This window comes from Myotis yumanensis, unplaced genomic scaffold, assembly GCF_028538775.1.
Source record: "Myotis yumanensis isolate MYYU_CA2020_CCGP unplaced genomic scaffold, mMyoYum1.0.hap1 SCAF_2, whole genome shotgun sequence".
In the NCBI taxonomy this organism is placed as follows: Eukaryota; Metazoa; Chordata; class Mammalia; order Chiroptera; family Vespertilionidae; genus Myotis; species Myotis yumanensis.
The window spans coordinates 199,819,903-199,891,991 of NW_027223753.1; positions in this window are offsets into that span (position 1 = coordinate 199,819,903).

The window sequence follows — 72,089 nt, forward strand, 5'->3', positions numbered from 1 at the left end:
ATATTAGAGTTGCTAAGTGAGAACGTTGTATAAACAAGGGTAAAGTGACAAAGAAGAACTTATACCAAGATCATCAAAAAGCATTCATTTAAGTGTGGGAGCTCCAGTAGAATCAGGATGAACACAACAGAATTATTCATGTACTATTAAAGCATGTAGAAAGGTTTGGTGAGAGAGAAGAATGACAATAAGGAAGAAAGGCAGGGACCAGATCTAGGAAATCATCAGAAGCCCTGCTCAAGTCTTTGAACTTTTTCCTTTAGGCAATGAAGACCTACTTAAGGGTTTATAGATAGAGACCTTTGGCAGCTGTGCAGAGAAGAAATGACTCGTTCAGGTAATATTGAGATGTGAAATAAGGCATGAAGTGGTTGGTGGGGATAGAGACATGGGGAGCTGAGGCAGGACATTTTAAGGAAGTAATATTGATAATGTTGGGTCAGTGATGGAATTTGGAGGACATGAAAAAATGCAACAGTGTGAGTAGATTCCAAAGCATCTGTCTTGAGTTAATGGTTGCATGGTAATGCTACCCACCAATAGGAATAGGAGGGGAGGTTTGGGAATAAAGGTAAGGAGCTGAGTGTTAAGCTATGTTTTAGTTGAAGTGCATACAGGGCTGCCAGGTGGAGATAACAAGTAGCCAGTTGCATATGTGAACCTACCGGTTAGAATATAGGTTAGAGATACTGATTTGTTGGTCATCAGCAGTTACTAAACCGAGTGTTGATGTTACTCAAGGCAAAGTGTTGAAGGGAGAAAGAATAAAATTTAAAACAGCGATATGAAAAAAAAAAAAACCATTTAAGAGGAGGAGGAACCAGTGAAAGAGCTTGCCAAAAAGATCTGTGAGATGTTGCTATTAGGAATTAACTGGGGATCTTAGCAAGGTCACTTTCAGTAATGTAGTGGGAATGAGAGCACCCACTCAGCAGCATAGTAGAATTAAAAATAAATGGGGGAGCTCAAATGAAAAACTTCATGTTCTCTTTTGAGGAACTTAGCTGTGAAAGGGACATTAATTAAGGGGTTCACAGTATTGATTGTCAAAGCGACACATGAGTATTATTAATGATTTCTGCAAAAGGATCTGGTAGAGTAAGAGACAGAGAATGTAGAAGACATGAGAATTATTCATGAAGCACCCGAATAGGATGCAGCAGAATTTGGAGAGCTGGCTATTATATTTATTATCAAAGACATTTTGTGGTTGATAGAGTAGAAATGATGGCATTTTACATAATTGACCTGTAGAACAAGTATTTGTAAATGATCTACAGAACATGTATTTTTAAATTTCAGAGGCAACCTTGCCAAAATAGTAGCCTGCCCTCCCATTCTTCTCTATTCACCATGGACGGATATGTTTCTCCCTAGACATAAAAGGCACTACAATCTATTTCCTTATTCAAGCCCAAAACCCAAGTCATCCTTGCTTTTCTTTCCCTAAGTTTATTGTCCAAATATCTCAACTACATTTGCTTCTGTCCATCTTCACTACTGTATTCTAATTGAAAATATCAGTATGTTATTCCTGGGCTACAATAGTAGCCTTCCAACTTTTCTGTCCACTTATCTAGCGCCACTCTGCCCTGCACTTCCTCATCTATTCTCCACTTCGCAGCCAGAATAAATGTCATAAAGGTGTTCAATCAAGTCATGCCATTGTCTGGCTTAAAGTCTTCGATAACCCATAGTGGGCAAGTGGTAAATGATGACTACTGTCATCATTATTAGAATTTCCCATTCCCTTTCCCTTTTAGTTGTCCCCTTTCCTTCCTTTAATTCCCTAATAGCAAAGCCACTAATAAAAGAAATCAATCATATTATTTGAAGCATATAGTAACTGATATATTTATGGTATATATAACCACTATCAATATGGCTTATTTCTGTCATAAACATTTGACCCCTAGTTAATGCCTTGTGTGGATGAAACGGGAGTAAAATATTTTTATATCACTAGTGTTTTATTTGACCCCCCTATTTTCAGTAATAAGTAAGATAATTAAAGAAAAAATATCTTTGACATTTTTTTTCTAAGCAGATGACAGATAACATTCATGTATGCACCACGTGTTTCAAGGATATAAATCAGAGTGATAATTTTAAATAAAAAAGTAACAAGAACAGAACACTGATATTTGATATTTGGAAAAATTCAAAGCTCCCAACCAAAATTTATATAAGATCAGTGAATAGGAATAAAAGCATAGCACACGGCAATAAGATCTGAGATGGGGTTTCTGGGGGAGGGGGAATGCACTAAATTTAATTTTTAAAGTGAAGGCATTTCAGAAAAATCTGTAGAGATCTCATCTACTGGAAAAATTTTACTCCAAGGTAGGCAGGATGAAGTGGGCCAAGAAAGTGGTTATAAACTTTTGTGGTACAATTGATTATGATTTCTTAATGTCATAATTCTGGAAAGATAGTTCCCTAATTATGATGGAGTTAGTCACTGGAAACAGAAGACACAGATTTCAAGTTCAGACATCTTCAGTGAATATGCAGACATTATTTATGTAATAATATATATTGTGATATTATATATGTTAGAATTTTACTTTTATTCTATCTGCCATAAAGCACTCCTTCTGTCCTAAGTGGATGAGAATAAAATAACTCATCTTTGTTTGGCTATGAAGTTGTGAAAGACACGAAACTAGTAAGTAAGGAGCATTAACCAGCTTCAGTCCTATGGCTAATCAAGTGTGTGACCATGGGCCAGGCTCTTGGCTTTAAAATATTGGGAATAGTTTTCCTCAAACTTCCTCCTATAGTTTCATTCTATAGAATGATTCATTTTTTGGTAAAATAATTTGCTATTTCAGTATATTAAATGTTATTTTAAGAGAGTTTATGGAGAATTTGAAGGCTTACTTGCTAAAACAGAAGCATTCCAAAGTGACTTGAGACCATAGCCTTTGGATTGTCTTTCTCAAGAGAACCTAACCAATAATCACTTTGTATAGTAAATATTCTGCATATCTCTCTGTTGAGTAAATATTAGACAGAACTGCAATTTTAGGCAGAACTTGAGCTCATGTTTAGTACATTATTTTGGGCTCTTTGCTTTCCATGTTTTAATGGCTATTTTTGTAATGCAGAAAATAGTCTGATTGCCTCATGTGAAAATCATTCTAAAATAATATTTCTAAAGTTATTAAGGTAATGCAAATAATGGGAAATAGTTATTTTTATTGGTTGGAGGCATGAAAGGAAAGGCATGAGAATGGTGCTTTAGAAGTCTAGAAATTCAGTATTTTATTGTACACGTAACTATATAATTCTATTTTGCAATTATCTACTATAAGCAGAACACTTACCTCAGTGCTAAGTACGAAACAATAGTTAAGAAATGATGTGCGGAATGGATCTCAAGATCATTATTTCACTCTTCCATGGGAAATGCAGTTACTCAGTTGCACATGTGGAACTTTTCATCTCTACAGCCTGTTTTTAAGCTTCACACTGAGTCTGGAAGTTGACACATTTAGATAAGTAAGCAAATAAAAGATTCTTTTTAAAACACTCAATGGAAAAAAAATGTGTTCTTTTTGATTTTTTAAAGATTTATCGATGCACAACATATCTACCTACATGTCAAAATACTCAGATGTTTAGCTAAATATTTTGCAGGCCAGATATATTTCCAAGATTAAAGACAGTATATTCATTGGGAACCAGACTTGGTCTTAGTAGAAATGCATACCCAAGTCTTAGTATCTAGGTTACATTTACATTCTTTACATTTATATGGATGGAAATGTTCTGTATTCAGTACGTTAATGAATGGAGATCACCAGAATTGAGCTTCACCAAGGCAGGCCTCATATCTGTCTTGTCCATTATCTTGTTCATTATCCAATACCCAGTTCAGTGCCTGGTATATATCAGAGCCTTAATAAATGTGTTTTAAAATAATAAGGTGGAATGAGATAAGCTAAAGTCTTGAGACTTCGCATCTGGTCATAGGGCTTTCTCTAAGCTAGGACCTTGCTCTCTCTAAGCTAAGATCTCCACCAAGCCATTTCTCCTACATTGGGTCTCCTTTTCCTCATCTTTTAAAAACAATTTTTTTGGATAGATGGGTGTTCTTCTGATTTTATAAATTACTTGACAATTAGAGTATTACATCAGAATAACCTTGTAACCACTATCTTAAAACAAATACATTTGCAGAGGTGACATAATTACTAAAATTCTAAATTAGTTCACCTAGTATAAGTACTTAAATTTTCAGGATACAGATTTCCTCTGTGTGAAACACTATAATGTAATTTCCATCACAGTAAAACACTATGATGTAATTTCCCCCACAGAAGTTATGCCCTGAAAAATAAGAACGTAGTGGTTCAGTCTCTTGACTTTGTTTAAGGGACATATGCATTCAGAGTTCAGAATTATTTCTCTTATCTGCATTGTGGTTCCTGCAGGTCAGAGTTGAGTTGAGAACAGACAGGCTGGGGCTTCTAGCACTACAGGTGGTGTGTGAATAAATAAAAGGACACACCTACTTCCTGAGTTTAGACAGTATTCATATTAAATGAAAATCATGAGTCTGAATGCATTCTTGTATAAATCTAGAACAGGTATGAGTCAAAGATCATATGGAATTAATGTATTATAAAATGATGTATAAAGTATGTCTTATTGATCTTCCTCAATAACTCTCATTTTTCAGATATTCAAGAATTTTACTGGGATAATTGTCCAAGTGAAATTCCAAGAATTTTATCCAAATGGTAAGTAGAACTTCTTATTATATCACGATATTTGTTCATCACTAATTAATATGAGTTTCTGAGTATTGAAATGAGAAACATGAATTATTGTTCTTCACTCATATTTTAACTGTTTTGTTTTTTTTATAAAAAGCAAAACCTCTAGAATTTCCTTTTATTTTTAAGTTATCATGCTGGAATGTAAATAATACGACATGTAAATTTGTGGACTATTTATCAATCTTTTCTAAAATTCAAAATACAGTAAAGTGCTGGATTTAATTTCCCTGCCACTAGCAAACATCTTTTGTAAACTATATGTAGGTAGGATTGTATATAGGAATACACATTTCAATTATCTTTCCGGATAACTGTGTTATTTATTTCTTCATAGTAAAATTATAAAAATATTATTTATGAGCTTTAGTAGATACATAATTATCTATTCTTTAAAATAACATTATATTCTGTACCTCATACATTATGACACCTAGATAACTTACTTTGGGATGATCTGCATTAAGAGTTTATTTTTCAAGTTTTGAGATGGGAGATATGATGTCATTATGCATCCTGTAGAATCAGTTGAAGTAACTGAAAACTGTCCCCCTTGAAACTTGCTGCTGAGATTTGTGACAATTGTGGTGACAATTAGATGGGCTCTCAGTCCTAAACAGTGCTGGATGTGAGGAAGATGTCTAAAATCAGATAGTTTATCTGACCTCCTGACAAGGTGCTTTGAAATTGCTTTTGTAATATTTGTCATATTTTCTCATTTCACATGATATGACGTTCACAACGGACAGATTAGATACATATAAAAACAAAATAACCATATTCTCATCACCAAACATAACCAGTTAACCCTTTGCATAAATTGGCAAATATTTTCAGTATATGAACACACAGCCTACTGTAGGAATTCAAAAAATGAGAGGGATGATGATGTAAGATTTAGGTTCACCCCATTTGCCTCCAAGTGACCCTCTATCTAGCCTGAGTTTGAATCTTTGCCCACCACTTCTCTGAGCAGTTGACTTGCTAATATTATGTTATTAGAGGCCCGATGCATGAAATTCGTGCAAGGGGCTCGGCCCTTGCAGCTGTGGTGGCTTGCCTCAGCCCTCACAACCAAGGCAGCTGCCTTGGCCTTCGCAGCCCTGGCTTCATCCATAAGGTCATCCAGAAGGACATCCGGAAGGTCATTCGGCTGTCCGGTCTAACTAGCATATTACGCTTTTATTATTATAGATTCTTGAATAGCTGCAAGCTTATTCTTTTATTCAATACTATATATAGTTCAATACTTTTTTATTTATTTGGGAATTTGGAGGAATGCTCCAAAGTTAGGATGGTCTACAGTATTACTTCATTGCTTGCTATCATTTTAGTGTTATGAAGGAGGTTATATTCTATTGGAACTTTTACAATTAGAGGCATGATGCATGAAATTCATGCAAGAGTAGGCCTTCCTTCCCCTGGCTGCTGGCACTGGCTTCCCTCTGGCACCCGGGACCCCAGCTTCCCTCGAAGCCCTGGCTTCATCCAGAAGGATGTTCAGAAGAACATCTGGTCTAATTAGCATATTATGCTTATATTATTATTATAGATAATATTTTCTTATATAACACATTATTTATATATTATATTTTATCACATATGTAATATATTATAATAATATAATTATGTTATATATAATTACATATATCAATATGATTTATAATCTTGAAAAAACTCACTAGTAAAATAATAAAGCCAGAGATGGAAGTGGTATTTGCTATGTAAAAAAGAAAAATTCATCCAATTTTCTTTAAATTTTGTTGGAATTTTACTTATTGAATTAATTTTCAATCTGACATTTTCTAAATCATTGTCTATTTTATTAGCTTTTTATATTATTAGTATATATTAATAAATTATAGTCTTATAATTTGCAAAATTATTACTGAATAAGATTAACAGACTACTATTCTAATTTTTATGTTATTTTCATTTATTTTTTATGTCAATAGTTTGCAAATTTTATTAGTTCTTTCAAAAAGACAAAAAAGCTGGAAATATTTATCCTTTGTCTTTTTAAAATTAATTCTGCTGAACATTTTGTCTATTTCTCATTCCGTTCTTTAAATCTTTAGATTTATTTCTATGAAAATGTCTAAATGTGTGTCTTGGGTCACTTATAACAAGGTTTGAGTATGATCAACATCTTAAAGGTTTGGAAAATTTGAAAACAATATGTAACCCATGTAATATACTAACTAAAATATAGTTCTATCAGTTTAACATAAGTAGTCATATTATTCATATTTCATGCACTTATATTCTGTCTACTGGACAGAGATGGGGCTAGTCTATGCAAATTCTTACGAAGTCCAAGTAATCCATTTGGATTTAGACTTTTGAGATAAAGCTACCAAATATAAGCTGGTGAGTTATCTTAGTTAACCATATTTAGAAAGAGGAGTCTTCTGAGAATGGAGAAGATCAACTACAGTGGGAGTAACACTAGGGCCAGAGAGAATTCAGAGTCTATTTAGATCCCGTAGTCACACTTTTTGAAACCCGACCTTTAGCAGTGCCCTCCTATCTTGAAGTGTCTAGTGTTCTTCTTTCCAAAGGCAATTCCCACTATCTTCCCCTCTTCCTGCATCCAGGACAGTTACTCCATCAGATTTCCTTCTCAGGACTTTCACTGACCTCCTAAATGTAAAGTATAATGACTTTCTTATCTGGTGAGTTATTATTGTTGCTCCTTCCTTTGTATCAATTTTACTGTAGCTTTTATTTTTTTAAAAATATATTTTATTGATTTTTTACAGAGAGGAAGGGAGAGGGATAGAGAGTTAGAAACATCGATGAGAGAGAAACATCGATCAGTTGCCTCCTGCATACCCCCCACTGGGGATGTGCCTGCAACCAAGGTACATGCCCTTGACTGGAATCGAACCCGGGACCCTTGAGTCTGCAGGCTGACACTCTATCCACTGAGCCAAACCAGTCAGGGCTACTGTAGCTTTTAAAAACCAAGATAAGTTCATGCCAGGATTTTATATTCAATGTTTATCCAGCCATCCATCAAACATTTATTGAAAATCAACTATGCTGTAGGCCAGCGGTTCTCAACCTGTGGGTCGTGATCCCTTTGGGGGTCGAACGACCCTTTCATATGGGTCGCCTGAGACCATCGGAAAACACATATATAATTACATATTGTTTTTGTGATTAATCACTATGCTTTAATTATGTTCAATTTGTAACAATGAAATCGGGGGTCACCACAACCTGAGGAATTGTATTAAAGGGTCGCGGCATTAGGAAGGTTGAGAACCACTGCTCTAGGCACTATGCTAGCAATTAGAAAAATCTGCCTTCTGAGGACTGCCAGAAACTTTAATCTCTATGCCAAAGAGATCTTAATCTTCGTGAACTCTCCTAAGGTTTAGTATCTTCAATTGGCATTAATATATCTTTGATTTGGTAACCTGAAGATAACCAGAACTTGAATAAGCTCAGTCTTTATCTCTAACCTGCACCTTCTATCATTTCCTGTCTTGATGGATGGTATAGGATTCTGTGTTAGAAATCTAATAGGCTCTTTATAGAATTCATATTTTAGCTGTACTCTACTCTCTCCAACCCTTAACCAACCTTTTTCAAAATCCTATTGATCACATATTTACATTTAATCCCAAATTTCTCTATGTAAATCCTATTGACCAGATATTTACATCTAATCCCAAATTTCTCTTTGCTTTTATATTTATTACCTTAGTTTTAGAACCACTAAATCTGCTCCTTGATTTTTCTTAAGCTCCTAATTATTTCTACATTCTCTCTTCTCTTGCTCTTCAACCACACTGCCATCAGAGTACTTCCTAAAATTTGTATGCATTCAAATATTTTGATGACTTTGCATTGCTTAGAGGAAAAGGGCCAAATTTCTCAGCCAGCCATTTTATTTTCTCCACACCATAGTACCAAGTTTATTGGTTCTCAATTTATTTTCCATTTCCTATCCCCACCCCCCTAACTCTAATCATATTTGATTACTGTGCATTTTGGCTTCTTTCTATTTAGACCATTTTCTGACACATGGTGGGCATTTAACTGATGTTGCTGATCATTATTTTGAGAAGACTGGAGATTATAATAAGCAGATGTTTGTGATGACCTGGTTAGGTCAGACCAAGGAGATATTGTTTAATTTGATAATTTATAGGAGCCTTTGAAATTTTGTATTAGGGGAATACCATGGAAATAGGATCCATATATGTGATTTAGAACTGACCTTATCTAAACTATGTTTTCTGGATGTTAAGTTGTGGCTTGAAATATCAGGTTTAGTAAGAATAACATTTGGAGCTGATGAACACTCAGAGATTGACTGCTTTTAAATCTGTGGAGGCTGAAGTACACAATGATTTGTGTCCTGAGTATGAGTTTAAGAGACATGATGAACTATAACTATTATATAATACTAGAGGCCCGGTGCACGAATTTATGCATGGGTGGGGTCCCTTGGCCTGGCCGGTGATCGGGACCAATCGGGCCATCTTGCCCAGTCCCAATTAGACCACATCGGGCTGGCCAGCCTGGGGGAGGGACCATGGGAGGTTGGCCAGCTGAGGGAGGTAGGCTATGGGAGCGCACTGAGCACCAGGGGTAGCTCCTACGTTGAGTGTCTGCCCCCTGATGGTCAGTGCACATCATAGCGACTGGTCAAACGGTCGTTGGGTCATTTGGTCGTTTGGTCATTCCATAGGCTTTTATATATATATAGACAAGTAGATTGTTCAATATTATTTTGTATTAGTTTCAGATGTAAAGCACAGTGGTTAGAAACCATGCACTTTACAAAGTAGTCCCCCTTCTGCTTCAGCAGTTAAGCCTGGCAGTGTCATTATTTTAGACTGTGTAGCAATATTTGTTTGATTAATTTACCTCTTAGTTCAATTTTACTGTTATTAAAATAGAGGATAACAACAACAGCAACAACAAAAACTAGAGTGCTGACATTGGTGGTTGGAATTGCAGGTTTTAAACACGGGAGTCTTGCCCAGTCTTTGTGGCTCCGTGGTTGAGCGTCAACCTATGAACCAGGAGGTCATGGTTCGATTCCAGGTCAGGGCACATGCCTGGGTTGCAGGCTGGATCCCCAGTGTGGGACATGCAGGAGGCAGCCAATTGATGATTCTGTCTCATCATTGATGTTTCTATCTCTACCTTTCTCTGAAATCAATTTAAAAAATCTGCCTCCCCACAATTTCTATCCATGTATATGGGAGGTATCTGTAATATTACCAGCAATAAAAAAACATAATAAAACAACAATAACAAAAACAAAAAGGACTTTGCATGCTATTGAAGACCATCTTGACTGATGTAACAGAGAAAGAAAGAGACACATTGGATCACTCACTAACTTTTAGAGCATTAAATCTGCTCACATTTTATTTCCCAACACAAGTCATAGAGGCAAAAGGGATGGCAAAGTGGATCCCCTGTGTGCTTGGGAGAAAGGAGAATTGGATAGAATATTTGTAAACAAGTTTTAGTGAGCACCCCAATCAGTTATTTTTAGGAATAACTTATTTCTGTATGATACTAGATGACAGTATATCTTTTCCTTCTCAACATAAGCCTGTATTGTATGGAACATAGAATATTTTTGTTGCTCCTTCTTAAATAGAGAAGCTGAGAACAGATTGCCTGGATGGCGTCACTGTATATTCAAAATTAGTGAGAAGGGCAATCAGGCCTATTAAATCTTTAAAGCATAATTGTTTCTCTCATACTGTGTTCTGCTACTTTGCTTTCTATGGTCCTTTTGCAAAACTGGTATCTTATTTAATGGCCAATTAAAGAGTCAATTTATCATAAATACATGTATTTTTTTTAGTTTTAGAAGTGTAAACATAATGATTACTACCCATTCGTTTCTAATATTTTCCCTTAGAAAAAGTTTCAGCTACAAAAGCTATTCTGGCCTTTAGTGTATCTTTAGAGTTTTACTAGAAAATTATGCTCTGTGAAGTAGGAAAACAAAACAAGCCATAGCCCCCAAGGTACCACTGTTATATCACTGGAAATAATGTTATTGTTTGTTACTAAGATTTAATTTTGGTTGAAATCCCAAAGTTTCAACCAATAATATAAAGAAACAAGGACAACCTGCTTATAGGGAAGTTTTCCAACATACAAAACTCAGCTGAATGGAAGACTTAGTTGATCTAATTATACAACACTGGAAAACTGGCATTTATTTACTTGTTTATTATTTAATTTTAATAGGAATAAGTCAGAAACACCTAATAAATCACATATGACTTTTAATTTTATGTTTTGGTATAAGGCTATGAGCATGGACTTTAAAAATTCAAAGATTACATATATAAAACCCTTAGGAAGCAGATATTGTCGGGGAAATTCATAATGTATCATGTTTTTCAGGTTTATTTTCCGTATCTTTGCAAGAATGTTGTCAAATGAAGGATGAGCCAGGTTTTCCTTAAGAGCACCATTTGAATTCCCATGAAACAGTGCTGTTCAAAAGTACAAATATGGCTGCCAAACCTTTTCTTTAAAATAGGTGAAGTTTTGGCAACATGTAGATTCTATTTTATTTTCTTCATTAAAGAATGCCACTTAATAAAGTGCTTTATTATGATCATTAGTGTTTGCCAGTCAATGGAGAATCGTTTTTCATCAGTGTGAGATAGTAACAAGACATAATATTCAGCATGGACACACAAAAGCTGTCTACTGATGCATGATTTCGCTGCTAACGCAGAAGTGTTAGAGAGCCCCCTCCTTTAGAAACTTAACAGCCATGCTTTCTGCCATGCAAAGTCCCAATGATTTTGTGCTTAGGAATCCGCCTGCATTATTACACAATAGAGGAACTAAACCATGATGAATGGTTTAGCTCCATTTCCTGTTCCTTCTCTCTGTGCCTACGCTTCTCATACCTCTATCCCTTTCTTGGACTTATCTCTGAAGTCTGTGGGAGATGACTTCCTCCCTTTGCTTGCCAGCAGGGGGGCCCATGTTTCCTTGTTTAGAGCTGCAGGGTATTTGTTCTCCTCTGTTTACAGCCAGTGGGAAGGTCTTTTTCTTCCTCACAGCTGCCTTTTCATCAGCACAGAGGGAGACTCAAAATCAGAAATGATCTTAATTAAATGTTTTCTGTACAGAAACACCCATTCCACAACCTTGGTCTTTCCAGCTCTCTTGATGTGTCCTTCCCTACCTTCTGCCTTGGGAAGACTACAGACAATAGACCTAAGCACAAAAGACAAGGATAAATATTTATCAGGGCACAAAAGATGTGTAGAGGACCTACACTTATTTGCATTCATTATTGTGAACACGTTTAATCATGTGGGGTGCTATCAAAACTCCTGGCTGAAATATCTTCCTATATAATATTTTCAAATAAAATGTTATCTCCCTCAAAATTATGAGAATGCATTTAATCATTCAAAATAAATATTTAGAACATATTTATTTTAGGGTTTGGGTTTCCAAGAATATCTTATGCTACAATAAGTTATTAATACTAGTCTTTTAGAGGGACTGATAGGTTTATTAGCTTTATATTATTAACATTTACAGATATGATCCATTTTATACTTCCTAATGGTGTACAGAAGGTTGAAGAATAAATGAAAATGTAATCAGATTTTGCTTGACTTAATTAATAGTGAATTGTTGTCTTAAAGATTAAAATAAATTTCCCGAATCTTTACTCGCTATTTTCAAAATTGCACATGCAAAAGTATTCATTTCAAATGTAAACCCTTCAATATTATTTTTCTTGAAATACGAATAAAGTTTACATTTCTTTAGTAGTGAAAAATATTTTTTATATTATGTAAAGAACATTGACATCATTAGGCAGATGGTACATATTTAGTAGATTTTTAATCATTTTAGCTGAATAGTTCTTTAAATTGTTTAAGGCATTTGAAATATATGAGGTAGATACAAAGATTAGAATGTAGTGAATAATATTATTTAAAAATATAGTTAAGAGAGTTTGAAATTGCATATTTTATAATTATTAATTGTTTTAGAATTTTTATTATCATAATGAAATGTAAATATCTGCCACAATAAAATAAATATTATGTTAAGATGAATTACAACTTCTATTTAGATATAAATTATAATTTTTAATTATAAATGCTCCTTATAATTTTCATAGTCTTACTTTCATGGATTGTTATTTAACGATTAAGTTATCAAATTTAAAAGAGTAAAACATTATTTTGAAGTAGAATTTTACAGACAAATATTTTTTTGCTTAATAATAAAATCATGTTGTAGAACTGTGAATATATATGCATCATTTTCTATAACAGTTTTGAATTTTTTAAGATTAAGTACTTGTTTCTTTTATAAAATAAAACTAATAGAATAGAAATTTGCTAAATCACTATGAACTTTTACTTTTCAATAGAAACACTTTGCAAAATTCAGATTATTTTAGTGATGATCTAATTTTTAAAATAATGATTTACTATTTACAGAGTGATTATGGTGAAAATTTCATGTTCAGATATGTGGTCCTGTGGTTTGGGACTTGTTTTTGTTTAAAAGGCATTGTTCTATGTGAATTAGACATGCTTATTTTATATTCAAATTCGATGTCTGTATAGCCTACCTTTGTCTAATTCACTGCTCTCTGAGATTTTTCTCAAGGGACATAAAAATAGAAAGTAACTCCTTTAAAAAAGACATTTTCTTAAGATAATAGAACATTTTTTGAAATGTTAGTGAGGTACTGGTATTTAATGCCCTTTTTTAAATTAAAAAGTTTTAATTGAAGAACACTATGTCTATTTTCTTTTTCCTATCTCAATAGCAATTGATTTCAAGTTAAAATCAAATATAATTGAATCTACACTTTGTACTGTTACAAGAGGAAAGCCATGTTTATTATTACGGCATTTTAAGATTTTGTAATGTAACATCTCCTTTAAAAGAATTTATTTCCAGCCACAAAAAGTTGGTTATTCTGTGTGCATTGATCAGATAAACCTCATATAATTTCTTGTATCTCTGAAGGAAGTCCATAGAAAATAGAAAAAGCATCCAAGAACACAAACCAAAGGAAAAAACATGCTTTTGTTGAGGCGGTTTCACTCCAGTAACTTCAGAAAAGTTGGAAAGTAATTTGAGTTTCACTGATAAGATTCTGATGTTTCTGGCCATTTGATAGGCTGAGTTTTCACAAGAACAACTCATTCCTTTAGACAGCCTAAGTTGTAGGGGATGTGATCCCTCCCCCAAGTTTAGCTTCTATGTGCGCATTCATAAGAATGTCTGTTTCTGTTTGGGTAGACAAACAGTATATTTTTAAAATAACTTTTACGATGTGATTTCTAAAAGAACGATACTATTTCAGCCCACTAAATTATGTGTTCTATATTTATTGGTATTGCCAAATAGCTAATATTTGCTTTTGCTTTTCCTGCTGGAAATTTGTAATTTTCTTAACACATCTTTTCTGCTCTGAGTAAAAGCAAGCAATGGTCTTTAAAATGCGGTATTTCAAAATTAAACTTTAGGAGAAAAGTTCAAGTTTTTAATTACTTGTAAAAATTTTTCTATGAAATATTTGTTACTGATAATTTGGTAGAAATATTTAATGGCTTAAAATATACTTAGTCAATTAAAGGAATGAACTGAATTAAGTAAAACGAGAATAGCCACAAACTAAAGGCTGGTTCAGCTGGGTTCCATTGCCTGGCTAAGAATGTGAGCTTCCACTGACTAGGTACATGAACTGTACACATGTCATTTAACTCTTTGGAATCTCAGATTTAGCATCTAAAAATAAGAGGATTGAGTAAAGAAAGTCTCAGTACCATTTTAAAATTCTATATGACAACTAAAATTATGTTTTTTTCCTGTGATTTCCAGATTGCCATTTTTTATATTTGCCAATATCTATTCAAAATGCTTTATACACAGTAGTCACACACTTTGTTTCTTCTATATGAATCTTGGTTTTCAATGTTTATGCACACAATTTATAGCACAGAAGCACTTAGAATAAAAATTCTTGCTCTCTCTACTTACTGATTTATTTCAAACTAGCTCTGAATGACTAGTGATATTAAAATTCAATAAATGGAAAAATTCTCTTTCACTTTACAGTTTTCTCTACATATAATTGTATTAATGGTCACACAATATTCAACCCAACGGACTACAACCCAACTGAATTTTCTATATATATAAAACCCTAAGCAACTGGTGGACCGCTCGACCAGTTGACTGTTTGACTGGTCGCTATGACACACACTGACCACCAGGGGGCAGATGCTCAAGGCAGAAGCTGCCTCCTGGTAGTCAGTGCACTCCCACAGCAGGAACACTGCTCAGCTGATGGGCGCCAGACGCCAGGCTCAAGGCTGGCAAGTGTAGCCGTGGCAGTGCTACTAGCAGCGGTGGCAGCAGCAGGTGAAGCGTGGCTGGGACGAGGGGAAGCGGTGCCCAGCCAGGGCTTGGGCTCCTCCCCGGCCGCCTGCTGCTTTGTGCACTACTACATCCCCCGTGGGGTCCCGGATTGCGAGAGGGTGCAGGCCAGGCTGAGGGACCCCACTGGAGTATGAATCTGTGTACCGGGCCTCTAGTATTGTAGATAATAGTCTGTTTAAAGAAAAAGAAAAAGAAAAGGAAAAGAAACACCCATGGATTTAAGAGGAATATCATGAAGGATCTTATTTCATTATGTCACCAGAGATTCAAGGCTGAAAATTGTTTAGATAAGATAATACATCAGGCTCCTACTTTTTAGGGACATTGTGTTAGAATCAAATATAGAAGAAATTGATTTTGAATATTTGATAAGTCTCAAAGTTTATACTAAACATTTTAATTCTATGTTACAAGTCAATTATAAGCTGTAAATCAAGAAATTTCGGATTCTACTGTGTCCACTATGGTAGAGATTCTCAAAAAAAAAAGTGAGCAGAAGAATCACCACAACAAATTATTTTTAAAAAAAAGTTCTGAGTCCCACCCCCAGAAATTAATATTTTTAAATAAATAAATATCTTTTGAATTTACCTTTCTTAGCAGCTACCTCAAGTAATTCTCATATAGGTAACCCGTAGACCACAGTTTTTAAAATGTTATTCAGAACATAAATTTTAGACATTTTTATTACAAACTCATGTTTTTATCAAGCAAAAATAACTTATTTAAAGTAATTCTAAACTGTCACAAAATTACATATTATTTATTTAAAAATAATGTCTTCAAAAACAGATTTGATGACTGTCATGTCTTTGACCTCAGCACCAATCTTTCTGCCAGCAACTTCTGTCATTGTAGGTACTACTTTAGAGTGAGCTTATTGTAAATTTTTCCGAAGTGAGTAAAATTCTCATTGTGCTTTCCTGCTAGTACCGTAAAAAATAAAAATGTAGCAAAAATGTTAGGTACTTCTAGAATTTAGACTCTATCTTTCTGACTTCCACTCATGGAAAAATAATTTTTCAGGCGGATTATCCCACTTTGTGGGCCATACATTATGATTTCAATAGCCAGAAGTAAGCCACTGTAATCACATCATATTGGAAAGTTTAAAGGTGCCTCGGAGAATGTTTGTCAACCTCTGTTTTATGGATAAACTCCCTCTTTAGCAATGCACTGGCCATGTTTAATGTTCTTAAACATCTCAGAGAGTGATGCTATGTCATGTTTAGAAACAGTCAACCCAAGGGCAATTAACAGAAGATTCTACTACAGTGGTTTAAATAGAAGTACATTTTCTTATCTCACTATAAGAGGTCTGAAATTAGCCTAACACTGAGGCTCAGAGATGCCCCGTGGACTCCAGGCTCCTTCACTCTTTCTGTCCTATGGCCCATTCGGGAGGCTTTTACTGTCCTGCTTGCTCTTTCCTGTGGCAGGTGGTCACTACACTTCTAGGCCCCATAGCTTCATGTTCACTGTCCAGAAAGGCAGTAACAAAAACCAAACCAAACCAAACCAAACAAACAAAAAAGAGCAAAAAGCACTTTGCCCTTAAATTTGGGAAGGGATGTCCACTTTGACCTACATCTGACTGGCCAGAACTGTGGCCCTTCGCCTGCTCTGACTTTATGAGCAGCTGAGAAACTGAATAATTTTACTTGGGCACATTGATGTCCCCAAATAAATCAGGGTTCTGACAAGAAAAAAGGTAGGAATTTATATTGTAGGCATTTGAATTGTGTGCTATAGCAGGGGTATGCGTCAAGGAAAATGTACCCAAAACTCTCAGAACAGTTGACATAAACAAAGAGATCATTTATCATTTGCTTGTTGTTGCAGCTCTCATGATTTGATACACTGTTTTATTTCGGAGACATAGTCAGAATTCTTTCTGGCGCCCCTTCACCCAAGGAATGACAATGAAATGGGTGCTAGTGGCTGACTGTCATAAATGAGTATAAACTAACAGGGAGTTAAATCTTGGGGATATAATGGCGGGTAAAAGATGGTGACACACCCACGTAAACTGCTAAAATTGTAATTATTGGCATTTCAGTGGGGTAGCGGTCAGCAAGCAGGGGGTCACTGTGCAATGGACCTCTCCACCATTTTTGTCAGTTAAATATATGACTGACTTTTCAGGAAGTCCTGAAGTCGCATCTGCTACCCATCTGAGGGACTCTGCTATTGTATCCCTTGTCCAAGAGCAAGCAAGAATCTTCCATTGCTTTTTCTCCGAATAACTTTAGTCACTATTGGCATCTCCAACAATTTAAGTTCTTCAGTAGTGGCCTGGGATGAGAAGTAAGGGAGGCAGCATGCAAAAGGAAGTTTCTGAGTTGGCTGACAGCTTCTTCTGACAAGACTGGGCGGGTTGCACAGAGGTAGGGATAACACCTCTTCTGGAAGCCTGTTAGGATTCAGATTAGCTTGGAATTATTCAACTCAGAGTTAAACTTGGTTGGCTATTACTTTTAACCCATAGTTTGGTTACTTTGTAGGTTAAAGTGTTTTTTTCTGCGTTTATCCTAGGAAGATACCCACCCTGTATCATGTTGAGAACATATACTTATTCTGAAGAGAGTAATTGAAATCTCTCAAGATAGATTTTCCACTGTGAAATGTAAAATTAACTTTCAATGATGCATAAACAAACATAACTTGATAAATATATTACCCAGTCTTAAATAATTAAATAAATGTTAGGAATGCTTTCATTTAAACATTTATTTCAATAAATGTTAGTAAGTTGTCATGACGTATGTTGTAAAAGTTAATATTGTCCTCAGTATCTATAAGTTTTTCAGTGAGTGTAGAAAACTTTGGAACCTGTATTTCTTTCAGGAGGGAACTCATTAAACTGTGAAAAACATTTATAGTGATAACGTTTATTTATTAATATTAGTAATAAATTTAAATAAATATATACATATGTCTGTGTTTCCCATATATCCTAACCTTAATCTATGGAAAAGATTAAGGTTAAAAAAAGAATTCAAAGCTACATACAGTTGGGATGTATACACAAGGTCTTAATGGAAAATGAGCACAGTAACTGTGGAAAATACAACAGATCATTAAGAACATTTAAAAATACCTCTTGTCTGTGTTAAACATAGAGTCCATTTCCAAATTACATATTTACATTAGAAAATGGAACAGATGATATCTTTACTAATTTCATTTTACTTAATAGATTTTTCTTTTGTCTTCACTATTAGTTTATCAGTTAGCATGTTGTTTATTAATTTTGTGGAGCTCAGATTTTCCAGCACAACAGTTGAACTTCTTTTCTATAATTTTATATGCTCTTATTTCATATGTATATGTAAATACATATATACATACACATAAATTTATAAGTGTATGTTTCTTTTCATCAGTGTGTTTCCTAAAATAATGAACCACTGATTTATACAATAGCTTTAGGTGTTCTACAATCATCATTTGAAATGGCAAGCATTTTCATTTAAACACACTTTAAAATATATATATGTATATATATATTTACTGATTTCATAGAGGAAAGGAGAGGGAGAGAGAGAAAAAAAACCATCAGTGATGAGAGAGAATCACTGAACGGCTACCTCCTGCACACCTCCTACTGGGGATCGAGCCCACAACCTGGGCATGTGCCCTGACCAGAAATTGAACCATGAACTCCTGGTTCATAGGTCGATGCTCAACCACTGAGCCACTTTTTAAATCATACATTAAATACGTATATTTGTGCTGATCTCAGAATGCCCAGATCTTATCCCATGCCATATATCAGGCTGGACAAAAACCATTCAAAGCTTTTATTATGCTTTTGATCAACAATTTGCAAACAGCTTTCTGAGGTTTAATTTTTAAACTTTCTTATCATTGTAGTCGAGTAGTTCTAGCTATTTTTCTTTAGCTGAGTGTCATTAAGTAATGCTAAGCCATTCCCTAGAATAATTAGGGGCCAGTGCGAGTTGCACTAACTCTTGAGGCTCTATGCAATATGAAAAGTAGCAGCTGGTGGATTCGGAGCAATCACTGAGGGGATTGGAACCAAGTGAAGAAAAGCAGTTTTGTCAAATTCATGCCAATTCTCCGGTTTCTGAAGAGTGCTGACTATCTCACCATTTGTCATGGCATATGGTGTAAAGTTAATATTGTCTATTATCTATGAGTTTTTTTAGTGAGTCTAGAACACTTTGGAACCTGTATTTCTTTCAGGAGGAACCTCACTAAACCCTGAAGCGCTGTGATGTAGGGTGAGGCATATGTGCCCTCATTAGATCTCTGGTGCACAATGGCAGTTGTAAGGTGAGAGTGAGTATGGGTACACCAGCTAATTCCACTCTACCCTTATAGAAGTCTGCCAAATCCCACTGCCCACACAGGAACAATAGAATAGCTTCAAAAAGATTTGACATATTTACCTCATTATTATCTAATTGTGGGAGTCATGTAAAGAAAAGTAAACCAAGGCTTTACCCTCAAATGCTTGTCATTCCAAAATATGTAGTGTTAATGTCTGGGAAACCCCACTGTTGCTTTGATGTTGCTTTGCATTATTTTTTCTAACGTCCTGATTTTGCATAGTTGTAATCTGTATACAAATAATTTTGTTTATTTCTCACATAAGAGGGCTATTAATCTCTGTGAATTTCACTTCATACTCGTCATTGGTGTCCACTGTTTTACTACTATATGGCTGGTGTTTATGACTCTGATCATTACTTATGTACAAGATGGAGGAAAGACATGTACATTTCTGTAAAGTTATTCCAGTGATTGAGCCTAAAATGGAATCTTTACTTCAAACCTTTACTTCAACCCTTAGACATATTTATTTTTATGAAAATGATTATTAGAAGGATCCAAAATATTCTACTCAATCTAATATTCCACATGGAAAGTTTAATGTATTTTGAATGTAGTGAAAGTGTTGGTATGACAAATGCTGTAACATATGACTCTCAATAACACATTTTTATGTTTATATCATATATATTATATATACATATTAAATACAGCTATAATATATATGCCTATGAATTATATATGTATATGTCTGTGGGTGGTATGGATGGATATGGATGTACACGGAGAGAAAAATCATTCAAAATAGATTTTATATTGAAATCTGCTAAGTAGAGTAATATGAAACCATGATACAATGACATAAGACTATCAGAGAAAAGAAAATTAGTAAAACAAATTCCCCCAAAAATTAAAATCCAGAATTATAACCTACTACCTGCATCTGCATATTTTTGAATAATTAATACTTACTGCCATTACATGCCAATTAAAATTAAATTACGATATATTTTTTAAACATCATGAGTATTGTGTTTAACTTTTTAGAATACTGGGTTCCAACAGATAATAGGTTGTATAAATTACCTTTTATAGAATTTTAATTATTAATGAGCATTGTTAGGGAACCATTCAGAGAGATTCAACACTTTGCTATTGTTGATTTAAATTATGATTAAAATTATAAAATATTGTCTATGTGAAATTCGAACGATTTTTACATACTAGACTTAGCAAAGAAATCTATTAGACTCTCTGATGTATTTGTGGGCCTAATGTTAATAGATAGATATAGCAGTTCAATTTTAAAAAGATGTTAGTTCAGTCCCTGTTCTATGCCACTGGGATTCATATGATTGTAATATATCATAATTAAAATCATGTTAGGGTATATTTTTCTGATAAAAGTTGACTCAGTGTATTAAACTTTTTCTGAGTCTCCAACAAAAGTACAGATTCCTTCATTTTTCATAACTTAAAATAGTGTTGACAATATCAGTATTTGGAACTAAGTTCAAATTGTTCCAGTGCTTCCAAAAACATAGAATTGCTACATTATTTCTTAATTTAAAAATAATTTCTGTAATGTGACCTTAGCATTAAAATGTGATCCAGACAATGCTTTGGGAAATCTACAGTTTCTAAATTTGTTTCCGTTGTCACAGATCATTTGAAATTGATCACCACCAGCTCTCTTGAGACACTGGATACAATCGCAAACTTTACAGATGCTTAGCAATTTCCAAGGATAAAGTAATAAAAATAAATTACTAGCTTGTCATTTGAATTACTATACCACTCCTTGGGAAGAACAATGTATCATTGCATTTGTAAACCATTTTAATCACCTAGGCTAAAATAAATCTCTGGACCGCTTCACATGGAGAATAGGTATTCAATGGTAAATAAAAGAAAAGGAGCTTCCTTTTCATATTCTCTTGAATTCTCATGAGAGAAGAATAAACTACCTGATAATCATTCATTAACACCCATCTCTGTTTTCTCAGAAACAAGTTGCAGGGCCTGTAGCAGCCTCAGCCTGTAGGCCTGTAGAGCAGCATTGGGTATTCATTCCATTAACATCCTGGTTCCCTGTCAGGCTCAGAAATCTAAGAGAGATGCTTGGCACATTTGCAGGGATTTTAGTATTTATCACAGTCTTTTCCTAAAAATTGGTATCATTATAGTCTCCGCGCCAGAAAATTATCAGTAAGAGTATTGGGCCTATCACTTAATATTGGCATTTCTTTTTGTTTCTAGTATATAAATTCTTCAACAAGCATTCTGCAGAACTAATTCATTGAGGTTATGTGTATGTGCTTATCTGTATATCACAAAACAATATTGCTTTACCTTACTAATTTGTACTAAACTTGGGAAATGACTGATACCTCTTTAATAATTTTGAGGAGCTTTTGAATAATACAAAAGTCCCCCCCACCCAGACTTATGTGTTAGTAGCCTTCATTATAATAAAAGAATGAATTTTTTAAGCCAAAACAATTTGAGGCCAAAAAAAAAAGACATTTGATATTTTATTCTGTGAGTTATTTTTCTTACTGCTGGTACTGAAGCTCTTTCTCAGTTTTTCCGTTTATTTTTATAAGCATCGTTAAATCACTCATTTTGTAAATTTCCTATGTTTCCGTACCTTCTTTAGTGCTACGTGTAATCTGTTTTGTGTGTGACATTTGCCAGAATAGTTCCAATGAATAAGATGTTTGCAATATCATCTTTATTATACTTGGCACCAAAGCATCTCCATGCTCTACTGACACTGGAACACCTATGTTAAGTGGACTTCTGTTTACTTCTACCTGGAATGTTCTAAATGGTAATTAATGGCTTTGAAATGGAAAGTCTTGCATTTGAACTTAGGTTTCCACAGACTTGGGATGCATCAACATAGCAACTGAAGTAACAGATACCTTGTCATAAATTATTGCTCTTTAAATGTCAGATTTCTTACTTTCATTGAAAGAAAGATTTCCGAAATAGTTCAAGAAAATAAAGCTAGCTAATTAGCTTTCCCTGCAAATGTATTAATTTATCTATCCATAGATTAAGGAGAATGTGTTCCGCTTTGTTTGAAGATTTGGTGGGTTATGGAATTCATTTATTTTGTCCTAATCTGATCTGCACTTTAGATCTTTAGAGGCTTCAAGAAACAAACAGGCTCCAATATTTGACATTTTGAGTCCTTAAAGTGCTTCTATATAAATGATTGTGTGACCACTTTCTCTTAAATATAGGCATTTTCTAAGATATAGTTTTAAAACATTAACAATAAAAAAAATAAAAATTATAGGCTTAACCGGTTTGGCTCAGTGGATAGAGCATTGGCCTGTGTACCAAAGGATCCTGGGTTCAATCCCTGTCAAGGGCATGTACTTAGGTTGTAGGTTCCTCCCTGGCCCGGGCCCTGGTCCTGGCTCCTGCAGGAGGCAACTAATTCATGTGTTTCTCTCACATCGATATTTCTTTCTGTCTTTCCCTCTCTCTTTCATTCTCTCTAAAAAATCAATGGAAAAATATCCTAGGGTGAGGATTAAAAAAATAAAAATAAAGACATATTTAGAATACAAAAAAATAATTTTGTTAAATTAAATATCAAGCCTTTATTTAAACTATCCTGCATCATTTCTTTCATAATTAAACTTAAGTAGGATGAAATATAATTTTGGGAAAATTGTGAGAAAGATTATATTTAAATTTTTTGAATGTCACTTGTTATAATGATTTATGCTGTCACTTTGTCAATCAGAGAGGGAGTGCCACAGGAGAATTAAACTCTGTTACTGGATATTGTTTAGGAATGTGCTTCTCAATGAAAACATCTTTGAGTTCCCCCTAAGTCAGTGGTTCTCAACCTTTCTAATGCCGCAACCCTTTAATACAGTTCCTCATGTTGTGGTGACCCCCATTTTCATTGTTACAAATTGAACATAATTAAAGCATAGTGATTAATCACAAAAACAATATGTAATTATATATGTGTTTTCCGATGGTCTTAGGCGACCCCTGTGAAACGGTCGTTCCACTGCCAAAGGGGTCTCGACCCACAGGTTGAGAACCGCTGCCCTAAGTATTTTGAAGTGTGCGAGCAGATGATTTTTATTATTCCATCTACAGAAATTAAAGAATACAAAACAGTTAATAGTGTTTGCATAGGTAAGAGAGAAACAGAATTGCAAATAGAAATAAGAATATTAAATGAGCCAGAATTAAATGGAAAGTAAGTCTAGTTCAACCAATACACCTGCCTTGCTCACGGAAAATGACCCTGCATCTAATAGCTTCTCTCCAGTTCATCTGCTTCATGCTGTGCAGGAGCCTCCTTCCATTAGGTCCCCATGGGAAAGGAACCCCATCTATTTATTTAAATTAAGGCAGTGATTCTTATCTAGGTGATGGATTGTATGGCTTCTAATAGTCATGGTATGGAGAATTTCTGCTATAGAGAAGCACTGTTGATGATGGACATATACCTTGTCATTCAGGATTATGGGATGGAAAAGGTTGGGAAATGTGAACTATGGTATTAGTCACTGATAGTAGCTTAGGACATTATCTTCTACAATTTTTATATTTAATAGGAAACTACAGACTAGCAAAGCTCTTACTGTTACCTAAATGAACTAAACTATGATGGAATTCCAGGCCTTATGGCTGCCTGAAGAAGGAAGGCTTTTGAGGGCCCACATTGCATCCCGGTTCTTGCAACCAAGATCACAGGAGGCCATGCTCATCTGTGATTTCTAAGTCATGAGACTTCTAAGTCATACTCTATGCAATCTTGTAATTGGGTGTATAGGCAAGACATACATGATAGGCTTCAGAACAATTCCCTATTGTATTGAAAACTAGAGGCCTGATGCATGAAATTCGTGCAAGGGGCTTAGCCCTTGCAGCCCCGGCTTTGTCCAGAAGGTTGTCCAGAATGTAGTAGGGAAGGTCCTTCAGCCGTCCAGTCTAATTAGCATATTACACTTTTATTATTATAGATATACCAGGCTCTTTATATTTTCAATTCATAATGTTGGTCCTGTGTAAGCAAAAGTTTTGATCGTCAGTGTTTTATCATCAAATACCAAAATATTTCTTTCTATATGATCACAGACAATTCATTTCATACTAATAAACATAGATTACACAGTGGCAATAATTTTGATCTAACATTCTACCTTTATTTTAATACTGTGTGTGATAATTCTTATTATTTCTATTTTGTTTCCCTACCATCACATATATTTATGTTTGTTTCTGATATATACAATTAAAAATTCAATACTAAGATTTATTTATTTATTTATTTTTAAATATATTTTTATTGATTTTAGAGAGGGAGAGAGAGATAGAAACATCAATGATGAAAGAGAATCATTGATTGGCTGCCTCCTGCACACTCCCTACTGGGGATTAAGCCTGCAACCCAGGCATGTGCCCTTAACTGGAATTGAACCCGGGACCCTTCAGTTCACAGGCCGATGCTCTAGCCACTGAGTCAAACCAGCTAGGGCCAAAGATATATTTAAATACATCATTTCCGAGGGCCTGAATTATAGTAACATTTGTAAGAGCATTTTACATCTCAGTTGTTATTGACTTATTAAAAATACTTTTGTCTCAAATATATCTTTAGATCATTTGGCATTTTCTTTATATTAAAAACTAGAAAAATTCACAATAATTAAAAAAAATATTTCCATTTAACTGGGTCTTCTTCAAACTGCAATTATATTGTTTAAAAATGTTAATAATTAACCAGATGTTTTCACATTTCTAGTTCATGCAATGGTCTAATTTTATACCAAAAAATATATAAGTAAATAAAGCCAAAACTTTTTCTCTATATGATTTGGCTTCATTTATTACTAAAGATTGCAAAGTAATTGAAGGAAAATTAAAACTAAATGAAATAATTAAATAAGCAATCTAATTTCTAGGTGTTAATTCAATTCTATTTCTAATCAATTTTCTGTATTTTAAACTTCATTTGCTTTCTATGTACTTCTTGCCTGCAGGCTTAGATGTCTCAAATTATGGGATGGATACTTCCCTGAGTACTTAGCATGATGACACAAGGGGGAAATGCCACTCAGAGAGCTAGACTAATACATTTAACAGTTATTACATTATTTGGTGGTTTTAAACTCCAGATGGCCATGCCTACTTGATTTGATTGTCTTTGTCTATAAGGTAGAAAGCTCTACTATGGAATTATATGCCCAGAAAGGGATAAATCTTGATTTACTAAAGATGACTTTATTTCTTCTGATATTTTTAAGAAAAAGAAAGGGCTAGTGGACCTAAATGGAAATGCAAGGTAAGTGAAAACCTTTTTTAATGTATCTTGGTCAGCATATTAAACTAAATTGACAAATTACAAAATATATTGACATTTATATTGATGCAGTTACCAAGTTCCCATGTCTTCTAGCAGCACATTTACAAATCTGAAAGAAAAAATTAACTGAAAAATGCACTGAGTTGGCACGTAAAAGCCTTTTCTATAAACTATGGGGTCAGTTTTCTATTCCTTCTTGAATGATTACTTATCTGTAAAGCTAGCATAGCTGTTCTTGAAGCTGAGGACATTTTTTTAAAGGCAGGAGAGATAAGTAAAAGTACATGGAGGCTGGCTGTAGGCATTACAGCAAATATCCTCCAGCACAAGTGATCAGGTTATTACATAGATGGTCATTGATTTTGACAGTTTTTGCCAGAAAAGTATTTTCAAATATTAATGAGTAATTTCTTAACCAAATATTTATCTTTGGCAAATAAATTTGAATAAAAAAGATTTTTTATTTGCTTTTAAGATGCCATTTAAAAAAATAGACAAACGTAATGGATTTCTTAATAAGAAACAAACCCCACATAAAAATTTCACTGTCGTTTTTAAATCCTTAAATTCACATTAAGTTAAAGTACTTTTGACTGACTATAATTTATTGTTCCTTTTTCAAAAATCTAATATTTAGAAATAATTTATGAAAAATTCAGTTGCTCAGTCCCAAATATTTTTTCTGGCCATATCTATGGAACCTAGAAGACCATTTAGAACAGATATCTTAAACCCCTTCTTGCTATAGCAAAAATTCAAAGTTGAGTAATATTAATTTATTCCCTTTTTTTTCCTCTTAATCCAACTGCATTAAAACATATATGGGGTAGGGTCCCTAGGCCTCTCATTTTCAATATACCTAATAAAGTGACCAATTTCTAAATATAGGCCTGATTAATTATACTTAATATTGGATGTTAAATCAAGCATGCATTTGTATGTGTGTGTGTGTGTGTATATGTGCGTGTGCACTAAGTTCTTTGTAGCACCACCCAAAGACCTAGTTTCTCATACCCCTCCTGCCCTTTGCTTTTCTGTGGCTAAGCAGACACCTCTAAATGATATGATTGTATGCAGTAGCAATATTCTTTATCAATATCTCAAAGATAAGTGAAATGAGTCGGATTTGTGACTTTTACCTGTAGTCCTGTCAGAATCCAATGCCCTCTCTCCTTTGGGAACTCACACCACTCAACAAAGAGGAATCATGAACTGTTGTGCTTCCCTGCCTCCATATGCCATTCCTGAGTGATCAGAATATGAGAGTTCCATTATGTATTGTTTTCTTCCAATGACAGTTAAAAGTCTGTGTTCTCCATTATCTTAAAAACTTCCCAACCCCCTTACGTATATGGTATTTACACAATTATTTAATCGGAAAGGGCCTATTTTTTAATGCTCCTATATCTGATAGTCAGCTTATGCTTTTAATTGTGACAGTCAGAAAGCTTATTCTGAAAGCTGCTTCCAGAGAAATCTAATTATTCTTGGTTGGGGATGTTCTGCTGGTGATACCGGTAGCCTCCTGGGTGCTAAGGATGCCTGATGATAGGTGATTCATAAGCACAATGTGACAGTTCCCAATGAGCTGTTTTGTCACAGGTTATCCGTTTTGCCAGACGTGTTATTTCATCCTGAGCTTTAATGTGACTATCACGTTGCTGGGCAAGTAGCGGTGAGTGTCGCAAAGCTTGTCAAAACCATAGCACCCTTTGAATCAAAATACATGATTTTCGAATCAGAGCCTATGAAATTTAAATGAGGATCCCACCAAGGCACAGCTAATTTCTTCCTTCCTTGCTTAGTCACCTGAGGTCCAACATAGACCATTATACTGCCATAATCTGCTCTCTTGAATAAGCTTCTTCAATCGCGGGACATAGGTTGTGGGTTGGGAGGAGACTCTGTTACCTGTTCTGGGGTTAGATTACAGTGGGATGAGTTTGAAGAAAGCAGTCTGTTCAGATGATAAAATGCTTGAACCAACTGTGACAAATGGAGGAAATTCTGAGCTTTTCTTTTTCTTTTTTTTAAGTACAATTCCTGTATTCATGTCTCCAGTCTTGCTTTTCTTATCCTCCCACCGTGCAAGCTAGTATATCAATTAAAAGGTGAATCTATAATTTCCACAGAATTCATTTTAACACAGTACCTTAATTGCATGTTGTCTATAAACTCAGAGGAGTGAGAGATCTGAAACAAAGCTGCCTCATCCTTATCTTGTCTGTATCAAGACCATATTAAACATAGCTCATTGCTTTAATTAGTGTTTAAATAAACATTGGAAATTAAAACTAGAATTATCTGAAAACATAGAATTCCCTTTAATTACTTTGAAATTAGTTAAAGGGCATTAACAGAACTTGAATTAGTGGAGAGAACAATTTTAATACATTCTTTTATGCTAGCATTTGGAGTTTTCTTCAAAATTGTTCATATTGTCTTATTTTTTTGTTTTCTTTTAAAGTGATTATATACATTTATATGGATGGATAGAGATGTGTGTATGTGTACCCTAAATCATCATCATAATAAAATTAAGCCAATTGATGATTGAATCAAAATAATGAATACAGAAAAGAAAAACCAGAGGGAGGGGCGGGAAAGTAATGGTAAGCTTTTCATGGATTTAACTATAAAACTAACATTTAGCAAATAAGGGTAATATTTTAACAAAAATGATTAAATATTAAACCTAGAGAAGATATATTTAAGAATAGTCACATTTAAAACGTGGAAAGTAGAAAGAGGCAAGATTGGTGCACATGGAACTGCTAATATCTTCATATTTCACAGTAAAAAGTCACACAGAATCATATCCTTTAACATGTATGTAGTTTTTAAAAAAGGTAACTTTATATCTTAATATTTTTATCATTTAAAAAAAGGAAATTTAAGAAATCATATGTTTCATAAAGGAACATTTGAAATTCATTGGTCTTTAGTTTCATTTTTTGTTATACTCCATGAAATTAAATTTAATACTTTAAAAGTAACATTTGTAATGATCCACTATTCATAAAGATATCCATATACATGCATAGAAAGATGTCTGAAAAGAAATTATTCTAATATAAATTCTATGTATTTCTGTATGAAGATTTGGGGTATTGAATATTTATTGAACCTTTACCTCTCATCAAATATTTTTTGAGTTTTTTACAGTTTAATTCCTGGTGGAATTAAAATCTCTAATACTAATAAAATGCTAAGATATTGGTGGTTAATTCTGGGTAATAGGAACATGTATGCTATGGATGGCTTACTTACTTCCTTGCACATTATAATATCTTTTTAATTTTAAAAAATATGAACTTTTTTAAAATTAGGAAATACTAGACATCATAGAACCTACTATTATTGACAAGGAATATTTCCAATAAAATAAAATTGAATCAATTCTTTTCATAATGTGGGCCTATGTGCTGCCTATTGGTCAGCAACATCTATAATATTTCCATTTCTTTAGGGAACAAACAAATTTTGAGCCTTATAAAATGAGGTGAAATTTTTCACGAGGATAGAATTCATTGGTGCAATATCCACATTCTATGAAAGCATTTGGTGATTTTAGTCATACTGTCTTGTGTTCAGGCTTAAATTCCTGACAAATAATGAGGCTGAGTTTTAAGAAAATTCACAAACTCTTGTGTTCATAGATTTTTGAGTAATAAAAGTATATTTTCATTAAAGGACTACATTGCATTATAAATCTGACAGTTTGTAACTTCTCTGAAATAAGTTTATTTTTTTTTTATTTTGAGAAGTAAATGTCACATATCTTAGAATAAGTAAGTCCATTTAACTTTATAAGCAAATCCCCAAGAGGTTCCATATATATTCATGGAAAGTAGCCCTGCTGGCATGGCTCAATGATTGAGCATTGACCTATGAAGCAGGAGGTCGTGGTTCGATTCCTGGTCAGGGCATATGCCCGGGTTGTAGGCTAGATCCCCAGTGTGGGGTGTGCAGGAGGCAGTAGAACGATAATTCCCTCTCATCATTGATGTTTCTATCTCTCTCTCTCCCTCTCCCTTCCTCTCTGAAATCAATAAAAATACATTTTTTTAAAAGAATGAAAGTAATTGTAGATATCATTTCCATCCCCTTTCTACATAATGGAACTATCTTATCAACATGGTCTAATGTCAAAGAGAAGTAGAGTTAGTGTTCACACATGGGAAAATTAATCAACCTTACTGAAATTGAGGTGAAATCTGAGAATAAAGGTAGTACAATGAGATACCCTTTAGGAATAGGAATGTTGAAGTAATTGAAAAATATTTTTTAGAAATAGCCATCTTCAGTGTTTGCATAGACTGCTTCTTTCTGTGGTTTGTTAACTTGTCATAAATATATTAATGAACTATAGCTCTTTTAAAATCAATAGACTGTTACTTAAAAAGTAGTAATTGTGATGTGATCTCTTTGTTCCATTTCTTTGCATAGTTCCTGTCACGTGGTGGGATAATACCACATGTAGGTGTTTGTTGAAGTTGGAATTTACTTAAATGCGGGAAAATGATTAATTCTAGTGCAGAATTGCCTATTATTTTCAAATTGTAAGAAAGTCAAAAAATTGGCCTGATTTTTTTTCCAGCAAAGTTTTGTTTACTTTGTTACTTAGCAAGAGCATATTCTATCTTGGCTCAATTTCCTGCTATGTCTTCCTATTTTACTCATAATCCTACTAAGTGTTCTAACAGTGGCCTGCAAGGCTACTCATGATCCAGTTCCCCCTCACCTCTTTGTCCTTATCTCCTTTTCATCTCTATTTTGCTCATCCAGATTCAACCACACTGACCTCCTTACTCTACTTAAAAGATATATATTTATTGTTGAAAGTATTGCAAATGTCCCCGTTTTTCTTTTCCCATGACCCCCTCCACCCTACATCTGCCCCTCCCAGGTCATTACCACACTACTGTCTGTGTCCACGGGCTATGCATATATGCAGGTAAGTTACTCAGTTAATCACTCCCCACCCATCCCAACTCTGCCTTCCCTCTGAAATTTGTCAGTCTGTTTCATGCTTTTATGTCTCTGGCTCAATTTTGTTCTTCAGTTTATTTTGTTCATTAGATTCCACACATGAGTGAGATCATGTGATACTTACCTTTCTCTGACTAGCTTATTTCGCTTAGCATAATACTCTCCAGGTCCATCCATGCTGTTGCAAATGATAAGAGTACTTTTTTATTTTTTTTTACAGCCATGTAGTATTCTATTGTATAAAGGTACCACCTGATTTTAATCCATTGTAGCTTAAATGAATAAATTAAAGATTGTTATAATAGTAAAACATAACTCACATTATAACCAATAGTAAATATTATATTTATGCATATTCCATTTATAGTATTAACAGAGATGAGGAATATTTTTTACCAGTACTTTGGGTAAAAACAAAATTTTCTAATGTTCTTGATTCTGTTTTACTAGTCAAAACTATTTCCACTTTACTTTCCTTCCTCCATTCAGTCTGGTTCTGCTATTTGCAGAGGTACTCCCAATTGGTTACCTTGCCCCAGAAATATGTCTATAGTATTTACCCAGACCCACTGATAGTTAAAACAGATTACACTGGGATATAATATTTCACATTCCATTCATTAATTCTTATAATGGTCATCACAACCTTAAGAGTTACAAAAGGCAGATGGTATCAACCCCATTTTATTATATGTAAATAAGCCATAAGAACTCAAAAGGCCACTTGATACAAAGTTACAAATGGACACAGTATAACTTCAAACTCACTATTGCTAGTTCAAATGTAGTACTCTTTCCAAATAATAAACTATCTCATCAACATAGTCCAATGTCAGAAAGGAGGAAACATGGTATTGGAAAATGAAAAATTAATTAACCTTTTTCACCTTATGATGTATAATAATAAAGACATAGTCTCAAGTAACCTATGAAGGATCCATGCAGCAATAGAAATGAGAGAGAATCATTGATTGGCTGCCTCCTGCAAGCTCTCCCACTGGGGATTGAGCCCACAACCTGGGCATGTTCCCCGACCTGGAATTGAATCCTGACCTCCTGGTTCTTAGGTCAATGCTCAACCACTGAGCCACACCAGCTGGACTAAAATATAGCTTTCAATGAGGGACTCCTCCCATAGTTTTTTTAGGTAAAATCATTTCTATTGCTGCACACATTGATTACTTTTAGATAACATTTTACACATCTGTGGTAGTGGTTGAATAGGAACTAATGGGTCAACCCGGGCAGGGATTTTATGAATGGAGATTGTAACTCCCTCCCTCTAATAAAGCATTGCGCTTCTCACATTTAGTTTATATTGATTGCTTTCTGACATGGAAATAAACCAATCTTTATATTATGCAGGATTCCTGTTAGTGGTGGTATCAAGACTATCAATCTCCCCCTGTGACTTCTTTTTCTGTGCTTTTCTCCAACATGAAGTAACCCAGAGCAGGTTTTTAATTAAAGTAATGTGAGTCACTGAGTGTATCGCCCCTTTTATGCACAACCCGGTTACCATGGCAGATATTCCAGCTCTCTTGTAAACATGAAATTTATGGGTGAATAATAAAATACTTCTTTCCAAGGTTTGTGCTTTTTTTCCCCCTTAAAAAGAATGGTACAGTCTTTGACTATATAAAAAATGTGTAAAGTGTAATTCACATAAATATATTTTAGATTGGGTTTTCAAATGTGAACTATTAAAACCCTTTTAATTCTTTAGCCTGTCTTAAAAAGGGAATGATGCTATTTTTTTCTACATAGTATATTTGGTATAACTTTGTTTTAACTTACTTAATTTGAAACTGAAGGCCTAATTGTGTATTTTATCAGAAATATTTTTCAATTTTAATCAGTGTTTCATTGTATATAGCATTAAAACTCTCAGTCTTCAAAAAGGTGCCTTTCAGAATATTAGTGTAGTTAATATTATCAAATGTTAGCCCCATATAATGCACATTACTGTGAGTAAACACGGGTGATAATAACGGATAGGGCTTAAAAGTGTGGTATTCAGAGCTAAACCAACCTCCAGCACTTTCTGGCATATTATCTTGAACAAGGTCATTAATCTTTCAAAGACTGAGTCTATTTCTCTATAAAAGTGAGAATAATTATATTACTACATTGTAGGTTTGAGAAATTAGAGATCATATAATTGATGCAATGCCTGACAAAAAGAAAGCACTCTAAAATGTTAACTATAATTATTTGTTCAGCTTCAAATTACTGAAAACCTTCCCTTTTGCTCAGTCCTAAATACGTGGCCTCCAATATTTTAGAAGATTGTCTATGAAACTGAGATTTGTGTAGGGCACAGTACCCTAACCAAAGCATTTCTAGGGTCCGATACTAATGAAGGATTCCTTAATAGTGCTTTGAACTACATAAATTTCCATGCCAGGTCTGTTCATATCCAAAATTGGTTCAAAAATTATTTCCATTTTCGGTTTGCTCTGGCATAGGAGATTACTATTTTTTCTCTATGATGTTCTCTTACTTTTCTAGTTGAGGGCTGTTATGAAGTGTGCTAGACTTTTAGATGAGCAGAGGTTTACTTTTGTTCAGTATCGGCTGAAATAATTATTCTTTCTGTCTCTCTTTTTAGAATGCATCCTTCAAGAGATTTGTTAAATGAAAATTACGAAATTAAGTTTGAAAGAGCATTAATACCTTTAAATATTTTCTTCACACTACTTTAAAATATCATATATATATATTAAATATCATTAATATATTTTAAAATAAATAGGTTTCTACTATTGACGATGAAACATGCCATATGTATGTAGTGGACACCTGCTGATTTACACAACAAACTGAATTTAAGAAGCAGCTTTCCTAAGAACTGGTTTTTATTTTTGACAAGGAATAGGTCATTCTTATAACTCAGTGACGCAGGGCTAAATTCACCCATTTTAAGTAGAGATGCTGAATGATGTACAAGATATATGAGCTCTTGGCTTGAAGACAGAATACTCCCACACTAGGCACAGATGGGCCGTTACTTCTAAACTTAGAACTGTTATTCAAGTCTTTCCATTACATAGTTCTTTATAAGATAGTCTTATGAGTCTAAACACCACAAAAGTGAGAGATAGGACATAAATATGCTTTTCTTTCGTTTGGTCTTATTTTTCTTCAGGCAAATTGAATTGTACATAATTTGCATAAAATACTGAAGTTTAGATGTTGTGTCATAGCAACAAAGTTAAGAGTTTAACAAAATTCACTATTCTCAAGCTTTCTGAGACTCTCTCTTAAATTTGTATTTTATCATAGGATTCTTTATCAAATAATCTGTGTATAAGGAGCTGAGGGAATTGAGTGAAAAGCTGTCTGAGTGGGTTGGGGAATGTTTCTCGTAGGATATAATAATGGATTTTGGAGAAGGAATTTTTCAGGTGAAGAAAGAGGAAATGACATGAGAGCTACAAAGATCATAATGCAGTAGTTAGGAACTGCAACTAGAGAAGAAAATTCCATGAGCTGGAAAGTTTTGAACTTCTAATAGTAGAGAGCACACCTCCAGTGCCTTAAGCAGCAATGATTAAGACCCCCACAGATATCGGATTGAACAAGGTAGAAATTGATTTCTGTTTCACATAAATTTCTTGATGAAGGTAGGTTGTCCAGAGCAAGTAGGTGGCTCTGCTTCATGAAGATATCCAAAGTCTCAGATTCCATCTATCTTATTGTCCACCACTTTCCAGACAGATTCTAGCTTTCTGAATGGTCTGTATGTTATGGAGGTAACATAAATAAGCAGGAGACAACCACTATATTTTTTTTGCACAAATTTGATTTTGGAGACACCTTTAATGTTTCTTAGGAAATTTATGGTTCTATAAAACACTAAGAAATGCTGTCTTTACTTATGGTTTATCCATTTGTTTTCAACCCTTTGGTGTCAGGAAAAATGCCTTAAGTTTGTCACAGTACTTCTTTCATATAGTAGTCCCTCAAAAAAGATGTATTGAATAAGGGAGAGCGGTAAGCAAGATACATTGAAGAACTTTATGCATAGAGTTATTTCATTGACCTACAAGAGTTTATAGATTTAGGTAATCGTACAGGGGTAATTGTTATTCAAAAATAACAGCCTGAAGAATGTCAGCATCAGGCTATAGTCACTATCAGGACTAAAATAAAAACAACTAAATGAAAAAGTTGTGATATAGTTACTGTCCCAAAACATCCAAACCAGGAAGGTAACTGCTTCATTTTTAAGTCAGATATGAATTAATATTGGGCTGGATTTAGGCATCTTTAGGAAAACAATTCATAGAACCTTAATTGAATTTTGGCAATGTCAAATTGCCAAGATAAATGAAATTCACAAAAACAAGGGCTTTTACTAATTTGATTTTTACTAAGGAAAATAAAGTGATTGAAAATTTAAGGAGAGGTTATTTCAGTCTTCAAGTTCACAGTATCAAGGGGAAGCACACACATTTCCACTGAGGAGAGAATAAATATAAATTAATTTGGGCTTTTTAAACAGAAACAGTGATAAACAGATTGTTGTCTTCAAATTATTATTACTCTTATTGTGGTTTTGAGTGGAATAACTGTTTAATTGTCATCTAGGTCAGTAGATAACCATTAAGCGAATTTAAATAAAGGAAGTGATTTTTGAATAAAAAAGAAGTCAGAGCATGTCTATTGGCCTATCCTTGATAAGAAAAGTGATATACTATATTTTTTTTTTTTTTTGCCCAGCTGGCCTGACTCAGTGGTTGAGGGTTGACCTGTGAACCAGGAGGTCATAGTTTAATTCCCAGTCAGGGTACATGCCTGGGTTGTGGGCTCAGTCCTCTGTCATCATTGATGTTTCTCTCTCTCTCCCTCTCCCTTTCTCTCTGAAATCAATAAAAATATATTTTTTAAAAAAGGGATGTATTTTTTATAAAGTTAGTAACATGGCCTATTTAAAAACACAGAAATGGATCAAATAATGTTCTAAAGTCTATCCCAATTTTTAAAAAAACTATTTGAAAACAAATTTTGCACCAATTTTATCAGTTACTTTTGTTGAATATCTTAAATTTCAGGCATTTCTTTGAAACCAGAGGCCCAGTGCATGAATTTGTGCATGGCCGGGGGGGAGGGGCCACAGGTGGTTGGCTGGCCAGTCCCACCCCCTGGTCAAACTCCTGGTTGAGGGGACAATTTGCATATTAGCCTTTTAATATATAGGATATTAATGTGAATATGTAAGATAACCTGGGGGAAAAGGTATCTGCCAATTGAATGGCTTTCTTAAACCCCGTATTATAGACTTTAATCTTGCCAATAACAATTTGAGGAGGATTAATTACAGTTGAAGATTTTAAAAATCAGACCTATTTAAAGAGCTGAAGCTCTCTAGACTCCAGTGCTGGAATTTGAATGCAAATCTATGAGGCACCTAAGTCCAAAAGCTCCCATGCTCTTTTAGAAATTTGCAGAAATATGATGATGTGAAGACTATTTCTTTTAAACAATGCTTTATACACATATCCATATTATTATTTTATCATCTAATAAGGGGTGTTGTATAATTATTGAACACTAGAGGCCCGATGCAAGAGTAGGCCTTCCTTCCCCCGGCTGCCGGCACCAGCTTCCCTCTGGCACCTGGGACCCGGGCTTCCCTCACAGCCCTGGCTTCGTCTGGAAGGTTGCCTGAAAAGACAACCGGTCTAATTAGCATATTATGTTTTTATTATTATAGATAAGTCCTTATTTTATTCAATGATTTTTTTTTTTACTATATTAATAAAATATTTATTAAATGCCATTTAAGAGCTCTGCTTACATGGTGGGGATATATTTGTGATCAAAACAGATATGATTCTTGCCTTCCTTGACTGGAAGGCTCTTTGGGAATCAGTTGGGTCATGAACTATAGGTGAGTAGAACACCTAAAGCAACAAGTCAAAATGCATGATTGTACTTTTTCCTTATTATTTCTCAAGTGCAAACTAAATGTATCTTCAAAAGAAGGGGATGTTACAGTTACAAGACATGTATTCTCATAGAAATATGCATAGCATATTTTCTTTAGGCTCTAACACATCATTCTCCTGTTTTAAAAATGGTTTTACTTGCATCCTTCTGTCCACTCCGGCCAGTCCTTGAGTATGTACATGCATACATACCATCAGGACACAGCATCCCCAGATAAAAAATATTGTATAAAGCTTAATGTGGAAAGACAAAATTATGCCTATGGATTAGGCTATTTGAAAGTTCAGTGCTATTATTTAATTGGTTAACATAACTAGGTATTATAATCTATGTTTTGTTTTCTTATACTTAGGAATGTTCAGATTGTAAAACCTTTATGTCATTGTATCATTATTCATCACGTCTTCTTATAACAGTTATCATGGTGATTTTTGTAATTTCCAAGAACTATAGTTATTTCACAAAATTGATGTGCATTTTTTTTCCATTTTAAAAAAATGATGCAAAATTTGTACTCTCGCTGCAAAATGCCGCCCTGTTAAATAGATATAACTCATCAGATGAAAAGTGAAATAAATCTGCTAATAGTAATGTGCATATAGTGCAGAAAAATTTTTAGTGTTTAGTGTTCATTTTATTACAAAAGTGTCAGAGCATTTCATGTATTTGTAATTATCAGTCCTGCCAGAAATATTTAATTAATTCATTAAAATGTATCTTGTACCTTCATAGCGGTTGTACTTCAAAATCATGTAGAAAGTCACTTTTCCAGTTAGAATATCATAATTCACTTGGCAAATAAATCATGCATATAAAACAAGCTACCATGTGCATTTTAAAGAACAAAAAAATAATTGGCAACTTTTCTACATATAAAAGTACTAAAGAACATAATAAAATAGAATTGAAAAAAAATTGGCAACATATAAATACTAGTTTTTTTATATCAGACCGTAAGCACAGAAGGAGATAGCAAAGCAATATTTCAATTTAGTATTAAATTTTCCATAAAAATTTTGAAAAAAATACATTAAATTTGGACTTCAATATTTCTAAGGAATGTTACAATGGTTGTGATTTAAAACTCCCGAGAGAACTAGTTTGAATCTATTTATATGTCTCTCACCTAAGCTAATGGCCCTGCTGGGAGACAGAAAGACAACTTTTTATTCTTCTGATAAAGTATTATCATTTTTCTAATTGGAATTATTATGATGATATGAAATTCAATTAGTGGTTATTAATAATGAGCCCAACATAGAATGCATTTCAGCTCGGCACCCAATTGTCTAATCCTTTCATGCTCTATAATAAACATGCTGGGAAATGAAGATAGGAAAAATGTGATGATGGCAGAGCATAGTGTTACAAAAAAAAAAAAAAAAAAAAAAAAAAGACTTTATTTCCTCTAGATCTTACTGTATCCTGAGGCTCCATGGGAAATAATAATTTTTCTAATTTATTGCACATAGATGGCCACTGTTTCAGATTTCTTTTTATGTTTATGCCTGTATTCTAGTTACAACATTTTAAGAACATTTCTTGTGAAAATGTGCCACACTCTAAGAGAGCTATGACTCTAGGGTAGAGATTGTCCATGTGTCTTAAGTGTATTTTCATTCAAACATGTTTTTAAAAACTTTGAAGTTTACAGAACAGTTTGTTCATGACTCACAATCACCCAACTAACACACAGAACACTTGTCATCAACGTGGGATGATAAATTGATGGGCATAACTCCTCTATCATCAGAGAATCATATGCCTCAGAACCCGGAGCCTCAAAATTCAGAACAGAAGTCTAATAATACATTAGTTATCAGATAAAAATATCTAAAAATTGAGACTTAATGTATAATTAGACATTTCAAAGATTTAAAGTGAAAATAATCTACTGAGCAAAACGCAATATATATGACATTGAATGAACACACACTGTGTCAGTCATTGCTCTAAACCCATAACTTTCCTATGGGTTGGGTATTCTTTTCATTTCTGATTTACAGATTTGCAAATATAGTACAGAAGATAAGTCAAAGTCACACAGTTAGTTGTTGATGGAACTAAATCATGAACCTATGCAAGCCAACTCCAGAATCTGTACACATAACATATATATATATATATATATATAGCTAATAAAATAAATAATCTGTGAGTATAATTGATTTTAATTGTATTCCAAGGGTTGTAGGTAAAGGAAATACTGAGGTAGTATAACCACTTGGGTTCTTGAGAGACACTACAATCACCATTTTCAGCTGTTTCGAATAAAGTGACAAGCCCTGAATTCCATACACAACTGTTTTTCTGGAGAGCACAGTTTCAGCTGTCTCTCACCTCACCTCTGCTGTGTCAATAAAGTCATCCCCAGTTTCCTCAGATGTGCTATTGCCTAAACCGGAACCCAGCCAGCTTGGCCAGGCACAGAGATTCTCCTTATACTTTATACAGGGGAGACTAGCATCCGTTCCTGTAACTCACGTCTAATCCCTGAATAGAGGACTGTTACAAAAATCCCATCATTTGAATCTCAGTGATTAGATTCTGGACTTACATTGTGCCTGAAGCTTCCCACTGTCAATGTCCAACCCTTGTGCTAGACCTTGGGCTCCAGTGGCTGTTGCATTCAACCCAATCTCATGATATCCCATGAGACACTGCATGGAACTCTCCATTACCTGACTTGGAGCTTCTACAGAAGTTCGGTTATTGTCCCTCTGTGTTGGCTTTCTTCGTCCAGGCTCCTCCTGCCCATGGTACTGATACTCCAAGAGGCTTTCATAGGGAATGGTATGGAAAAGAAAGAACGCATAGCAAAATAACTCCTATAATTGGAGTCATTAACTCAATACACTCTTTGGTTGCAGAAGGTCCCTGGAACCCAGACATTGTGTGCAATACTCAATGCATGTCCATAAACGTGTTGTTTTGTTTTGTTTTGCTGAGAAAAGTCTAGATGTTTAATTTTCTTCTCAAAAGTATATAATGCAACATATTTAGAAATAGTGCTACAAACAGATGCAATTTTTCTAAAGAGTAATATGTTCCTAGAATCAAGATGTTACATCTTCACAAGGTATACATGGCTAGTGGCTACTATTTTGGACAGTATAAGCTTATAGCAATGTTACCGTTTGTACGTACAAGTTTAAAAAGTTGTGGCAGAGAAAAGTGCTCTAGTTGGTTTTTGATGGTTTGTGAGAACCCAATGGTTCAGTTGGTTGGGTGTCATCCGGGGCACTGAGAGGTTGCCAGTTCATTTCCCAGTCAGGGCATATGCCTGGGTTGCAGGCTTGATGTCCATTGGGGGGCGTGCAGGAGGTGGCCAATCGATGTTTCTCTCTCAATGAGGTTTCTCTCTCTCTCTCCCTCTCCCTTCCTCTCTCTGTAAAATCAATTAAAATTATTTAAATGTCTGAGAATAAAAAATACTGGTCTCTATCAATGTTACATAGAGATTTTTAAAAGATTATGTATGGAATGTGTTTTTCAATTGATTCCCCTAATTTAAAGATTTTTACCTTGATTTCAACTAAAGAATTCTTTATATATTTAGAGCTTACTTTTGATTTGTGGTTGAGAATTAACTGTGGGAAAGTACATTTTGCCAAACATAGAATCCATTAGAGTTGCCTGGACACTGCATTTGAACCTGTTGTAACTTGATTCTCATTTATTCTTGACAAAGTGCACAAGGTGCAAAGGCCTGGGGACTCCTTGGGGAGCAAACATCTCCAAGAGTTCAATAAAGCTGAATTAGCAACAAGCACATGATTGAAGAATTCAACTGCCTGCTAGAATTATTGGCAAATACATATTGGGAATAGCCACATTCAAAATTTTTCTAAAATAATTCAAGAGATTTTTATTTTCCAAACCAAGGAAAAACTCTTTTGGAAAAATTAGTTTTGAAGTTTTGCAGAAACTTTTTTTTTAACTATTTCTTACCTACTCTGAGTTTTATCCAGCTGTTAGCACAGTCAGACCCAGGGAAGGTCCCAGACCTGCAAAGGTTCCTCCATAAGTGGAGGGCACGGAAAGACAGAAGAAAATCTGGTAATTGATGGAGTTCATTCAGGGAAACTTACATAAGAGGCTTATACTAAGACTAGAGGCCCAGTGCACAACATTCCTGCACTGGGGCGGGGGAGGGTCCCCTCAGCTCGGCCTGTGCCCTCTTGCAGTCTGGGACACTGCAGTGGATGTCTGACTGCTGGCTTAGGCCCGCTACCTGGGGGCGAGAGAGGCTCCTGCCACTGCTGCAGCTGTGAGCCTGGCTTCTGAGTGAGCGCTGCTCCCCCTGTGGGAGTGCACTGACCACCAGGGGGCAGCTCCTGCATTGAGCATCTGCCCCCTGGTGGTCACTGTGCATCATAGCGACCAGTCCTTCCACCATTTGGTCAATTTGCATATTAGCCTTTTATTATATAGGATGCTGCTACAGAAAAAATGGATCCTTGTGTCATTTGACAAGTGAAAAGAAAAGTGGAGGAATACTCATGGGTACTAATATATGAATTCTGCCAGGTACAGGAAATTAGTTTACATGCCTGACCAGGTCAGGACAGTATGTAACTTTTAATGTTACTCATAGCTAGGCTAATACTTTGATTCTCTTGGTATTTTTGCCAACTGATCAATTGTTGAATAAAACTACATTAGCAACATTAATGTGATAATTAGAGACCATAATTTCTTATAGAACTACCAGAGGCCTGGTGCACAAAAATTTGTGCACTTGTGGGGGTCCCTCAGCCTGGCCTGTGCCCTCTTACAGTTTGGGACCCCTTGGGGATGACCACCTGCTGGTTTAGGCCTGCTCCCTGGGGAATTGGGCCTAAGCTGGTAGTCAGACATCACTCTGGCAGCCCGGGACTCCTCGGGGGATGTCCACTTGCCTGCGGGGAGCAGGCCTAAGCTGCAGTTGGACATCCTTAGCACTGCTGAGGAGGCGGGAGAGGCTCCTAACACCACAGCTGTACTGGCAGCCATCAGCCTTGCTTGTGGCTGAGCAGAGCTCCCCCTGTGGGAGTGCACTGACCACCAGGGGGCAGCTCCTGCATTGAGCGTCTGCCCCCTGGTGGTCAGTGTGTGTCATAATGCCCAGTCATTCCTAGTCTTTCTGCTGTTAGGGTCAGTTTGCATATTACCCTTTTATTATATAGGAAAGAGGCCTGGTGCACAGATGGGGGCCAGCTGGTTTGCCCTGAAGGGTGTCCTGGATCAGGGTGGGGGTCCCACTGGGGTGCCTGGCCAACCTGGGTGAGGGGCTGATGGCTGTTTGCAGCTGGTCACACCCTCGTCAGGGTGGGGGTCCCTACTGGGGTGCCTGGCCAGCCTGGGTGAGGGGCTGAGGGCCATTTCCCCCTGGCGACTGAAGCTCCCACCCTCTCCTTTTATTCTTTTTCTTTTTTTAAATTCTGGGATTTATTTACCTTCTATAATTGAAACTTTGTTGCCTTCAGTGGAGCTCAGAGCTGGCTCCTGCTAGCTCCAGCTCCATGGCAACGGCCAGCTGAAAGCAGGTATCTAGGGTTTATTTATCTTCTATAATTGAAACTTTGTTGCTTTGAGTGGAGCTCAGAGCCGGCTGGGAAGCTTGGCTTCCTCCATCACTGGAGCAACTAAGCTTCCTGCTTGCTTCAGTTCTGTGGCTGCCGGCCGCCATCTTGGTTGGGTTAATTTGCATATAGTCACTCTGATTGGCTGGTGGGCGTGGCTTAAGGCATAGCAAAGGTATGGTCAATTTTCATGTTTGTCTTTTATTAGATTAGATGGCAAGGATATATGTTATGTAATGATAAACAATTTGGGGAGTATGCTTACATTGAATTAGCACAGTTTTAATCATTTTGATCCATGTTTGGCAGCTCTAATTTAAAAAAATCATACCTCATTTTTCTTTATAATATTTATATCATCTTAAAATTAAATTAGCTCCTAGAGTTTCATTTGAAATAATTCACTTCAATGTTATGCACTATAGAAGCATCAATATAAAATAGAACATGTTATATGTTTTGTTTGACATTTTATATATTTTACATATAACATTATTTTTACTGAAATGAGAATTAAAGGGCTATATTTAAAATATTAGCAAGAGTAAACCACACATGAAATCTTCACTGTGGCCTTTAAAGCAAAGTATAGTAATTGAAAAGACAGAAATAATGTTAGGAATAGAATATATTCTGTAATATGGCTCCACAGAGTGTTTGTATGGTTTCACAATATTCCAAATAGAAACTATAGCTGTGGTGTGGTTTTGACAAAGATGAGTATTTTGGTAACTACATAGTCTTTATGGCTCAAATAATAATTTTTTAAAATTTTATTTAATACACCCTTAACTTTCCTTAGTGTGCTGTTTTTAAGCAAAAAGAAGCAATTTTTTTTCTACTACCATATTGATCCCTCATCAGAGCATCAGAAATAAATCATTCATATGGTCTCCTATCTGCAGAGATCTCAAGCACTTCTAAACATCATCCTATTATCTGTATATTTCATTTATAAATTAATCACACACTAACTTGTCAGAAACATCATTGCATCAGGAAAATGTACTCTCTTTTTTATACTGAATTTTGAAGAAATTTTCAAAGGTTATATTAATAAATCATTCTATGAAGGTGATTCTAGGAAGGCACTAAGATTGTCTGGCTCCATGAGAATGTTAACTGGTACAGCCAAGATGGGAAACAATATAGAGGTTCCTCATAAAATTAAAATAGAACTACTAAATGATCTAGCAATACCACTTCTAGGTTCATATCCAAAGAAAAGGAAAACAGACTATCAAAGACATGCCTGCCCTACCATATTCATTGCTGAAGTATTGACAATAGCCAAGATAGGGAAACAGTCTGAGTATCCATCTATGTATGAATAGAAGATCTATCTATCTATCTTTATACATCTAGAGGTAGATATATAGAGATAGATATAATTTGGAATATTATTCAGCAATGAGAAAGAAGGAAACGTTGCCATTTGCAACACATGGATGAACCTTAAAGATAGGATGCTAAATGAGATAAGTCACAGAGAAAGACAGATACTGCATGTATCATGTTTATTTGGAATCTAAAAAAAGCAAAACAAAACAAATCTCAAACTCATAGAAATGGAAAGTAGAGAAGGGATGCCAGACACTGGGCCTGGGAAATAAGGAGAGGTTGGCACAAGGGTACAAACTTTCAGCTACAAGTTGAATGAGGTCTGAGGATCTAATGTAAAATATAGTGACTATAGTAGATAACACTGAAATTTGCTAGGAAAGTAGAACATAAGTGTCCTTATACAAAAAAATCCAAACCCAGATATAAATACATATATGAGGTGATAGATGTGTTAGTTAACTAGATGGGGGAATCCTTCCACAATGTATATGTATATCAAATCACCACAATGTACACTTTGAATACATTACAATTTTATATGTCAACTAGAGGCCTGGTGCACGAATTTGTGCCTGGGTGGGGTCCAGCCGGCCTGCCCCAATAGGGGTGGGGAGTGCCAATCGGGGGCAGCACCAGTTGGTGGGAGGGGCCACAGGTGGTTGGCTGGCCAGCCCCACCCCCCGGTCGAACTCCTGGTCAAGGCGACAATTTGCATATTATCCTTTTATTATATAGGATTATATGTCAACAAAGCTGAAATTTAAAAAATACATAAATCTATATATAATACCTTAATGGAACTGAGAGAAATTTAAGGAGCCTGGGAAAGTATAATAATGATTATAATCATGCTGAAGATGTGTACCACCTTATTAGCAGCACCTACACTTCACAATATTTTAACATCAGGGAGGTTTCTCCCATTTTGCATCTTAGGAAACTGAGGTGTAGACTGGCCAAGAGACATGTAAGGTCAAAGAATAAGCTGAAGCTCATCTATTCCTAGACCTTTATTTTAAAATCCATGCTCTTTCTCATTATACCATCAATGGTTTTTTCTGACATAGGTATTTTGAGTGGAAATGATTCTAAGAAATTAAGTAGAGATATAAAATTAATTTTATACCTCTCTAGTTTAGGTATAAAATCCATAATGCTTGTCTAATGCAGATTTGCAAGCTGTCCAGCAGTTGGGTGGTAGGCTTACCACTTTACAATAGAAGTAAGGATACAAACTAAGATTCTTGCCTATTTCACCTAGCTCTCCAAGGGAAGAAAGAACAGGTAAAGCAGAACTATTCTTAGAATGCAGTTCTGGGTTTACTCCAATTTCTTACTGTAAGCCTTTGTTTCAATATGTATACTAATATGCTCAGCTGCTATAACAAAATGTCAGAGACTGGGTGGTTTAAACAACAGAAATTCATTTTCTCACAGTTGTCAACAATGGAAGTCCGTGATCGAGGTGATAGCAAATTTGGTTTCTGGGGAGGCCTCTGTTCCTGGTGGGTAGACATCCGATTCCTCCCTCATCTGGCCTTTCTTGGCCATGTTATGCATGTTTGTGGCCGGGAAGACAAAGAGGGGGTGGGGGGGTGAAGAGAGAGAGAGAGAGAGAGAGAGAACGAACGAGCTCTGGTGCCTCTTCTTAAAAAGGCACTAATCCTATCAAGTTAGGGCCCCACTCCTTTACCTCATTATCAATTACTTCCTTAGAGGTCCCATTACCAAATATAGCCACAATGGATGTTTTGAGACTTTATTATATGAATTGTAAAGGGACACAAACATTCAGTCTGTAACAATATGGAAGCTTCAACTTGCCTCTGGGTTTGTCTGTAGGCTGTCTAAAAGCCTTGCTAAACCTCATATTATGGAGCCACACTGGTGTTTGTATTCTGAATGTAAATACATGTGTCCAGATTAGAATTCTTGATTGCTTCATCTGCTTTCCTCCAGGCTAGTTTTCAAAATCAGGTCCTCTCTCTGTGGCTCACAGGGTTCCCAGTAACATGCATGTTTAACTTTGCCTCTTCCTTCACTCTATTATGGATTGCAGGCCCCCATGGAAATCAACAGGGCACATTACTTAGAAAAAGAATAAGGAGCTGTACTCTAGAACTACACAAAAAAATTTGAAAACACATAATTTGAAAAGCAAACTCTTAAAGGGAATTGACAGAATCATTAATTCCTGCTTTTCAGAAAACATACATCACAATAAAAACTGAGGTTTGATAATTCACATTCTGTGCTAAAATATTACTACTCCTTTGGCAATTGATGAAAGTAAACCAACACATTAAAAACTTGAGGTATTATAAATCAGTAGCACAAAGTCTTATGGATAAAAAATACTGAGTTTCTCATAGCCCTGCTTAACTATTAAACCCATTACTATAAAATTAGCTTATTGAGTAATTACCTAAAAGAGAAATGCATATTTTAGATCATTCTCCATTTCCTAAAATAACTCTTTTTACATATAATATAACTTTGCAAGTATGTCTAACATTCATTGAATTACTGACTATCTATTTAAAAATTAATTTAGCTTAGATGTATTGTGAAGAACAGTTGGAATTTCTATACTTCCAGAAACAATGTAATACATATTCATTATAATAATAATTTACATCAATGCTAAAGAATAATATTGAACTTTATTTTGCATTTGTAGCTCTATTGGGTCTTTAATGAATTTCTAATGTTATAATATCTAAATAGAATTCCATGAGGCACTGGGATTTTTCATATAAAACTACAATGACTTTTGTTTAGAAAATTTATCAAACTTCTGTGACTTCAATTTTATGTAAGAGAATTCTTTGAACTCCTGAGTCTTATGTTTTACATGTGAAAAAAAGTGATTATAAAGTAAATGAATATGCTATTGATAATAGTGATTTCACTTTAGATAAATTGAGTGATATTGTACAATCATGACTTTATTATGTGAGTGGATGAGCTGTTATTTTATGTTCCTTTTACTTTGCTAGCTTTTAAGAAATTCTGTGTATGTATGTGTGTGTGTTTGTTTATTTTTATCTTCTCAAATATTACCTAATGTCATTTTTAGATAGATAGTGATGGAAATTTCCGTTATATTTAGGCAAATAACATTCACTTATGTATACTTTAGAATTATTTGTTTTTAGATGACATTCATTTTTTGAACATATGCAGTTATATGACAGAAAAGTTTAATGGAAGATATTTTGGAACAATTTATGTGCAACGAGTTTAGAAGTTAATGTTGCATTACTGAACAAAATAAATGAAGAAACAAAGATGTAATAGGGTCCAAATGTTCATTAGGGTTGAAAATATAACTTCTTATTCTGTAATGTACCTAAGTATATTAAAGTAATGTGAAAATCTGATTCACAGATTTGGATAAACTTTCAAACTTTTTTATTCCTTGTAAAATTATTATCAAGTTGAAATGGAAGTGAAGTGCATTTAAAGACTTCTTGAGTAGAAAACAGTAGATTTCCTTCAGGAGCTACTGGGTCAACTGCTTTCATTTTTTTAATGAAATAGATATTGTTCACTACTCATGATAAGAGCGAATAAAAATGAAACACTTAGTTTAAAAAATAGACGGCAAAGAATGTAACACATTCACTCCTTAGGATCTTAAGTCTTCTCTCATTTTGTGTTCTTTTGTTCTGTAATTGGTTGCTGGCACCCCCTTTAACCCACCTTAAAGGGCAAGCAGGAAATTCATGTTTTCGTTCATCAGCCCATCCCACTGAAAAGCGTTCGATATTAAAACAGTTTGCAAGGAGCAAAAGCAGAGGAAACAAGAGGCCCAGCTAGCCTGTAGCAAGATACACGCAAGATTGGCTGCAACATACATGGAGCCTTGTTCCTGTCCAGTACTTGCATGGAGATATCAAGTTAATTAGGGTATGAGTCTGTTCTTCGCTTTAAATGTGACCTTGTATTATATCTGTGGCTCTCTGGTTCATGTGGTGTCATAAAGCTCTGGGAAAGTCTTTTCCAGCTGCTTGACACAAACTGGAAAAAATGAAGCATTGATGTTTCCTTTCGCCTGAAGGTTTTTAGAGCAGCAAATTACTGCAGAGGCAAAGTTGGTGTGGTAGATTTGCTGTGGATGTCAGAATGCTTCTTTTGTCTTTTAGCTCCTCGCCTTCCCTGGTGATCAGGTGCAACTTGTGGGGAGAGGTGGGGTGTTGGAGGGAAGGCGGGGGGGGGGGGGGGGGGGGGGATTGGTTCAGGAGGAGGTTACATGGCAGAATTCCCACGAATGCTGGCGAAGGATGAAAAAAGATAAAGAAATCTTGTTTTTCTGAGCTAGAGGATTCTCTGCATGACTTCCCCACTGTTGGGGTGATGAGCTTTCAGGCTGAGATTTTATTAACGATTCATATGGAGATTGAGGGCAGTGGAGGAGCAGATTCTCACATAAACTTGATCTGTCCATGAATGCAGCTCTCTGTTTGCCCTGACCCTGCCTGGCTTAAGACACTGCCTGTGAGGCCAGCGTGCCAGACACAAAGAAAGAAATGAAAGGCAAGCACATTCCAGGAGTCTGCACAAAAGACAGAGCAGTTTCTGGTCCTCTCCCCAGAGAGGATCTTATCTCCGCGTGGCCAAAAAAACCCCTAAAATGTTTATTGGTATATGTACAGTTTTAAAAGCGATGTGGCTGTTTATAGATGTTTTGTTAGGTCTTAACATTTTGTTTCCAAAACTTGTGGAAACTAGAAAAGTCTTGGCGAGGGTACACTTTCCGAAGTTTAGAGTTAGAAGTCCCTGGCCTTGAAGTATTTTTACTTTCTTGATTGGTAGGTAACTTGCAAAATGAATCCTCTCTGGCTTTCAGAGAAGCCAGCACAACATTTAAAAGCTTGAGTTCACTTCCTGAGGCCTTGTGACTCTGCAACTTTTGAAACGTGTGACCGCGTTCATGCATGAGATGAAACTGACATGAGGCAGAAGCCCAGACATCCCCAGGCTCATGACTAGGACAGCCCGGCAACATTTTTTTAAAAAAGAAAGAAGCAAGTGGAGAGAAAAGTTTGAGTGGGACAGAAGTGCAAGGGAGACTGGGAACTTTTAACTTTGTAACATTCCTACAATTATTGGCAGTTCACTCTATCTAGAATCTAGATGCAGTGCAACAGTGGAACGATATGCTATCCCAAGACATTTCTCTGTAACTAAACATACTGGTTTTATTGTTTAACAAGTGCACACTCTGCATGTATGAAGTATTTAGGTTTAAGGGATAAAAGACTGATATACATAATTCTGTTGCTAAGTGATGTGTTGCCACAGATGCTTACAAATCAGAAAGCCCAGAGACATAGACTCTTGAATTTTGTGTACCTGTGTAGCTGTTCAAGTTGTTTCAAAACTTTTAATGGTTAAAAAAACAAAAAAACAAACAAAACAAAACAAAAAAAACACAGTAGAAGAATGCAGGCAAATGCCATTAATTATGATAGTTTTAGTTCCTTTCATTTTATAGTGGTTTTATTTCCATGAAATTAACTGTTGTACTTAGGCTAATTGTCAGTAATTGGTGACAAAATCACTTCATTGTTTTTCTATAGCATGACCCTAATTAGGGCTTTGATAGACCGGCCCAGCCATGTTCTGTATTTTACCTCCTATTGCAATCAGTGGTAGTTAATAACAAGTGCAACTTAAAAAAATCTATATGATAAAATGTTTCTATTAATAATTAAACAAGTCTTTTAAACAGTCTGTCACATATTAATTTTAAAACATGGTCATTGAAGGAAGCTTTCATCATATGTTTAGTTGGTTTCATGAAACATCAACTTATGGTTTTTGATTTGAACTAAAACCTATTGGAATGATCTATAAAAGAATAGAATTACAAATTTCAACTGCTTAGCCACATGCCTTTTCATTATTCTGTTTGTGTCTGCAACATTGAAATTAGCATTGCTTTTGTAAGACACTTTTCTAAGGTAGCACAGGGATGGATGGCATTGTCTTTCTTTTCATGCCTGAGAGTTAAATTGAGTCTAATAAAATGTAGCATATTGTTTATTTTTTATTTCTAACTAGTTTTTTTTCTGTTTTGTTTTTGCACCTAAAAGTGTGATTGAAGCATTATATTTCAAGTGAAAACATATATAAACAGTTGAGATGATAAAAGCTTGGTTTTCTTTCTTTCCAGCATAGAAAAGTATGTTACTTGAAAGTAATAGATTATAAAGAAAAAAATGGGAGAGTACAGTATTTTGTGAAGTGAGGTTTAATGCCTATGGAAGAAAATAATACACTATATATCCCATTAAAACAATCACAGCCAATGCTATTTTGCCTTTTATTTTTGCTTAAAAGAATTATTTTCAACTGACTTTCTCTGTGATTTTTATGAATTTGTAAGTTTCAAAAGTTTTCTAATACTTTGACAAATAATCTCCTTGCTTTTCTTCCTCATTCTAAGATACTCTTAGCAATGAAGTGCATTATGCAATTTACAATGCACTCAGTTTGTTTTAAATGCATCCATAATGTATAACGTAGAGTGCAGTGTCCCACAGTCATCCTGAAAAAAAAGTTTTTAAGAAGCAATTAGAAAAATAATTGCCTATTAAAAAGTGAAGATTGCTTTGAGCAGGGAGAGAAGAAATTGAATGTTAAAATTGAAAGCATTCATTGTTAGCCCGACACATATGCACCAAATCTGAAATTAGAGAAAAATCACGAAATCCGTATTTTGGCAAGGGGAATTGTTTAAATTTTCTAAAGCTGTCAGCCCATTTTCTCTATTTTTTTCCCTGCTAAAGAAACACTTCCAATGGAAAGCCTCACCTTTTGTACAAAGTTGAAATGTTTTATTTTTTGCAGGATTGTCCTACACTGTACAAAATCAGAACAATTCAATAGCTTCCAGGGAAGGAGGGGGCCACAAATGAGAATCTTTCTATCATTTTAGAATGTCCATGGCAAAGCACAAAAACTATATAAATCTGTGGTTGTTTCTTTGAAAAAAGAATCTTTTGATTGCAGCAGTTATTTGAATACCCATTCAGGCTCTTTTGTAACGTGTTGTAATAAATGCACATCTCCTAAATGAAGAATGCTCGTGAGGGGACAAAACTCAAACATAAACCATGTTTAGATGCTGCATCTCAATAGGTTACCCCATAGGATTAGACAAAGGTTCTTTTACTTTTGATTTCTTTCTTTTTATTTCCTTCCTTCTTTCTTTCTCTTTCTTTCTTTCTTTCTTTCTTTCTTTCTTTCTTTCTTTCTTTCTTTCTTTCTTTCTTTCTTTTTCTTTCTTTCTTCCTTCCTTCCTTCCTTCCTTCCTTCCTTCCTTCCTTCCTTCCTTCCTTCCTTCCTTCCTTCCTTTCTTTCTTTCTTTCTTTCTTTCTTTCTTTCTTTCTTTCTTCTTTTTCTTCCTTTCTTCCTCTCTTCATGCTCTAGAGAATACATTTCCTTAAGCAAAATTCAGTCTGTTCCTTTCTCACCTTATTGATATATATCAAGTATGTTCTCTTGTTTCTTATCAGTTTCAAATATATAGAATGTGAAAAACAAACAGGATTGAGACTGACTTTAAGTTTGAAGAATGATAAGGTTACTTGGGGAAGATAATTGTTCTCTTTTACTCATCCAGCTTTCTCGTAGACTCTGGAGAGTAAAGTGGGTCTGCTTTTTCTTTCTTGAATTTGCTCAATGTTCAGGGACAATACAAAAGAGGAACCAAGACTCTGGTAATAGTTCTATGAGCTCCATGCATGGGCATTTGAATCCTATAGGAAAACAGCCAATAAATCCAGTCTGCTCCTAGCATAATCATACTTGACAACCATACAGACACCACTGGGTCTACATGGGCAGCAGCCAGCATCTTTGCCTGCTCCAGCCCTAGAATCTTTTATAATTGTAATCGGTTTCATCAGTCCAAGCTGTGCCAACACCCCTAATTAGCCACAGCCTCATTTTAAAAATTAAAACCACCCCCACACAATAACACCCACAACAAGAAGCACCCCACAGCACTCAGTATGTTCCTGGTGGGATATCACACTGTGGACTGTAGCATTCCCTGACCCACATGGCCTCGGTGGGGTTCATCTGCTTCCCTCATCAGAGGTGTGCCCACAGCAGAACCACCAGATCCCACCAAACTCTGCTGTTGTTTGTTGCATTTTAATTATTTTTTTCAGTGATGTGCTGGTTCATACCAGAAATAGCCTTTCTCTCTTACTGCTAACTGTTCGGCGGCCCACCTACTAAGCAAACAGCAATGAATAAAATAAAAAAGTGATCAGAGGTAAAAGGTACTTATTCCAAGTTAGTTTTAGTTTATGGTGCTCAAAGAAGTTCCCCATTCCATGCAACTTGTTTTTTTGTTTTTGTTTTTTCCCCCAGGGGTGAAGCAGCTGCAGCACTGGGGAAAATGGGCCGTAGCTGCCTTAAATAGCACCACTCACCATAAAGCAACGCGAGAAGCCTGAAGGTATCTTAAGTTTTATCTATTTTAGAATGTCCCGAGTACATTTTGTCTCACAGTATGTGCATACCTGCATAAAGACACACATTTTTCCTATTAAATCCACATTTTCTGGGACCTTATACTGTGCTGGACAACATCAAATTCTGTAACATGGGGGAAATTGACATGACATCAAATACAGGCCTCAACTGTGAAAGGCAGATGAAACAGGTTCATTCATGCCTGGCTTCAGCTCCTGCTTCAGGTGACCAATGTCTGCAGGTCAAACAAAACAGTGTATGTTTTGCCTTTTGTTCCCTATGACCCATTGTTTCATTTGTAAATAATGGTTTCATTACAAGCTGCTTTGCTCTAGAATCCAGTGGTAACCCCAGACAAGTGATTATTTTGCAAATTACCTAGCCGTATACCAGCTATGAAAATAGGGTTTAACAGCAAAGACAGGCTACTGAAGCTATTATCTCTAAGCCGGAGCATAGCAAATAGTCAAGCTCTAACTCATGGTTTGGATATATTTTCAAGTTCTCTATTCTGCCTACTTAGGATGAGACGGGACCCATATTTTGTCATATTATTCAATGTATTATTTTTGTGAATAATACACTGAATAATAAAATAAAAACCTATAAAGAAGTTATCCACTGATACGTGCTATAATCTTACATTGTTATTTAAAAGAATAAAAGAGCAAAATTATAGAGAGTACAGAGGTACTTACTCTCTGTATCTCTGGAGGTACATAGCTTTCTGAGTTGTCACATGGCCATGGAAGGGAGACACTGTATCTAGAGCAGTCACCTATATCTAATTAAGTCTCAAAATAACCTGGAGAAAACCCACTGGAATGAAGCATTAAAAGAAAATGCACTTTTGGAAACTACATGGAAGACATTTTTTATCATACAGACTTTTCGTTCCAGGAATAATTTTTAACAAGCTCAAGATGTGGTATATTAAATGAACTATGGCAACAAAGAGCTTAGCATCTGGCCACATTGTAAACTGTCAAAGACACAGAAACATCGTAGCAGGCCATGCGATTGTAGTTAACACAACCCGAATGAGGTGAATCTAGGCGATGCGGCACCGTCTTGGTTTTCACATGTGCAGTGTTGCTCTCTGGTTTACTTCTGCCTGCGATCGATTCCCAGGCAGAGCCAGAGCTCTCCAGGAGAAGGTTGAGATTAGAACAATGTCAGCCTGTGCTTTTAGCAGAGTGATGAGGTTATCAATAATGCATTGGAGATCTCAGGAACCTGGTGCATGGGGGCATCGGCATTTATTGTAGGACTTGCAGGTTTGAGCTGAGATGTCACCATATCTACTTTTGAGGCAGCCCCTGATGCATTCTCAAGAAATCTGGGGGGTCGGGGGGGAGGGGGTGGTCATGGGGACAGCTGCTGAGATGACCTAACTGAAACATTACATTAGAGGAGGTTATTTAGGAGTGAGAATGCATCTATGAAATTGCTTTTTTAAAGAAGCCTATTTAGTCAGTGCTACTCTCATAACCTTTGTCTCCCCAGCTCCCTTCGATGTTTGTAAGTTGTGTTGTTCCCCTGACAAGTTTATTCATAACCGAACAGCTTGCCTGGCAGCGGCGGTCATGTTCTGTACTTGGGCTTTCTGGTCACGGTGGTCGCTGAGAGTAATAGAGAGGGGGAATAAGTGAGTGTGGAAATGCAAAGCTGTCTCTTGTTACATTTTATCGATCTCATTCTGGTGTCATTCAATTAAGACAGAAATGTGATGGATAGTCCCTGCACAGATTCCTGGGTTGCTCTCCATCCATCGCCAAGAAAGCTTTTGTGTTTTATTTGGAGTTGGAGGGAGGGGGTGGGGAAAGGCCATGGGCAAGTGGGAGAAATCAAAGATGCTATGTGATCTGAATTACAAATCAATGTCTCCCCAAGGATGCTCCAAAATGTCAAACATACCATGTATATATTTTCGCGTATTTTCTCAGACACAGTTGATGTGCTTCACCTTCCTGGTTTTCACGCGTGCAGTTTTGCGCTCTGTTTTACTTCTTCCAGGGATCGTATGGGATGGGTTACCACATATTAAGGTAGAATTCATTCTTTCTAATATTTTCCAAGGCTTAGGAGGTGGCATCCTCTTCCTACCAGTGCTAGAAAATTAAACATGAGCCACATGGAAAATAACTAGTCAATCTTGTGCCAATTTTAAAATTTGAGAAAATGAAAAATTCTCTTGTCACTTTTTATGGACCTATGACTCTAGGGTGACCTGTTTTGGCAAATAGATTTTAAAGCTGGTAAAATGAAAATAGCAAATAAAGGTGTGTTTGTTGTTGTTGTTCTTAGTTCATGAACCAATCACTCTTATTATTCCCTATGCTACAAAGAGGTATGCTATTTTGAGTAAAATATCCAAATTCTGGACTGTATAAATTCCGACCCTTACTCTTGGTGGCATGCTTTTCCTTAACTATATCACTCCCTCTGTATTTGTTAACATGACAGTGATAGTAGTTCATGGATGCGAAACACTGTAAAACTATAACTCCTATAACCAAAGTGTTTTATGTTTTTAAAATATTGAAATAATTAGTGTAAACAGCTACTAAAGCAGGCTATGCTAAGCAGACTCCCATGGTACCTCTCAAAGCAATACCAAATAGATTTAAAATGAACATTTGGGATTTTCAAATCAAGGTTATGGGTTCTGATAATTGGTGCAACCTGAAAGGCAGTGAGGAATACACATGTAAGCAGGGTTTTTAATATCAGAGCAGCATGTTAATGCGCAAGCTCCCCTATGCACTTGGTATGTGACATTGAATAAAATACATGCATGCTCTAGTTCAAACCTTACTTCCTTTATCTGAGAAATAACAGAACAGAATGACACAATTAAGTATATGGAAATGCCTAATCCATGCTTGTCCTATGCACTTGGAACATGGCAGATATCAGACACATGTAGCCTCATCCTGAACTCCCCCTTGATGGTTTTGACACTGATTTTGTCCTCTAATAAACTTGCTCAGTCATTTGAGAAAGGAATGGAAGCAAAGAAAAATAGTACAGTCGGGCCCTACCTCTGTGAGTGAAACATTTTCCGGATCCTAATTCACAGAAGCTCGTTTACCAATTGGTGTGATATTGTATTAAAGAATTTTCCAGCCATCCACTAGAAGTTTGTCCTAAAACTTCATTTGTGGTAGGAACTCTTAAGCCAAGTTGTATTTGTCAAAGATGTTTTTAACTGTCATGCTTTAACCTGAAAGTTAAAGAGCAGCAGTGAGCTAATGCAGTTATTTACTGATTTTACAATTTTGGGGGCACCAGAAAAATGATTTAGTTGGAAATTTAACTGGTAATTCACATTGTAACTTCCTCAGTAAGCTAAAAACACACACAAATATGGTATTGCTGGTACATGCATAGCCTTTTAGCATGGTTGAAAGATAAATGTATGCATGTGTGATGGAATTTGGCTCTCTTCATGTTTTTTTTCCTCCCCCTTCTGGGGTCATACATTTTTAAATAGAGTGCTTAATGAAAATCATCTTCATGAATCGAAGCTTATGTCAAACATACATCAAGGCATAATCTATTTAAGGAAAGGCCATGTATAAAGGTAGGTAGTAAGTAAAATATTTTCCCCATGATCAAAACACAATAAATAATTAGATTCTTTATGTTGAGAGAAAGTTTTTATCCTAAGTTTTGCACACAGTATTTTTTTCAAGGATCTACCTTCTGTGTGCTAAGGTTGCTTAACACATCCTTTCTGAAAATTATCAACACTTTGGTCGACATGAGTTAACAGATTCTTACAGTCTCACATAATCATTCTTCACTCAGTCAACATTACAGTAAAAAATATTTATTTGTGTGTTTATAGGGGCATTAATACAAATAGTTATCTAACTCATTTCATAGGAAGTGTGGGCAGTACTCTTTGATGTCCTAGACAATGTTCCTTTTTCTCTCATTAAGGTAGGAATTGCCAGGCTTTATTTGGTCATTCTCAATTACCCTTTGCAGTGGTTCGGGTCCATTGGGGGGTGAAGTGCTCTTCACTTCTGTTGGGTCCAAGGAGGTGCCACTAAGAAACTGCTTTCTAAGATGCATCACATTCTATGGCTGATTGACACAATGTTAAATAATTAAGAAGGTAGACTTTTAAAAAATTATAAGTAATCATCATTTACAGAAACATAGACCCTACATTGGAATCTTACCTTATACATTATAACTTTCCATATTCAATTATAGGAGAACACATACTCTAATATTTGTGGCAATAGAGCCTCCATTTAAATTCATAAAGGACTGTGGTCATAGCAATTTACCAGATAGTCAAGCACCAGTTGCTAATGATATTTTTCCCCTTTAAAAATACTTTTGCTGCCCTCAGCTAATATTCAAGTCCCTGTTGTTGTTATTTTCCATCTCTCCATAGGCTCTCCTTTCGATTCGAATGTAAGCATTGTGAAGTAAAAAACAACTGCAGATGATCAAAGAGTGTTTGTTGAAGTAACCATGCTGACTCAATGCCTAGGGTGTCCTCAGGAAACAGAATGTTGCTTTATTGTCTCCCTTCCCATTTTCTATTCATCAAAGGGATTTAGAGAATGATGACATCCTTAGACCCTGGGCAGTTCCCTCTCTTCAACAGTCACACTTAACTTGCAAATCACAGAATAGTTTGGGCATCTGCTCTACATTTATTGTTGAACTCACATGATGTTCCAGGCACTCTGACGAGTGCAGAGTATGAACATTCTCAAGTCAGTAAACTACGTACAAGTTCATAGTAATTTTTATAATCACTTGTGCTTATCTTGAAGTTTGGAGGATCTGTCTCTGTTGGCCTCTTTGCTTCTGTCTTCTTCTTCCTGGTTCTTAAAGACACGCTATCCTTTCTGCATCGGTTTCTGGCCGTAACAGCTGGATTTAGAATGCTTTTTCAGCAGTTGATGACCACATCACAAATCAATTGTTTTTTTCCAATTTAAATGACTTTCTTAATATATTTTAAGGTTGCATCCTAAATAACTTCAGATTGATATTCTCCAAATGAAATTGTTTTAAGTAAGACAATTCTTTTTGTTGGCTCATTCTCTCTCTCTCTCCTTCTCTCTCTCCCTCTCTCTCTCTCTCTCTCTCTCTCTCTCTCTCTCCTCTTATTTTCTACACTTAACTTATCTCCTTTTCTCCAATTATGTCAGCAATCTTTTGGAATCCTAAAATTAGAGTTTTTGACTTTGCATGAACCTGAAGGTCCACAAAAGTTATAATTTCTCAAATCAAAAAGAAAGTTTTAGAAAAATCTAGATACCTTATTAAGGGATCCACCCTACCGTCTTGGGGTTTGCAGGGCACAGTTCCTTGTCTTATTCACTTTTCTGTTCACAGTGTTTGACATGTAGGAGGCAGTCAATGAAGGTTTATTGAAATAGCCATGAATCTTTGTCATATTTGAAGATATTTTAAACGTAAGAGGAGTTAAATTTCATTTTCCCAACCACAGATGTGCTAATTAGGCGTTCTTCTGATCATGAACCAGTGTTTGAATGTTTTATAACTATGTCTTGATAATTCTCTCTTCACTGAGATTCTGTTGTTCCAGAGGAAAGAATCAGAGCCCTGGTATTCTGTTCCCCCTCAGACCAGTTTGGCAATTAGTATTAGCATTAATATTCATATTATTTTTACATTAGAAGATAATACCTGCAAGCTTATTGGCTAAGATTATTGTTGTGGATTTCTGGTGGTCTGCTACACATGGGAATTGAACAAGCCATGTTGTAGTGAAACTCAAGTAAAACTATGTTAATAATATACAAGATCTACTCCAAAATCACACACATTGAAAACAACCCTCAGAATGAAAAGCAGAAATTCTCCATGTTGTCAAACCTTCTCACTCTACGCCCAGTAAGATCTTTTTCAATCTCTCTCACCAAAATCCAATTTATTCCTCTGGGATTTTTTGTTTTGTTCTCAGTCAGTAATGAGTATAATATCAGCTATTTGGCTATCCACTTGCATTACTCAGTTTAGTATTGAACCAAATCTGTCTCTGACCAGTGGGCACAGCAAGACTTCCACAAGATGGACTTATAATGGATTGAATCAAAAGAGTAGGAAAGGAGGTGGAATTGTCTGGACAGGTTGATCAATAGGAATAAATGTAAAACTGAAATGGGGCCACTCCACTTTCAACTTGTGACTTGAGAAAGACAAATTTGGTGTTTCTACACATAATTGGAGAAGTCTTAAAATATAGGTATGCATTCATGTCTTGCTTCATTTCCTGTCATGTTAGATCATTCATGATTTTTTTCCAGTAAAACAGGTTTCTAAAGACAAAAACTCACTATTTTAGGCTGAGCCTCAAAAAGATTTGCCACCTATTTTGGGTTTGAGTGTTCCAGGGCTTTGTTGTGTTTTCTCAGGAGATGTATTTGATCATTTAACCCAAAGGGGATAAAGTCCATGCAGCTTAACAACTCTCACAAGTTCAAGTTTATAAATGACTCAACAATAGAACAAAAGCAAAATACCATAAATAAGAGAGCACATAACACTTGTTTGCTGGGCAAAATATTCTTTTCCTTATAATAGACAATTTAGGAAATCATATTAGTGTTTGAATGATCCTTACAGAGTATAAAATCAAACTAAATAGTGCAGATTACCCCTAAAGCCTATCATCAGTTAATTATCATATGAAGTTTCGATCAAGTGGGGAGGTGTTCTCAACTTGGTTGATGAAATATATTCTTCAAAAGGGTTGTGTTATTTCCTACCTTTTCAGTATTTGTGCAGATCATCACTGTTTACAAAATAAAATAGATCATAGAAATGTTGATCTAGTTCAAGAAAGACAAAATGAACTAAAAGAGTAAAACCAAAGAACAGACTAATCACCAATAAACCAATGAATTTCACAAGTAGACAGATGTATAATCTGCTATTTTGTGTTTGTTTTGATTTTAGCAAGTAGCAATTTACCTGGTAAAATTTTGCATACAAAAGAAATTTGGATTAGATTATTCTGTAATAATTGCTTCCAGAGTTAGCAGTTTATGATTTCAAAAATATATGACAAAAGTCAACTATACTATTTTGAATCGTCCGAATTTTGAAAGTAGACTTTCTGATTGTTTTAAAGCAGCAAAATATTGATCAAAGGCATCTAACGTAAGCACAATGATCAGTGCAGAATGATATATCTGTGTACAAACGACACTACTTCTTAATTTAAGCAGTTTGTAATCCTACTAGTAGAAAACACCTAGAAATAAAGGAATGCTAAGAATTGTAAGAGAATGCAGGGCATATAAAATCTAATCTACAACTATTTGTTGAATAACTTTATTTTTAAAAGTGACACATAGTTTACAAGACTTGATCTTAAGGAGTGAAAGTATTTTCTGTAGCTAAAGAAAGAAGACCTGGATTTAAATCTGTTTGAGTTCATGTTTAACTTCTGGACTTGGAAAAATCACTAAACACCTGGGTATTCTTTTGTTAAAAATGGGAATAACACTACCTATTAGACTACTTTGTGGAGAGGATTAGAGATGATGAACATTTTTAACACAACAGTTGGCCAATAGACATTTACTAATAATAACAATAACAATTATACATAAAAGTAATAAGAAAGTACCCTGAATTCTAAGCCAGTCTACCTCACCAAAGAAGTGTAAAATGAAAATCCTCACCCCCTCAATTCATTACCAGGTACTTATATCAGGTTATTGAATATTCACTCTTAGAATCAGAACCATAGCTTAAATAGTTTAAACATATGGTACAGGACAATGAAAAATACACAAGAAAGAACAATTGTATATTGGGAAAAAATTGATCCAATGACCTAATGTTATCATTTTATTATTTCTAGGGAGTGTGTAGATTTAATTCATAAAATTCTTCACTGCTTCTATGCTGGAATGTTCTTAGATTAAAACTGCACTCCTAACAACAAAATTGGATTAAAGAAGTAACAAGCATTTCAGTATTGAAAAGTTTTCTATGCAATATATTAAGGTTTATTGACTAGACTAATCCCAACTTACACTTTGTGTGAATTATAAGAAGGTGCCCTTTCCTTTGTACAGATGACATAGACACACCTTCAGGTGTAATAGGACTCATGCTTATGGTTTGGTAAACAGAGTAGGGGATGGATTTCAGCCTCACGCACCTCCCTGACCAGTGTCCTTTTTATAGGGCCCAGCACAAGCAACAGGAGCCTTTGTAAATATTATTAAATATACAGGAGCCCTGTAAATATTAGATAATGAATACAATGACAGGGTAAGATTCTGAATAGAGTTAGCTGAAGATAGTTCCATGGTCTAGCTTAGTTTTTATTCAATTGGAAATCTGAACAGTATGCAGAATAAATGTTACTTATGCTTTGTACAACAGAAAAAAACAATTATAATTGTGTCACTTCACTATGGATCAGTGATTGTTATTCATCCAGAAAAAAATTATATTACCCAACTAACATGCTTGTCAATATTTCAAGGCTTAAAAAATTGTAGAAATTTGTTGTGGTAAGGATGTCAGGGTAGGAAAGGGAGGAGTTGATCAGGGACTGAGTTTGAGTAACCTTTGCTTCTTAGAGAATGCCTTCAGTGTTCAACTTAATTCCCCTGATCTTTACTGAGCACTTATTTCAAGATGTAAAAAATATTTGTAAACCATTTCAGACCTTATGAAAGCAACCCCCTGGAGTAAAACATGAGCGTGTGTATCAGTATACAGTCATATTGATGCCTTAACCGAAAATAAGGCAGATAAAAAGGATGAAAAGTCTGTATACTGACAGGTGGATCAGAAAAATATCACGGGTTAAGCAGTATTTCATTGGGAGCCTTTCAAGGACAAGGCCACTTTGTCATCTTAATGTTATATCCTGGCTTTCTGCCTTAAAGCTGGCCCTTTGAATGAGTGCGAGAACAAACATTTTCAGCTGGGGAGAAACAGCATGGACAAAGGCAGGTTAGGGAAAGTATGGGCCTAGTAAGAGAACAGCAGAACAGCCTTTGAGCATAAGGGCAGGGAAACTTTATGAAAAGAAGAAGTATGAGTTGAGGTTGGCAAGAAACAAAAGAGACATGATGAAGACTAGATTTTAGAGGAGTTTGTCCTTTTTCTGTTTTTCTTTTCTTAAGGTAAAAATTGTTTTTGAAGGTTTTGAACATAACCCATTCTATAATTTACACTGAATTATTTTCTTTATGTATGTAGAATGGATCATTTGAGTCAAGGAAAGTAAATTCAGGAGAATCTTCTTATGCAGGGATCTTAGAGAAGCAATAAGATACAATCAGGTATCTTAACATAAGATACAAGTAAAGATAATGAATTTAAAGACTTGGCATGATGTAGAAAGTATTTGAATGAAAGGAGAAGTGTAGAAGGAAGAGATAAAGAAGTTGCTGAAAGTTTGTACCCAAAATAAATAGAAAAATGGTGTTGTGATAAACAGTCAGGTGAAGCTAAAAGACATGTTTAGAACTCATGGGATTTATAAAATATTTTTACTTAAGATCAAGGGCAAACTGATGTATAATGTAAGCAAGTTTGCATTCAGATTTATGGTGGATTCTTAGCTCCTTTACACCTCTTTAAGATAACATTCATTCTTGTTTATTCATTGAGCTCCAAGACATTTTATATAGTCATATATTTATTCACATACTTCTGGTTTATCTTATTTCACAACATTTAATTGGATTGGATTTGCAAATGTAAATGAACCCATGCATTTAATCAAGAATAAGTAAAGTCATAAAGCTAAATTAAATCCAATTAATGCTGATATGTGAATACCTTTCTTTTTCAGATATTTTGTGCACTTATTTCTCTATTAACTCTGCCCTGGTAGTGAGGATTTACCTTTTTATTTTGAGACAATTGTAGACTCACAAATACCTTACAAATTAGTACATAGAGTTTCAATGCATCCTGATCCTGTTTCCCCTACTGTCCATATCTTATATAACCATAGTCTAATTATTAAAACCAAAAATATTAGCATTGGTGCTGCTGTTTAAATACTAATAGTCTCTCAATCATTTTTATGAGAAGAAATGCCTATAAAAGGAAAAATATTAGAGGCTACTGTTTACATGATCTGAATGCAGTTTTAAGCTTTAAGCCAATGAGAATTGGCATGATGGACTGCACATGGTTAGGCAGTGATTATGAACACAACATACTGCAAATGATCTGAGCAGTCTATCCTGGACTTCTTGTATGCTCGCTCTTTACTTAGGGTTCCAACAAACAAGTTTGAGCCACTTTAGCTGACATAAATGTTTGCAAATAATAGAAGTTTTCAAAACACAAACAAGCAAAAACTGAGAAAGAGTATTGACAGATGTAAAATGTCAAGTTCAGTAGTGGCTGGTAACACCATCAAGGAAATGGTTAAAGACAATGGAAATAGAACTAAGTAGGCAACTAAGGATTGATGGAGATTAAGGCTTGATTGTCATTATTAAGGGCATTATTCATATCCCTGGAGCCTAGGAGGAGTGAGCAACAATCTGAGAAAGGGAGAGAGAGAGAGAGAGAGAGAGAGAGAGAGAGAGAGAGAGAAAGAACGATTTATATTTGGTGAGGACTTTATGCAATTAATAGAACATTTCTGAAGTGCTGGTATCAACCCACTGCAGTTGGGCTTCTAGTCTTATTTCACTGTCCACCCTTATTTAAAATCTTCATTTATCCACTTGCTCAAGCCCCAAACCCAGAAGGCATTCTTGACCTCGCCTTCTATAATTCCCCAAATCTGATCCATTAACAGGTTCTATTATTTTATTTCCTAAATATATATTCAAACCATCTGATTCTGTTCATCTCACCTGCTACCACTCCAGAATGTGGCTCGCTCCTCTCACATCAGAGCTATTGCAGTAGCACACCAACTCTTTTCTTTTTGTTATCCTCTAACCTCTTCCTTATAAAGAAGCTGATTTATATTTTTAAATTATAAATCTCATCATGTCACTCCTCTCTTAAAACTTTCTAAAGTCTTTCCATTGCCCATATATTGAAAACTTTCTTTTAAAAATGTCCAAAATATATCCAGGTAATGGAATGTTATTCAATGCTAAGAAATAAATGAGCTATCAAGTCATGAAAAGACATGGAGGAACCTTAAGTCTATATTACTTAGTGAAAGAAGCCAATATGAAAAGGGTACATAATATGTGATTCCAACTGTATGACATTCTAGAGAAGATAAAACTATGGTGGTAATAAAAAAGATCAGTGGTTCCCAGGGGTTAGGGAGAATGGAGGGATGAATAGATGGAACACATGGGAGTTTTAGGGCAGTGAAACTATTCTGTATGATCCTATAATGGTGGATACATGTCATTATACATTTATCCAAACCTATAGAATGTGCACTATCAAGAATGAACCCTGATGGACATTGGTTTAGAATGATGTGCCAATGTAGGTCCACCAGTTGTAACAAAAGTACACTCTTTTGAATGATGTTGATAATGAGGGAGGCTATGAATACACGGGGCAGGAGGTATATGGGAAATTTCTGTACTTTCAACTTCATTTTTGAAATGGTCTAAAGACCTTGTATTAGTTGACAATTGCATAACCTCTAAACTCACCTACCCTTTGCCAAATGGGATCTGATCATCTGTGATGTCCATGGTCCAGAAAGTAAGAGGGAGAACCTTCTCTCCTCCTCCACTTCTGTCTTGCATTCCACCTACAGCATTTTCCTAAGGGCAGTTTCTACTGTCCAATAGGGAGAAGTGAGAGTATCAGGAAGTTGATATTTTGCTGTTATGTCTTAAGTGGGTTTCCCACTGTCCCGGACAGGTAGGTAGTTGTAAAACACTTAGGGTGCTTATGACCTACATCTGAGTTGCCCCCCGCGCCAGAGCATTCGATTGATTGCACTTCCTGTGCATTGGGTGATAGAAGTCCTCTTTGCTGTTCCATCCTCAGCTTGCATTTGTTTGGGATTTACTCCACACAGACTCTCTCACAGTGTCATTCATCCTTGCAGGTGCTTTCTTAGACAGCTTTTCTTCATGCTTGGAGCAACATTGGTTCATGAGCCATACCCATGCATTTTTTTGCACCAACAAACTCTGGAAATATAAGCAGATATTTACATTGTAGGAAGCTCTCCTTTGATCTGATAATAAAGAAGCTAGCTCATCTATTCCTATAGTTTATTGTCCAGGCAGGAGTTAAAGACAATTCCACTCTGTCTCCCGACTTCTACTCTCCAAGTGATCCTACAGAAACCTCCTCACTAAAATTGACTGGCAGGTCAGGTACAGTGGTCCTGAAAGAAATCTTCAGAAAACCCTCTGACATCTCCTTATTCCAAGCCTTTATAGTTTTAGGGTGTTCATCGTCCCCTACTTTGAAATTGCTGCTAAGAGACATGTCTGAAAACTCTCTTTGCAATCTATTTATATACTGTTACTTCAGTTAAAAACTTTTAATGGAATGCATTGATATGTGCATAAAATCGATAAGATCTTATATGAAGTGACAGTTTAAACTCCCTGGCTTTAAAGAAGATTTATCAAATTAGACATTCAAAAGGCATTTCAGTATATAAGATTAGTATAAATGACCCATATTGAAAAAGTTTAATGGAGAACAAAATATTGAATGCATTAGTATAAGTTTTACATTCTCAACTTTTAGTGTAAAACTTTACATGGAAGTGAATTAAGCATCTCTTGCAGCTTTATTTTCATCTACATGGTTAAACATAAATCTCCAGGAAGGATTGCTTTTGTATGTTATTCTTTAAAACAGTGCAAAATATTTGTTTGGGAACAAATCTATTAAAAGGAAGCCCCAATTAAAAATGTCAACTATAGTACTTCCATGATATGTTTGAAGAACGTTGCTATTAATCATGTGCTTTAATATCTAGAATTTACAGAGCTGTAATCATTTGTCTTGAAGGGGCTGAAAAAGTACAGTGAAACTTGTGATTAAGTATCTCAGTCAGCAAAAACACCTTGTAATTTGGTTTACTAGTTGTGCTTTATTAAAAGTTGTGGTGTTGTCCACAGCTTATTAATGATTCCAACTGCTCATTCAATCTTTTTTTTTTCATTCAATCTTTAGAGCTTTGCTCCTTTTGGTTTCAATGAACATATATTATCTTCCCAAAGTAGATATAATTAATTAGCAGACAAATTCTCAAAAAGTTAAATGATATTTAAGTGGAATATTCCTGGTTATTGTTCAGTAGAAAATAGTATCATGTTTATTTATAACATAAAGGGGCAACATATATATGTGTACTATTCAGTAAACTGAAAATACCTAATTCACCCCTTGTAATGCATAATGTGATGCCCTTAAATGTTTCAGTTGAAAATTTAAAGAGCCAGTATCCTATATAATAAAAGCCTAATATGATAAGTGTCTGGTTGTCCAGTCATCCATGCAACCAATCAAAGCGTAATCTATAATAATAAAAGCATAATATACTAATTAGACCAGACATCCTTCCGGATATGCTTCCAGACGATCTTCCTGGAGGAAGCTGGAGCTGTGAGGGAAGCCCAGGTCCTGGGTGCTGGAGGAAAGCTGGTGCCAGCATCCAGGGTAAGGAAGGCCTACTCTTGCATGAATTTCATGCATTGGGCCTCTAGTATGCTAATGATATGCTAAGGCTGCTCAACTGCTCACTATCATGTGAACTGACCACCAGGGTGCAGACACTCTGACCGGTAGGTTAGCTTGCTGCTGGGGTCTGGCTGGCAGGGGAGCAGTAAGTGGTGACCAGGCTGGCGGGGTCAGTTAGGAGTGACCAGGCTAGTAGGTGGGGGCAGTTAGGGGCAACCAGGCCAGCAGGGTGCTCAATAAGAGGAAACTAGGCCAGTGAGGGGGCCAGTTAGGGGTGACCAGGCCAGCAAGGGGGGGCAGTTGGGGGTGACCAGGCAGGCAGGCAGGTGAGCGATTAGGAGCCAGTATTCCAGGATTGTGAGAGGGATGTCTGACTGCCGGGGTGACTGAAGCTCCCAACCGCTCCTTTTTTTCTTTTTTTTGAAATTCTGGGCCAGCTTTAGCTCTGAGGCCCGGCTCAAGCTTTGAGACCTCGGCTGCTGAAAGCAGGTTTCTGGCCTTTGTTTACCTTCTGTATTTGATACAATGTTGTGATCCGGCTGGCTGAAGCCCGGCTGACTGAAATGAGGTTTCTGGGGTTTTGTTTAGCTTCTATGCTGTTACAATGTTTCTTAGAGAGCAGCTAAGAGGCCGGCAGTGGCAGACGGGGAACATTGGAGTCCTCTGTCATCACTGAAGCAAGCAAGCCTCCTGTTAGCTTTAAGCTGCCAGGCTCCCGGCCGCCATCTTGGCTGGCAGTTAATTTGCATATCTCCCTGATTAGCCAATGGGAAGGGTAGCGGCTGTATGGCTAATTACCATGTTTCTCTTTTATTAGATAGGATGTTATTAGTTTCAGAGAGGAAGGGAGAGGGAGAGAGAGATAGAAACATCAATGATGAGAGAGAATCATTGATTGGCTGCCTCCTGCACACCCCTCACTGGGGATCGAGCCTGCAACCCAAGCAAGTGCCCTGACTATGAATCAAATGCATGACCGCCTGGTTCATGGGCTGATGCTCAACCACTGAGCCATACTGGCCTGGCCAAATCCACAACCCTTTGGTCTGTGGGCCAGCGTTCTAACCACTGATTAAACCAGCCAGGGCTCCTCTTACTGTTTCTAATATTCTCAGTGTCTCTTTTGCCTTGGGTACCTCACATAAACCATTCCTTCTAGTGGAGAAGCTTCATCTGTTGTTTTTCCCATGGCTAGATCATTCTCATTTTTCAAATTTCATTTCACATACTGCCTCTGGGAGACCTTTCCTCTTGGCCTTTCTTAATTAACTTTCCTATGTAGGAAGGCAGTCTCCTCCTTCTCACTCTCAGTATTCTCCATCATAGCATATAATCCTTTAATCACTTTTTAAAAAATTTTAATTACATATTTAGCACCTGGAACATGGATAAATAAATAGGGAACAAATCTTTATTGAATGAATAAATAGCCTCAAATCCTCGGAAAGCATAAAGGCAATAAAATAAAAAGTTGAATGAATGAATGGATTTAAGACCAAAGGACTTCTTGATATAAAATATTGTCGATATCTATTTCACTTTATGAGTTATTTCAGAAATATCTTTTGGAGAGAAAGGCTCTATTAAAGGATTCACGTCCCCAAAGAATAGTTGCCATGTTATTGCAAGTTTTCATGGTTTATTATATTAATCTTGTAAATGTGTATAACCAATTTTGCCTGAATCTAATGAAGAAATAATGCTCTGTTGAAATACTGTCATTTTTTAACTTTTAATTAACTTTCTAAAAAATAAAATATGGGCTTAGAGGTCTATTTTTGTTTTCATTCTCAAAACAATGTTTTCAACCAATTGAAGTGTATAGATTTTTGATAGCAAAGATTATAATACTGCAAATATCTAAATTTTTTTAAAAAAATTATTAAGTGGAAAATGAGAAGTGTGAGTCAGTGCACTGGGTTCCTAGCAATAGATTTAAACTCGAGGTTCTGTATTGAGAGAGAATTTTGATTAATATTTTTTCCAAAATTACATTGACACATATTTTCTGCGATTAGAGGACAGTATAGCTGATAAATGGGGTTTTACTTACAGTCCAGATCAACACTATAAAATTTTCATTGCCTATTTAAGCCTTATTATAAGCATATGTAGTATGGGCCTATGATAGTGTGGCCTATGAGATATTATGTATAAAGTTTTGACATTTAAAATATGTTTTAAATGGTTACTTTTCAGAAATATATTAATTCAAGCTCATTACTTAAAAAAAACTTAATTGTCAATTATATTCATTAGATTTCTTTAATATCCCTTCAATATAGAAAGTATTGTGTGTTATAGCATTTGATTATAAAACCTGAGCCTCCATGAACCAATTTTATTGTAAAAAAAAAAAAGCCACATGTTAATCCTATTTGTTTTTCAAATGATGAAGAAAAATGAATAAATTAAGGAAATCGAGCTGGTGATTCTGGCCTTCCTTTGTGGAAACCTACATCCTAGACACACTTGGACGGAGTGTGAAGGATGAGCCTGTTTCTGAATTTTTAGAATATTTATCTCTTATTTACAAGAACAGATGATGGAGTTGAATACAAAACTTAAAGAACATGTTAAATACCACATCAGGGATGCAAGTGGAAAAGCCATAGTTTTTAGGAACCCCCCGTGTGGCTTCAGAAACATTTAAGAACAATATGACAGTTAAAGTAAAAATTAGTAAACATATAGACATCGATACCTAAGGGTTTTTTAGTTTGCTTACCTTTGTTTAAATGTTAAAGTGATGCTCCATCTTCCTTTTAAGGTTTGCCCCACGTACTTGAAATATCTTTCTGCTTTTCAAGTGATTGTATTGTAAGTGGTCCCAGCTAATCTTTACTCTTGAGTGGTTCTGTCTGTCCTAGTCCATCCCGGTGTCATCTGAGTTGCTGTCAGAGGCTTGGTCTACCTATCTCTGACCTCCACATTCCAAGTTTACTCTAAGTTCCTTGGGGCTCTGAGTATGATTTATGCAAGTCATCTGCGAGAGTGGTGCCTTCTCAGTTTAAAAAAATTTAGCCTGGACTGGCTGACTGGCTCGGTGGTTGAACATCAACCTATGAACCAGGAGGTCACGGTTCAATTCTTGGTCAGAGCACATGCCCTGGTTGTGGGCTTGATTCCCAGTCGGGGGGCGTACAAGGAGGCAGCTGATCAATGATTCTCTCTCATCCTTGATGTTTCTATCTCTCTCTCTCTCTTTTTCCCTTCCTAGCTGAAATCAATAAAAATATATTTAAAAAAATAAAAATTAAATTAAAAATGCAGCCAGCCAGGTAGATAAGAGAGAAGGAAAATAGAGTTCCATGCTCTCAGTGGTGGAGGCCATTGAAAACAAGGAACCACCACTGAACAGGACTAACGTCAAGGCCATTCAAGGCCATTCAAGGCCATCAGAAATTGAGTTTTGGCGATGAAGGAGAATATCTTCCAGGCAGAAATGGTCTGTCTGCAGAGTTTGACGTGGGCTTCATTGGCTTGTGCTTATGTGTGCTGGACACATGGTACTAACGATGGCCCTTTTGGGCGAGAAACGTTGAGTCCCTTAGAACATGTGGGAGTAAATGGGCTGCATTTGAGGAAAGCTTATTCCTCGGAACTACTTCTTGTCACTAAAAAGGGAAGTTCAGTAACAATAGTTACAATAAAAGCATTACTGGATGGTGACAAGACGCATGTCCTCAGTTTTTCAGAAAGAATGAAATATTGAAACTAAATTTGGAATTATATTTTTCTAAGTACAGAAAACTTTCCCAAACCCCAAAAATCAAGATTATGACATATAGTATTTTAGATAATTTGCTGGGACAAAGGGTGAATGAAAATGTTGCACAATAGATTTTTAAATAATATATTTTTATATGAATGGTAAATGTTTATTTTAGAAAATGAGAAATGCAACTTAATGATAGATATATTATTCATAATCCCTATTTTGAATATAAGCTATGCATTTTTTGATATATAACCTTTCATATATTTTTCTATGCATTTGAATAACAAATATATTTTTTAAACAATATCTGAGATAATTGTAAATTGTTCTCTTTTTGAGAGATTCAATTACTATGTGTTTGTGGAAGTCAGGAGACTGTAAATTAAAATGCTTAAAACTGATGTGAATTTTTTTTCATTTATAAAATAATTTATTTAACTACCATTCGTATTGGTTTACAATGGTTTAGCTTGTGCTTTCAAATAATTTACAAATATAAAGATTATTTTAGATTTGATATTTAAAAAGAATTGAAATGATGCTTCTGTTATGTGTCAATAGACTACACAATGGACATGTTTCCTTTGTTTACTGAACTATGTTTTCTGCAAGAAAACCTAGAGGCAAAAACCTTAGTAATTTTTCAACAAGATAAGATTGATCAGAATAAAGTCATTTGTTGAGCAGTGAGAGGAAGGTGCCATTTGAAATAAGGATTTTATATGCTCATTTCAAGGTAGAATTTTTGGAGAGTGTAAAGTTTTCTTGAAATATCAACATGATTATATAATAATGTCTTGTTCACATTTGTGTCAACATAGAGAGAATCCTTCCTTGTAAGGTTTCATTGTTTAAAAAAGAATAATCTGTTTTAAATGTCACTTTGACAATACTCTTAATTTTTGGTTGGACCCTCATTGCAAAAGCAGTTTAGGCATGTTTGCTTTAAATGACCCATGTACACTAATTAGAAAGAAAACAATTCACCAGGAGCTATATCAAACACAGCCCTGAAAATGGTATGAGCTTTTCCCAAGGATCCATATTGTCCTTGGACTTGGCTGTTGTATTATACTTTAAATGGAATTGATTGTGTGGTTGTAATGAAAGTAACATATTGATTTCTATCCAGTGTTACAAAGAGTAAATAGAAAAATGTTCCTGCCTTGACCTGCATTCATAACCGATGGGATTTGCTGGCTTTAGACCCAATCCTTAATAAGAGATAAGATGCAAATGTAATATAACTGGCTTGAAAGTTTAAGGATCTTTTCAATGCTCATCAAAGATGTTTCTTGATGCATTTAGATGCACTGTATTGATTAGATCATAATCACCCAGGAAATGTTACCTTCTTTAAATGCTATTCATAATTTATCATGTAATTAGCATTCATGTATACCTTTATGAACATATTAAGATTATTGAAGTGGATGTTATGACATAGTAGTATACTTTTTAATTATCCTTACAATTGATTTGCCTTTTTCAGTTATTTAAGCAAGGAATGATTGTTTAACTTCAGATTTATTTGACTGATTATTTTTAGCTAACAAACATTTTTGGATGTGGAGTAAATTTTTACATAGCAACATATTAGGAAAGGTATAAATATTAGTATATTATTGCAGTAGTATATTGTAGCAATAGTTTTTTTTCTGAAAGATTATTCCTGCTGAATAGTCATTCAAAATTATTCTTATGTTATTTATTAAGATATGAAATGCTTGCTTCCAATAGAAAACTCTTGGTCTTTTCCTACATTTTTTTTGTTATTGTTGTTGATAATTTAGGTCATCAACCATGAGTATTATCATTACATTTTTATTCTAGTAATCAGCATTTTATGAACCTTTCCCCCTATTCACCCTTTTGTAAATAAAACTCAGGCCCTATTCACCCTTCTGTAAATAAATCTCAATCCCACAAAGCAAGGAATTTAAAATATAAAGTACAGTTGGTAACTGCTATAAATGAAGGGATGCAAACACACACACACAAACACACACACACACAAAAAAAACTTAACAATTCACTTGTAAGCAACAGTTACTTCACACATTATGTGACTTTTTTGGATTTGTTTTATGTTTTGGGTAAAACAGTTTTGTATAATGATGCCTAGATGAAGCAAAACAAAACAAAACAAATTTTTTAAAAAAACTAACACATTTGACTGCTGATGTTTCTCAGTTGTAGCTTCCAAGAGCTTCCCTATTCTTCCTAGTCCACTTGATACCCTGCAGGTTGTGGCAGACAATTCACAGGAAAAGCTTAGACATAGAGAGCTTGCATGCTTCTTGACTCCATTTTAAACCTTTTGTTCACACCAGGGTGGCATTTTTTCACACCGCATGTGGCAGTTTTGACTCCTATCCAACATGTCTTATAAAATCAAAGTCTGTGATTTTTTTTACATTCACAGGGCTGCTTCCTGAACTGCTTCTGCAGTTGTGTCTTTCCTAGTGATTGGTGCAGAAGTTTATAGCAAAATGTGTGTTAGGGAGGGGGAGTAAGAAGGGAGCAACCTGAAAATT